Raw genomic sequence first — 72,089 nt, forward strand, 5'->3', positions numbered from 1 at the left:
TGAATTTAACCACAATATTTGTTGTACTATTTGTTCCGTCCTTTCAGGTGGATTAAACTGAAATTGCAACCAACTTTCTAAGGCTTGTTTAAAAAATAAGGATATTTTGGAGATTATTTCCTTTTCAAACAACCGAAAGTGAGCAGGTGTAATCTGAATAAAGGGAAAAAGGCCCTTCTTGAACATAGGATGAGACATTCGTACCAATTTACTAGAGAACCAGTTTGGATTTAAGTATAACTTTTGTATGACTGATGCCTTTAGTGAGAGGTCTAATGCTTTAATATTTAATAATTTCTGCCCTCCGAATTCATATTCGTTATATAAATAGGCCCTTTTAATTTTATCTGGCTTGCCGTTCCAAATAAAATGGAATATTTTTTGTTCATATAATTTAAAAAGCAGGTCACTAGGTGTAGGCAAAACCATAAGCAAATAGGTAAACTGTGATATGACTAAAGAGTTAATCAGGGTGATTTTTCCACAAATAGACAAGTATTTTCCTTTCCATGGTAGCAAGATCTTATCTATTTTTGCTAACTTTCTATAAAAATTTATTGGAGTGAGATCATTTCTTTCTTTTGGGATTTTTATACCGAGTATGTCCACATCTCCGTCAGACCATTTAATTGGTAAACTACATGGCAATATAAAATGTGTATTTTTTAGTGATCCAATACGTAATATGGTACATTTATCATAATTTGGTTTTAATCCAGAGAGGATAGCAAAGGTATCTAGATCCTCTATGAGGCCGTGGAGAGACTCTAGTTGTGGTTTTAAAAGAAAACATGAATCATCAGCGTACAATGACACCTTAGTTTTTAAGCCACGGATTTCTAATCCATTAATATTAATGTTTGATCTAATTTTAACAGCTAACATTTCGATGGCAATAATAAATAGATATGCCGATAGTGGACAACCTTGTTTTACTCCTCTAGATAGTTTAAAACTTTCTGAGATGTAGCCATTATTTACTATTTTACACCTAGGGTTACTATACATAATTTTAACCCATTTTATAAGAGATTCCCCAAAATTGAAATATTCTAGGCATTTATATATAAACTCCAGTCGTACTTTATCAAAAGCCTTTTCAAAATCAGCTATGAAAACCAGACCTGGTGTCCCCGATATTTCATAGTGTTCTATTGTTTCCAGTACTTGCCTTATATTATCTCCAATGTATCGTCCATGTAAAAAACCTGTCTGATTAGGATGAATAATATCTGACAAAACTTTTTTTATTCTATGCGCCAAGCATTTTGCTAGGATTTTTGCATCACAACACTGAAGTGTAAGAGGTCTCCAATTTTTTAATTGGACTGGATCTTTATATATACCACTTGGGTCCTGTTTCAGTAATAACGATATCAGACCTTCTTGTTGCGTGTCTGATAATCTACCATTTATATAGGAGTGGTTAAAACAAGCTAATAATGGTCCTTTGAGTATATCAAAAAAAGTTTTGTATACTTCCACTGGTATGCCATCCAGCCCTGGAGTTTTCCCATCCTTAAAGGCCCCAATTGCATCAAGCAGTTCCTCCTCTGTAATTTGGCCTTCACATGAGTCTTTCTGTACAGATGTTCATTTTACATTATTAATAGGAAAAAAATCCATACAATTAGTTTCAGTTAGTGGAGATGGAGGAGCCTGAAACGAAAACATATTCTTAAAGTACTTTACTTCCTCTTTCAAAATATCATTTGGTGAATCATGCGTGACTCCATCATTTGTAACAAGTTTTAATACATTTTTTTTGGTAGCATTTCTATATTGAAGATTGAAAAAGAATTTGGTGCATTTTTCCCCATATTCCATCCAGTTCGCTTTATTTTTATAATATATTACACTGGATCTTTCTTGAATAAGTTCCTCCATTTCTTTTTGTTTTTCCTCTAACTTATTCTGTGCCTCTATGGTACTGTTTTTATTGCTATCTAACTGTACTGTTAGTCCTTCAATTTCCTTTGTTAATATGGACTCTTTTGATCTAAATTCCCTTTGTTTTATAGATGAGTACTGAATTGCATGGCCTCTAAAGGCACACTTAAAAGTGTCCCATACAATAAGGGGATCTGCTGTACCTATGTTATGTCTGAAAAAGTCAGTTATAAAATCTTCTGTCCTAGTTCTAAACAATTTATCATCTAGTAGACTTTGATTAAATTTCCAATATCCTCGCCCGCGTGGAAATTCTGTAAGAGAAATATATATGCCAATTATGTGATGATCCGACCGCATTCTGTCCCCTATCAACACTTTTTTAACTTTTGGTGCCAGAGAGAATGGTATAAGAAAGTAGTCAAGACGACTAGCTTGATTCAGCCTCCGCCATGTATATCTCACTAAATCAGGGTATTTAAGTCTCCATATATCCACTAATTCCAATATATCCATGACATTCATGATTTCCTTAAGTGCCTGAGGGTGATAGTTTGTAGTGTGATTTCCTTTCCGGTCTATAGAGGTATTTAAGACCGTATTAAAATCTCCCACTATAATAATAGAGTCTAGTGTTGCTTGTAGAGTTGATAAATTCTTATATATATTTTCAAAGAAGCTTGGATCATCATTATTCGGACCGTATAGGTTAACAAGCCATATTTGTTTATTGTCCAATAACATATTTAAAATAATCCATCTACCTTGAGGATCTGTTTGGACAATTTGCACATTTGGATCAAAATTATTGTTAATTAAAACCATCACCCCTTTTGAATTTCTTTGCCCATGGGAGAAATATATTTTGCCCCCCCAGTTCTTTTTCCACAAAACTTCATCTAAAACTGTTGAATGGGTTTCCTGTAAACAATAGATATTATAATCCTTCTCTTTTAGCCAGGTAAATACTGATCGTCTTTTCTTATTATCTGCTAAGCCATTACAATTGTAACTGGCTATACTTATTTCACCACTTACCATAATGAGACACACCTTTCATTCTTTTAATCAGAATATATTTTTGTAAACGTACTATTAAAAAGTAACATAATGATTGAGTGTCTATATAGCTGTACCATGATATTTGCATTTCTACTAAGTAAACCTCCAATTGGTCCCTACTATTCCACCCGCTAAAAGGCCTCATCTCGAGATGGCTTGTCATCCCAATGCCCGGTAGACCACCCTCGACCCCCTGTATCCCATAGCCCTGAACCGACTGGGATCCATTCTTTGAAAAGAGCATACAGTGCCATTTACCGAATTGAAGAAGATCAATTACCATATGCATTTCCATTGCCCTCACCTCGATTTGTATTATATATATCTGTGGATCATCCTCTATTGTCCCTAACATCTTTTACTTCTTCCTTCGCAACAGTTGTGGGATACACACATACACCCACACACACTCAGCCCTTACCCCCACACAACCATAAGCTCACTTTCTCAACAATTGCACCATCCCAGAGCCCAACTCAAGATGGGTCATGATTTACAAATGCACTTGCAGTTGCAGCTGCATGAGAAGGCCTGCAAGACCGCACAAAAAATTAGCAAAAATTGAGAGAATTATTTACCATTGTCATATCCTAGATAATGGAGGTCAAATGTACACCTTATTCCTGAAACACCCACAATACGGCCACCCGTCATGACCATGTCCCCACGCATCTCCATGCAGTCCGACTTTGATTTTGTGCCGCCAGGGCCACAATAATATACCCCCTCTCTGAATGTCCGAGTGTGACCCCCTCCCCATGGGTTACTGCAGCTAGTGTTGCCAGCACTGCCACTGCCTGGGTGGGGGCACCCCACCGGAATCCCCACCGGCTAGGTACAAGGTCGTCAAGGTTCTCATTAGCAGCTTTGAGAATTTCCTTGTATATTATGCTCTCCCTTTATGGGGCTTTGGCTTTGCAGGACCAACCCTGCCAAGCAGGCTCAGAATCTTGAGGGGGCAGTGCTGCTCTTGGTCTCTGACCTCATTTTAGCTGCATACAGACCGCTTACAGCGGGCACATAAAACAGTTAGGGACTTCTCCTTAGTATCTGGGTCATTCAGGTGGGTGTCTAGGGTATAGTGCCATGGACCGTACCATTAAAATAGGATAATAAATAATTAGATATAATTTATAAAAAAATAAATAAAAAATGTAGTTCTCCATGATAGGACAATAAATAAATAAGACGTATAATTCATTATAAAAGTATATCCATCATCTGAACAACATTGAAAGCCCTCTCATACCCGGCTCACAGCAATACATTGGCTCTGGGATATGCAACCATTTCATTACTCACTCACTCAACTTTCCAAACATAACAAATAAAATAAAAAATAAACACAAACCATACCATCCACACATACTGTGCCTTCTGTTTACTTAGTTTTTATCTTCACTATGTTGAATTAGTGCTTGTGTGTTCAATTAGTTATATGTGAAGATTTATAGAAAAGCTATATTTTTTATTGTATTGTTACAATCAGTAACCGGGCTTGAATTGTGTTTATTTCCCTCGTCTATGAGAACTTTGTAATTTTTAAAATAACCATGGAGTAGTCTTTGTGTCTCTGAACAACTGAAAGCCCCCCAAAGTAATCTGTTGGGTAGACGACCTACCTCAGTTGACTCTCTTGTAATCTTCTGCTCTACCAGCAAGCTTAACTATGCCAATAATCACTATGCTAGAAGGTGAAACTGTGACACACACTCAAACAAACTCTTAAGCACTCACTCATGCAAGTGTGACTGATAAGGGGACTGTTACATGGGTGGACCTTGCTCTCTGTAGAGATATATGTATATGGGGGAGTGAAGCTACATTTGGTTTCACCTGAAGGTGGCGTCCCTCTATTTACTAGGTCTGATTCAACAGGAAATTAACCTTGGATCCATTTTAGTCATCGCTCTGAGAGTCTTCAACAAGTAAGTTATTAGAATGATGTATGTCGATGTACATTGGATCTCAATAGGAATATTTCCTAAAGAAAAATGCAATTTAAGAATGATCTTGTTTGTTGTTGTTGAGGGAAAGACTTAGGGAGGAAGTATGATTCTGTTGGTACTCTGAATGGACGGATCTGTGAGACTGCACTTATTGAAATATATTTTGTTTCAATAATATATTTTGTTTGATTAATGTTTGTTCGAGAAGATAAGTTATTAAGATATAGTGTTTCTGTGGTTGGGCTGTAGTGAGTCTTTGATCAGCGATCAATCAGAGAATGTGTGTGTTTTTGTGAACAGGGGAGTTCCTCACACAACATTCCTTGGTGAAAAATGTAGCGTTCAGAGCTCAGGTCTGTTTGAATGTGTACAGTATTTTGCTGCCCGCTGGGTTGTTTCCATGCCATTGTCTTTTTTGTTTTTATATTACAGGCAGGGAATATTAGCATGACTGTTACCTGGGCAACATGGCCAGTGTTTTCTTCACGTTGCTTTTACTCTATGCAACAGGTGAGCAGATCTGAATATTTTATGCACACATATACACATTTGACACACTACATTGCGCTATCCCATATACTCACAATTGAAACAAATCTACTGAATATGATAGGATGGGGACAAAATCCATAGTTGACGTCGCAATTGGGATTACCCAAACATTTCCCTGTTCATGAGAATAGATATTAGTGAATATATATCAAAACTCTATTTCACTGAAAGAGCATTAGAACCCAGCTCAGCATATCATTTATCCCTGGCTTCATCTTGCCCTAGTTAGACTGGTCTCGTTTGGGAGTGATTAAAGCTGTTAATTTCACATGGAGGCCTTCTCGTGTTTATCACAGCCATGCAGAGAAATACAGGTCTCGGATTTAACATGCCTAATGCTTACGGCTTTACGTTGACTACACCAGGCTATAATATTGCTTCCTTCTAAAAGGAAACTTTATGAGTCAGGTCTCATCATTAGGATAGTGCAGTTTTTTTTCTCCAATCACTTTGGTGCAATTTCCATAAGTATGTGGTACATTTTCACAACTCTAAGCACAGAAATCTAAACAGATCATCAAAATGGCTCATGTTTCAAAACTCGAAGCACATGTTTGATTGACTGAATACGTTTATATATTTGTACCTCATAAATGTATTCATTTGACATCAATTTATGTTAGAAGGTAAAACCAAATCATATATGGATGTGGTTGTAAATACTGTACATCATTCTCCATCAGCCAGTGTGCTTCACTCTTGTGTGCTACCATTTGGAGTGTAGTGTACAATTCACTGCTGAAATACTTTGGTTATATATGAAAATATATTCCACTCATTATCTGAATTTCATTGATACACTCACTGTAAGCTGATGAATTTTGTCAAGCATGGAGACAGGCGATACTGTATCAGTTGAAAATGTTGCATGGGGCAGAAATGGAATACAATACCATGCTACATTTTTACAGTAGCCAACTGCTTTACAATGCCCCTATTTCTGATAATTTGTCCTACGTGTGTAGCCTACTGTATAAGGATTATGAAACTAAGACTGAAATACTTATCAACATGCTCACAACCTGCCGTTGGATACAAGTTATATTTAAAAAAAAATAATAATAATAATAATTGTGCATGTCAAGTAATAGTCAAATACTGTATGGAAAATTATATTGACCATCAATTATTATTTCTATTCAGCACTTCAAAAAGAACAGTTTTGAAATGAGTGTCTTGTGTTTTTTGCTATTGGATTAAGTGGTTGTTGAAATTACTAAATGGTGAGCCTATGGCTCAGGGGTGAAAGATATGAAACCCCAATGAATGCACAAAGGTTCTGAACATAAGATAGGGGGTCATTACAAGTGTTATCGGCTTAGTTTTGTACATAGAGTTTTGAAAATATACCACTTATAGCTAGCTTATAGCTAAGACACAGTGCATTCGGAAAGTATTCAGACCCCTTCACATTTTGTTACGTTACAGCGTTATTCTATCAATCTACACACAATACCCCACAATGGCAAAGCAAAAACAGGTTTTTAGAGATGTTTGCAAATATATATATATATAAGAAAATAAATACCTTATTCACATAAGCATTCAGACCCTTTGCTATGAGACTCATTGCATCCTGTTTCCATTGATCATCCTTGAGATGTTTCTACAACTTGATTGGAGTCAACCTGTGGTAAATTCAATTGATTGGCAATGATTTGGAAAGGCACACACCTGTCTATATAAGGTTCCCAGTTGACAGTGATGTCAGAACAAAAACCAAGCTATGAGGTCGAAGGAATTGTCTGTAGAGCGCCGAGACAGGATTGTGTCGAGGCACAGATCTGGAGAAGGGTACCAAAACATTTCTGCAGAAATTATGGTCCCCAAGAACACAGTGGTCTCCATCATTCTTAAATGGAAGAAGTTTTGAACCACCAAGACTTCCTAGACCTGGCCGCCCGGCCAAACTGAGCAATCGGGGGAGAAGAGCCTTGGTCAGGGAGGTGACCAAGAACCTGATGGTCACTCTGACAGAGCTCCAGAGTTTATTTTGTTTAGATGGGAGAACATTCCAGAAGGACAGCCATCTCTGCAGCACTCCACAAATCAGGCCTTTGTGGTAGAGTGGCCAGACGGAAGCCACTCCTCAGTAAAAGGCACATGACAGCCTGCTTGGAGTTTGCCAAAATGCACCTAAAGGTCTCCGACCACGAGAAACAAGATTCTCTGGTCTGATGAAACCAAGATTGAACTATTTGACCTGAATGCCAAGTGTCACTTCTGGAGGAAACCTGGCACCATTCCTACGGTGAAGCATGGTGGAGGCAGCATGCTGTAAGGATATTTTTCAGCGGCAGGGACTGGGAGACTAGTCAGGATCGAGGGAAAGATGAACAGATCAAAGTACAGAGAGAGATCCTTGATGAAAACCTGCTCCAGAGCGCTCTGGACCTCAGACTGAGGCGAAAGTTCACAACCCTAAGCACACAGCCAAGATAATGCAGGAGTGGCTTCAGGACAAGTCTCTGAATGTCCTTGAGTGCCCAGCTAGAGCCCGGACTTGAACCTAATCGAACATGTCTGGAGTGACCTGAAAATAGCTTTGCAGCGACGCTCCCCTTCCAACCTGACAGAGCTTGAAGAGTATCTACAGAGAAGAATGGGAGAAACTCCCTAAATACATGTGTGACAAGCTTGTAGCGTCATACTCAAGAAGCCTCGAGGCTGTAATCGCTGCCAAAGGTGCTTCAACAAAGTACTGAGTAAAGGGTCTGAATACTTACAGTATGTGAATGTGATATTACGCTTTTTTTGTCATTATGGGGTATTGTATGTAGATTGATGAGGGGAAAAAACAATTTAATCAATTTTAGAAAAAGTCTGTAACGTAACAAAATGTGGAAAAAGTAAAGGGGTCTGAATACTTTCCGAAGGCACTGTACCTTAAGAAAAAAAAAATATATATATAGTAAAAGTGAGTCACCCAGTAAAAACTACTTGAGTAAAAGTCTAAAATGATTTGGTTTTAAATATACTTAAGTAACAAAAGTAAATGTAATTAATAAAATATATTTAAGTATCAAAATTACTTATTTTATGCAAATCAGACGGCACCAGTTTGTATATATATATTTTTACGGATAGCCAGGGGCACACTCCAACATTTAGACATAATTTACAAACGAAGCATGTGTATTTAATGAGTCCGTCAGATCAGAGGCAGTATGGATGATCAATGATTTTCTGTTGATAAGTGCGTAAATTGGACCATTTTCCTGTGCTGCTAACCATTCAAAATGTGACGAATACTTTTGGGTGTCAGGGAAAATGTATGGAATAAAAAGTACATTATTTCTTAAGTAATGTAGTGAAGTAAAAGTAGTCAAAAATATAAATAGTAAAGTGAAGTACAGATACCTCAAAAAAACACCTAAGTAGTACTTTAAAGTATTTCTACTTAAGTACTTTACTATAATAACAAAGAGAGTCACACACTCCATATGTATAACCTCCCAGTATTTAAAAAAAACACCAACGTTTCGGCATCACTGTGCCTTCTTCAGGGTAATGTCATAAATGCTTGAACCAGGTTATGTACAGTCGTGGCCAAAAGTTTTGAGAATGACACAAATATTAATTTTCACAAAGTCTGCTGCCTCAGTTTGTATGATGGCAATTTGCATATACTCCAGAATGTTATGAAGAGTTATCAGATGAATTGCAATCAACTGCAAAGTCCCTCTTTGCCATGCAAATGAACTGAATCCCCCAAAAACATTTCCACTGCATTTCAGCCCTGCCACAAAAGGACCAGCTAACATCATGTCAGTGATTCTCTCGTTAACACAGGTGTGAGTGTTGACAAGGACAAGGCTGGAGATCACTCTGTCATGCTGATTGAGTTCGAATAACAGACTGGAAGCTTCAAAAGGAGGGTGGTGCTTCCTCTGTCAACCATGGTTACCTGCAAGGAAACACGTGACGTCATCATTGCTTTGCACAAAAAGGACTTCACAGACAAGGATATTGCTGCCAGTGAGATTGCACCTAAATCAACCATTTATCGGATCATCAAGAACTTCAAGGAGAGCGGTTCAATTGTTGTGAAGAAGGCTTCAGGGCGCCCAAGAAAGTCCAACAAGCGCCAGGACCGTCTCCTAAAGTTGATTCAGCTGCGGGGTCGGGGCACCACCAGTACAGAGCTTGCTCAGGAATGGCAACATGGAGGTGTGAGTGCATCTGCACGCACAGTGAGGCGAAGACTTTTGGAGGATGGCCTGGTGTCAAGAAGGGCAGCAAAGAAGCCACCTCTCCAGGAAAAACATCAGGGACAGACTGATATTCTGCAAAAGGTACAGGGATTGGACTGCTGCGGACTGGGGTAAAGTCATTTTCTCTGATGAATCCCCTTTCCGATTGTTTGGGGCATCCGGAAAAAAGCTTGTCCGGAGAAGACAAGTTGAGTGCTACCATCAGTCCTGTGTCATGCCAACAGTAAAGCATCCTGAGACCATTCATGTGTGGGGTTGCTTCTCAGCCAAGGGAGTGGGCTCACTCACAATTTTGCCTAAGAACACAGCCATGAATAAAGAATGGTACCAACACATCCTCCGAGAGCAACTTCTCCCAACCATCCAGGAACAGTTTGGTGACGACCAATGCCTTTTCCAGCATGATGGAGCACCTTGCCATAAGGCAAAAGTGATAACTAAGTGGCTCGGGGAACAAAACATCGATATTTTGGGTCCATGGCCAAGAAACTCCCCAGATCTTAATCCCATTGAGATCTTGTGGTCAATCCTCAAGAGGTGGGTGGACAAACAAAAACCCACAAATTCTGACAAACCAAGCATTGATTATGCAAGAATGGGCTGCCATCAGTCAGGATGTTGCCCAGAAGTTAATTGACAGCATGCCAGGGCGGATTGCAGAGGTCTTGAAAAAGAAGGGTCAACACTGCAAATATTGACTCTTTGCATCAACTTCATGTAATTGTCAATAAAAGCCTTTGACACTTATGAAATGTTTGTAATTATACTTCAGTATTCCATAGTAACATCTGACAAAATATATAAAGGCACTGAAGCAGCAAACTTTGTGAAAATTAATATTTGTGTCATTCTCAAAACTTTTGGCCACGACTGTAGACAAACAGTGGAATTAGTCCAACCAATGACAATAGTGAGGGGTGTGTCGTAATTGTTAGGTTGATAAAAATTAATTGAGCTAAACTATTAAAAGACTACAGCCCACAGCATATTGAATATATTATGCCATTATTATCATTATCATTAGCATAACATTAGCATCAACATACAATATTGTTTCATTTCATTTCACCTATAAATATTTCCAATTTCATAAAACATTTTATTACATGTAATCTTTTGGTTCAACCAAAATGCATAATAAACATGATCAACAGAGGGAATATATTGGGCGTACTCTGATAAGGTGGAGAAAGAATACATTAATTTACAAGACCTGTTCACAGAAAATATAATTGGTCATAAGAAGGGCTTGAGATCAAAGTCAATATTCAGACCACTAGGGGTCAATGTGTTTAAAATAGGATATCCAGTAGGCCTCCCTCTGTAGTAGTAGGATCTCCATGTTACCTCCTCTCCTTGTTAGAGCAACATGCTCAATGCCTCTATATTTGAGGGAGGAGAAGGGATAGTTAGCTTCCTCAAAGTGAGCTGCTATTGGATTGTTAGTGTTCTTACACCTGATAGAGTGTGTTCAGCTATGCATTATTTTAATTGTCTTTTGTTCAGTTTATGTCTCAGTTCTTGAATCTTGTTATGTTCATACAAATATTTACACATGTTAAGTGTGCTGAAAATAAACGCAGTTGACAGTGAGAGGACGTTTCTTTTTTTGCTGAGTTTATATAGTTTGGACGCACCCACTCATTTAATGGTGTTTCTTTATTTTACTATTTTGTACATTGTAGAATAATAGTGAAGACTTCAAAACTATGAAATAACACATATGGAATCATGTAGTAACCAAAAAAGTGTGCAATAAAACAAAATATATTTTAGATTTTAGATTCTTCAAAGTAGCCACAAGTAGCCTCATCAATTTTTTGTCATTTAGCAGATGCTCTTATCGAGAGCAACTTACAGTAGTGAGTGCATACATTTTCATTCGCACTGGTCCCCCGTGGGAATCGAACCCACAACCCTGTCATTACAAGTAGTTGTGGAAAAAGTACCCGATAGTCATACTTGAGTAAAAGTAAAGATACCTTAATAGAAAAAGACTCAAGTAAAAGTGAAAGTCACTTTGCTGAAAGCCTATCCATGTCTCATTGGAGCTCCATGGGGCTCCTTAGATGCATTTTTTAAAGTGACGTAGTCTGTATGAAAAGAGCTATAAAAAAATACATATATTATTATGTAATGAATGAGCACCTCAGAGTGTAAACAGGCCCAACATTCCAAACAGCTGAGACTGTTTTAGGAACTTGTTCTATCGACAGAATAATGAGTCAAGAGGGTTCTCGAGGTTTACTGTTCTAAAGGTGTGGCACTTGCAGCAAAGACAAGAATGCAGATACTAAGGCCCCAGGCCACCACACTGACAAGGTTTTTAAAATGTAGTTTATTTATATTTCGTTCAAGGACATCTGGGTGAGCACATTTACAAACACCAACATAGATACATACGCAAGAACAGTCCCAACAGTTTGTTCTGGATTGCCCTGTGTTCTTTTGAGTCTGTTTGGGTGTTGGCTTCAGAAACAGAGGTTTCTGTTTTTCCACAGAGAGAGTTTGATTCTATTTGTTCTCCTCTACCTTTCCTGGCCTTTCCTGTTGTCTCTGCTTTTGAATTTGCATTTAGAGAACTGAATTTGAAAACTGAATCTGATTACATCTGAGAAGTTGAATATATGAAACTTTGATCAACTTGAAATTATAGTTTTTAAACTTGATACACAGACAATGAATGCAATATCTACCATATTGAAACTGAATATGTAAATATTGAATTTGAATATACAATTAAATTTAAATTGAATTTGAAAACTGAATGCAATATTCATCCAACTTAGCTTCAAATCATGAAATGCAATTTCAATTTATGAATTCAATGATTACATTTCTGTATTACAAATTCAAAATATTAAATTCAAATTCAATATTCTAATACAAATTCTAAATTATGGAATTCAAATACAATTTCTGTTGGCACTGAAATCGCTCCATAGGTAAGGAGATCACTCTCACAGAGCACCTCAAATCACTCACAAGTGAAAGTCAATCATCCCATTTCTGGGAAATAGCATGCGTTGCATCAGTCATCTGGGCATTGGAGCACCATCGGTTCGGTTCGGCTCCACTCCACTCCACTCCACTCCACCCTCTTGGACCAGGAAGTAGCAGCGGCAGAAGTCGTAGCGGCAGCAGTCTGACCCCAGTAGTAGCAGTAGTGGAAGTGGCTCTGAGCTCTCCTTTTGAGCGGTGCAGTGGCTCGGAATCATTACAGATGTATAAGTTCAGGGGAACGTCCATCTCCAAGGAGACCAGCCAAGGTGACTAAACTCAACAACAAGGGGAAACTTGTGAACAGAATTAGTTTATTGTTTCTAAGTCCATTCCCCCCCACTTAGGGCCATAAACAACAATCGTCACGCCGGCCCTTTCATAGCTATTTCAACTTCACTCTGTAGTGAATGTTCTTCAACAAAAGCTTATCTTATCTGTGCTTATCTTGCAAACTGTACCTAACAACTCACAAATATATCAAATCAAATCAAAATAAATCAAATGTATTTGTCACATGCGCCGAATACAACAAGTGTAGACTTTACCGTGAAATGCTTACTTACAAGCCATTAACCATTAACAAAATGTTTACCAAGTAGACTAAAATAAAAAGTAATAATAAAAGTAACACAATAAGAATAACAATAACGAGGCTATATACAGGGGGCACCGGTACCGAGTCAGTGTGCGGGGGTACAGGCTAGTTGAGGTAATCTGTACATGTATGGGGGGGGGGGGGAAGAAGTGACTATGCATAGGTAACAAACAAACAGCGAGTAGCAGCAGTGTACAAAAGGGAGGGGGAGGTCAATGTAAATTGTCAGGTGGCGATTTTATGAATTGTTCAGCAGTCTTATGGCTTATGGGTAGAAGCTGTTGAGGAGCCTTTTGGTGCTAGACTTGGCACTCCGGTAGCAGAGAAAACAGTATATAATTTGGGTGACTGGAGTCTCTGACAATTTTATGAGCTTTCCTCTGACACCGCCTATTATATAGGTCCCGGATGGCAGGAAGCTTGGCCCCAGTGATGTATTGGGCCGTTCTCACTACCCTCTGTAGTGCCTTACGGTCCGATGCCGAGCAGTTGCCATACCAGGCGGTGATGCAACCTGTCAGGATGCTCTCGATGGTGCAGCTGTAGAACCTTTTGAGGATCTGGGGACCAATGCCAAATCTTTTCAATCTCCTGGGGGTGAAAAGGTTTTGTCGTGCCCTCTTCACGACCGTCTTGGTATGTTTGGACCATGATAGTTAGGTGGTGATGTGGACACCAAGGAACTTGAAACTCTCGACCCGCTCCACTACAGCCCTGTTGATGTTAATGGGGGCCTGTTCGGCTGGCCTTTTCCTGTAGTCCACGATCAGCTCCTTTGTCTTGCTCACATTGAGGGAGAGGTTGTTGTCCTGGCACCACACTGACAGTTCTCTGACTTCCTCCCTATAGGCCGTCTCATTGTTGTCAGTGATCAGGCCTACCACTGTTGTGTCGTCGGCAAATTTAATGATCTCAAATATAACAAATGACAAATAGATAATCATTATCTCCTCTCACCCCCAACCCTAACCACACCATGATTCTCTGCTCTCCTCTCCTCTTCAGGAGTCTCAGGAGTCCCTCAGCTGGAGCCCCTGAATGTGACTGTGCTGCGGGGCTCAGAGGTTCGGTTTAACATCAGCCTGTCTGAGGAATGGTACTCCATGTCATGGATGCTTAATACTGTTTTGGTCCTCACCATCAACAGTGGCAGCGGTGTGTCTGAGCACAACTGTCGTTTCTCTGTTAAAAATTACTCCAGCGCCGACATATACTGCTGGGAGTTCATCATCCGGGACGTCTGGAGGAACGACTCTGGTGACGTCAGCTGTGGCGTCCAGGAAAAGCCGACCCAGACCGCTCAGCTCTTTGTCCAAGGTTGGGAACAATTCCTCAATATTTAATCCTTAGAAGTGAAGACTGGCCTCTTTAATCAATCAATCAATCAAGTTTATTTTATATAGCCCTTCGTACATCAGCTAATATCTCGAAGTGCTGTACAGAAACCCAGCCTAAAACCCCAAACAGCTAGTAATGCAGGTGTAGAAGCACGATCTTCTACACCTGCACCTTTCTTTACTGGAATCAAAATGTGCAGAGTAGTTAAATAATGTCTGTTTCCCATCTCATCCTGCACTGTATAGGCTGTGCACATACAGTATCACTATAGATGACAGTAGTGTAATGACCGACCTATGCTCTGGAGAGCAGTAGTATACACTGTAAGATCAGAGAGTAGAGAAGTGGTAGCACACTGTAAACTCTGAGCATAGAAAGGGATAATAATCTGTTCTCTCAGCAGGTCCTGGCTAATCACCAACACAGGAACAAGGATCCATGTATTAGGCAGATGGAACAGTCTGATTCAGACAGAAATAACTCTTTAAAAGACTTTTGATGAGCTTCTATATAATCCAAGGTTAGAATATGGAGTTCATTTAAATAATCACCTTTACTGAAATGATAGAGTACCATTGTTGAGGAGATTAAATTAAATGAATTAATAAACTGCAGAGTAACTGGGGCAGGGTGACATTTTTGTTGGATTTCACATTGAGTTCACGTTAATTGTCAGTGTAACGCTCGTCGGAAGGATGAGACCAAGGTGCAGCGTTGTACGTGTTCATGCTTCTTTATTAAAACCGAACACCAAACAAAACAACGAAAGAACAACGAACGTCACGTCTTGAAGGCTACACAGAGCTAACAAAAAACAACATCCGACAACCTAAAGTGGCAAAACATGCTGCCTAAGTATGATTCCCAATCAGAGACAACGATAGACAGCTGTCCCTGATTGAGAACTATACCCGGCCAAAACATAGAAACACAAATCATAGAAATAAAGAACATAGAATGCCCACCCAAATCACAAGTGACAAGTGACAGTCAGCACAACCAAATGTAAATCAAAAATAGACGTTGAGCTGACGTCTGTGCCCAGTGGGTAAGGCAAGTTTTCTCTGTCTAGCTAATTTGCCACAGTTGCCAAAGGTGATTAGTGTAATAAATAACCAATGAACCAAGTCCATGTAACGTAAGTCTTATTGCTGTAGCCACAAATCTTACTGGTCTGATCTACACAATAGCAATTGTGCAGGGAAAATACAGTGCTGGTCTACGGATCCCGGAGAAGCTTTGTACACCACAATACTTTGTACACCACCCTTGCATCTGTTGTTTCCAATCAGCAAGTATGCTTTGGCTCCTAGACAAGGGTAAGGTCAAACACACTAGTGGATGGGAGCCGTAGGATTTGCATTATGGTTAATTGTACTCTACTGCTTACTTTGATGGAAAGCATTTCTTTGAAGCGCGATCTCCTCAAGTCACACACACAAGTGCGCATGCACACACACACACGCACACGCACTTTATATACTTTATTTGAATTCACCTATCAAGTTTACATTAAAAAAGGATCCAAACATTTCAAAGGTCCCTGTATGAATGGCACTTAAGGGTACAGAAAGCACCTCCTTCTGCCCACTGTCATTTAAAAATCTTCCCAGCGTGAAATAGTTCCCAATAGTTCTGATCATTCTGATTGTGTTCTGATTGTGACGTCATTCTGTAATATCTCTCCCAGCATAAAAATTTGCTTCACATGTCTGCCAATCAATGGTGGCCAGGGACCAATCAGAAGCTTGTTGAGGCGTGAGGTCTGCATATAAATACCCGGACTCTCGCGTCAAAGTGCTGAGGGTTGACGTGAGGAGAGATTTTTGCGTTTGCAAAGACTTGGGCGCTACTTTTTCAATTGACACTGCATATATTTGTTACTTAGTTAGCTAGCTAGCTAAATCAAGGGCGGGGGGGTGTGAGAGAAACATCTGCAGGAGCTCAGCCATCCACACAGACGCGCGTGCAATTATTGACTGGGAATGTTACAACATGACTTCACAATCAGAACGATTGGGAACTATTTCACGCTGGGAAGATTTTTTACATGACACCCACGACAGCGAAAACAGAGCAGTACCTAGCCAACTGCTTTGCCCTTGTTTTTGGCAGGCCAGCAATCTGGAGGCCATGCACTGCAATCCTGTGTACGTGGCCGAGACTGCCAAATATCAGCACCACCATCTTGCACCTACACCCGAAGGCTGTCCAAGCATCTCCCCGATGGGCTGGTACTTAAGCAGCTTCTCGGCAAAGGCATCAACATCAAACCAGCTTCCCCTTACACAATAATGTTTATGCTTGTGTACATTAACAACATGGACAATAGACTCCATTATATGTGACTCATATAGAATACTGAATTGGTCATGGTTTGCAGGGTACCAGAGTGCCAGATTATATTTTGTTGGTAGAACTTTCAGCCTCGCCATAACAGTAAAGGTGAGAATGTCCTCACCAACGGCAGCATTTTGGTACATGGAATGGGAGACAGAGTGGTCAGCACAGTTCAGAGCAGCGAGTTTCTCCTGCAGCCTCAGGCCATTCCACGCACGCACGCACGCACACGTTATGTTCTTCTATCCTCGTGGGGAACTACAATTAATATGTTCCCTAACCCCTAACCCTTACCCTAACCCGTAACCCTAACCTAGACCTAACTCCTAACCTTAACCCTAAATCTAAACCTAACCACTAACCCCTTACCCTAACCCAAATTCTGACCCTAATTCTAATTGCAACCCTAACCCTAAACCAAAATAGCCTTTGTCCTCATGGGCATGCTGGAAATGTCCTCACGAGGGATAATTTTCCTTTTCTTTACTATCCTTATGGTGACTTTTCTATCCCCAAAATGATAGAAGAACCAACCAAGCATAAGGGAAACACACTGTGGATATGCAAATGCCTTGTAGGGCTCAGCAGTTATGGACTATCTTGAAGAGTTGCACCATGCATAAGGGGAGGCTCATTGATATGCAAAATTTGACTTTGCCTATTTCCACATGGTAGAGTTCACACAAAAAAGAGAGGAATAAAGTTTGACATCAGATGTTCTGAGACAAAGATTCCAGCCTGGAGACAAGATGTCAATTTTTTTTTCGGTATTTGATTATAAATCGCAACGGGAATGAATATTCTCAATTCAGTTGATCTTTATTGAACACTCTTTTGACATTTTTTGTTTTATAGAGCTGACATCTGTTTTTATTAGCACTTCAGCAAAATGTGTGATTGACTAGAATTTGAACCCTGGTCTCCTGTGTGCCATAAGACTACTATCCTGCTAGCCTGCTGAGCTAAAGCCTATGCATTAGCTTAGGGAGCTAATGCAAGTCTTCAAATCTCAGGCAAGGGCACTCATCATGCGAGTGTGGTCGTCCCTGGTTGACTCTGTTTTATACTCCTTGCTCTAGTGGCTTGGGTGATGGTATGCCATTTACACATTCACGGTTACAATTTACTGTTCATCTTAGTGTTCGTTATTCCATTCCCCCAGGGAAGCTTGTTAACAATGATAAACCCAGAACCCACACAGCATATTATGATCCCTCATCCATTCAATTATAAACTGAATCAAACATGTACCAGCTATATCCTCCACCAGCCCTCCACCCAGGTGCTTTAATGTACAGAGGGTCTAAACCTGGTTTTAGGCTTTATCTTATTGCGGCTTCTGCTGGCTCTATTGGATTACTTTTATTGGATATTGATTTGGTCTTGTTCCTATGGTGTCACACCCTGATCTGTTTCACATGTCTTTGAGATTGTCTCCACCCCCGTCCAGGTGTCGCCAATCTTCCCCATTATCCCCTGTGTATTTATACCTCTGGTTTACCACCTCTGGTTTACTGACCCCTGCCTGCCTTGACCTGTCTATTGCCTGCCCCTGTTGGAATATTAAACTATTTTTTATTCGACGTGGTCTGCATCTGGGTCTTACCTTCACACCTGATTGTACAAACTGGCAATGACTGACCCAGCAGACCCGGACCAGCTGCGCAACGCCATCTCCTCCCAAGGAGCCTCCATTGGTAGGCACGAGGAATTGCTTCATGGGCTGATGGAGGGGGTCCAAACGTTGGCTGAGCGCCATGACCGGGCGTTGGACATGCTGCTGGTAACCCCACCGCGCCTCAGCAATTTGGCAGTTAGCAGCGCCGCCCCACCGGCCACTCCACCTTCCCGGGAGCCCCGTTTACCTCCTGCGCAATGCTTTAATGGAGAGCCGAGCACCTCTCAGGCATTTATAGCTCAGTGTGCCCTCAGTTTCGAGCTTCAGCCCTCCTCCTTCCCCTTGGATTGCTCCAAAATAGCTTACCTCATCACGCTGATGTCTGGAAGGGCTCTCACCTGGGCTACCGCTGTATGGGAACAGCAGCCGGCCATATGCGAGAGCCTGGAGGGGTTCGTGGGAGAGGTGAGGGAGGTCCTTGATGCCCCTTTCTCCTGGAGAGAAGCTGCCCGGAAGCTAATCCAACTCCGGCAGGATGCCTGCACTGTGGCCGACTATGCGGTGGAATTCCGTACATTGGCAGCTGAGAGTGCGTGGAACCCAGAACCACTGTTCGACATGTTCCTGCACAGCAACTCGGAGGAGGTTATGGAGGAGCTTGCAGCTCAGGAGTTACCCACAGATTTTTGACTCCCTCATCGCTTTGACCATCCACATCGATGGGCGATTGCGGGAATGACAGATCGAGAGGAAATTCGATTTCACTCGCACGTCCAGGGACTCCAACTTGCCTCCGAGTCCTCCCAGAAGTCCCTGACGGTCCCGTGGCCGAGAGCACCCGAGATTTCCCTACATTCCTCAAGAGTCACCGAGGAGGGCCAAGGCACTGTTTCCCGAGCCCATGCATCTAGGCAGGGCAGGGCTGTCGCCAGCGGAATGGCAACATCGTATCAGCACAAGGAGCTGTTTGTATTGCGGGTCATTTTGTGTCCTCGTGCACGGTAAAAGCGCAGGCTCACCAGTAGGAGCGAGTACTCTGGTGGGCCATTGGGGGACTTTTCTCCTTTCCTTACTCACAACCCTTTTCATGTCATTCTGCTGTGGGGAAACCAGTCCAAATCTATTTGGGTCCTCCTTGACTCTGGGGCCGATGAGAGCTTTTTGGACGCCACACTGGCTTCCGAGCTGAATATCCCCACTCAGCCCCTCTCCATTCCCATGGATGTTAGAGCATTGAGCGGGCGCTCTATAGGTCGGGTCAGCCATAATACCACTCCTATCAACCACACCTACGTGTGTCAGGGAATCACAGCAAGACCGTTCAGTTCCTGCTCATCAAGTCCCCCCAGATCTTCGTGGTTTTGGGATTCTCCTGGCTCCAGTGACACAATCCACTCATCAACTGGTCTACGGGTGCCATCATGGGCTTGAATTCGTTCTGCCACGTCCATTGTCTGAAGGCAACTTCCTGCCCCGGGATGTCTTCCTGGGTCCTTGAAGGTGGTTCCGGATCTCTCCACTATTCCCGCTGAGTACCAGGATCTCCGGGAGGTGTTCAGCAAGTCCCGGGCAACTTCCCTTCCGCCGCACCGCCCCTATGACTGCGGGATTGACCTTTTCCCTAGCACCACGCTTCGCCGGGGGAGTCTGTACTCGCCGTCGAGACCGGAAACCAAGGCTATGGAGGACTACATTGGGGACTCCCTAGCTACTGGATTTATCTGTCCTTCTTCCTCTCCCACTGGCACAGGGTTCTTTCTTCATGGAGAAGATGGACAAGACCCTGTGCCCGTGCATTGACTACCGGGGATTCAATGACATCACTGTAAAGAACAGTCATCCACTCCACTCATTTCCGCGGCCTTCGAGCTGCCCCAGGGGGCCACTGTGTTCTCCAAGCTGGATCTAAGTAATGCCTACCACCTGTTGCGGATACGAGAGGGGGACGAGTGGAAAACCGCCTTCAACACGGCCAGCGGCCACTATGAATATCTGGTCATGCTCTTTGGCCTCACCTACGCCCCTGCCGTGTTCCAGGCTCCAGTGAATGACGTTCTCCGCAATATGCTGAACAGTTTTGTCTTTGTCTAAATTGATGACATCCTCGTCTTCTTCCGCTGCCCACAAGAACACGTGCTCCATGTCCAGCAGGTTCTCCAGCGCCTTCTGGAGGACCAGTTGTTCGTTAAGGCGGAAAAGTGTGAGTTCCATCACTCCACCGTGCCCTTTCTGAGCTACATCATCTCTGCTGGGAGCATCAAGATGGATCCCGAGAAGGTGAAAGCGGTGGTGGATTGACCTCAGCCTGCATCCAGGGTGCAGCTGCAACGCTTCCTGGGGTTCGCCAACTTTTATCGCTGCTTTATCCGGGGTTACCTCACCCTGGTCTCCCCCCTGTCTGCCCTCACCTCTACCAAGGTTTTGTTCATGTGGTCCAAGGCCGCTGACCGGGCGTTCCGGGACTTTAAACACCGCTTCACCACGGCTCCCATCCTGGTTAATCCGGACCATTCCCGTCAGTTTGTGGTGTAGGACGATGCTTCGGATGTCAAAGTGTAGTCTGTTCTGTCCCAACATTCTGCCCTTCTTTGGGATAGGGGGCGGTATTTTGACGTCCGGATGAAAAGCGTGCCCAAAGTAAACTGCCTGCTACTCAGGCCCAGAAGCTAGGATATGCAAGTAGATTTGGATAGAAAACACTCTAAAGTTTCGAAAACTGTTAAAATAATGTCTGTGAGTATAACAGAACTGAAATGGTAGGCGAAACCCCGAGGACAAACCATCCCCAATTGTTTTTTTTCATCCTACCACTGATTTCAATGGTTGGCACTTTTATAATAGGGCAAAATCGTGCCCGATTGCAGTTCCTAGGGCTTCCACTAGATGTCAACAGTCTTTAGAAAGTTTCAGGCTGGATTTTGGAAAAATGAGGGAGAAGAAGTAGTTTTTCTAAGGGCTCCCATTTTGGCTCTAGTGTTTCCATGCGCATGGCCGAGATAGCGCATTCTTTTTGTTTATCTCCGGTAAAGACAATAACGATTCTCCGTCTTAAATTGTATTGTTTATTTGTGTATTAGGGTACCTAAGGATTTATTATAAACGTTGATTGACTTGTTTGAATAAGTTTATTGGAAACGTTTGGGATTCATTTTGTATGCATTTTGACCGATGGAAACCGAGTGGATTATTGACTGAAGCGCGCCAGCTAAACTGAGTTTTTATGGATATAAAGAAGAAATCTATCGAACAAAAGGACCATTTGTAATGTAACTGAGACCTTTTGGAGTGCCAACAGAAGACGATCTTCAAAGGTAAGGCATATATTATATCGCTATTTCTGACTTTCGTGTCGCAACTCCCTGGTTGAAAATGATTTGTTATGCATTTGTGTGCTGGACGCTGTCCTCAGATAATCGCATGGTTTGCTTTCGCCGTAAAGCCTTTTTGAAATCTGACACGTTGGCTGGATTAACAAGTTAAGCTTTATTTTGATGTATTGCCCTTGTGATTTCATGAAAGTTTAATATTTATAGTAATTTATTTGAATTTGGCGCGCTGCCATTTCACCGGATGTTGGCCAGGTGGGACGCTACCGTCCCACCTATCACAAAGAAAGAAGTTTTAAGCTACATCCCTGCGCCTTCTTCTCCCACCGCCTCACCTCCTCGGAGAGGAATTACGATGTGGGGAATCGGGAGCTTCTCGCGGTGAAGATGGCATTGGAGGAATGGAGGCACTGGCTCGAAGGGGCGGAACACCCGTTCATTGTGTGGACCGACTACAAAAACCTGGAGTATCTCCGCACCACCAAGAGCCTCAACTCCAGGCAGGCGAGATGGGCCCTGCTGTTTACCCGGTTCAACTTTTCCCTCTCCTACCGGCCGGGGTCCAAGAACGTCAAGCCGGATGCCATGTCTCACCGCTATAACCCCTCAGCTACCACCCGGAGCCCGAGACCATCCTTTCCATCTTGTGCCTGGCGACGGCACTCAGCTGGGGTATCGGGAAACAGGTTCAGGAGGCACAGCGGTCCCAGCCAAACCCTAGGGGGTCCCAGATAACCGGATGTTTGTACCTGACGCTGTCCACTCCGCGGTCCTGGAGTGGGCCCATTCCTCCAGGCTCGCCTGCCACCCGGGCTCCCGGCAGACCCTGGCCTACATGCGACAGCGCTTTTGGTGGCCTACCATGGTTCTGGACGTTGCCGCCTTTGTCGCCGCCTGCACGGTCTGTGCACGGAACAAGACCCCTCGACAAGCTCCGGCTGGCCTCCTCCAACCTCTGCCCATTTCTTATCGCCCCAGGTCTCAAATCTCCCTGGACTCCATCACGGGTCTCCCCCCGTCTGATGGCAACACCGCCATCCTGACCGCGGTGGATCGCTTTTCCAAGGCCGCCCACTTCATTCATCCCGGTTCTGGAAGGTGTTCTGCACCCTCATTGGGTCGTCGACCAGCCTGTCCTCTGGGTTCCACCCCCAGTCTAACGGCCAGTCGGAGTGAGCCAACCATGACCTCGAGACCACCCTGCGCTGCCAGGTCTCCGCCAACCCCACCACCTGGAGCCAGCAGCTGGTGTGGGTGGAGTACGCCCGCAACACCCTTCCCTGCTCTGCCCCAGGCCTTTCACCATTTGAGTGTTCTCTCGGGTATCAGCCCCCACTCTTCCCTGAGCAGGAAGAGGAGGTCGGCATACCTTCTGGCCAGATGTTTGTATACCGCTGTCGTCGTACCTGGAAGAGAACACTCCTCAAGAAGGTATGGCTATCCACCCGGGATCTGCCCTTCCGGGTGGAATCTCGCCATCTCTCCCCCCGGTTTATCGACCCGTTACCCATCTCCAAGATCATTAGCCCCTCTGCTGTTCATCTTCTGTTGCCCCGTACCCTTCGTATTCATCCCACCTTTCATGTCTCCAGAGTCAAACCCATGTCTCACAGCCCTTTGTCTCCCTGAGCCTGTCTGCTGCCCGGTACCGTTGCCCCACCTCTGGTTGTCTGAGCCCTGCCTGCCTTGACCTGTCCATTGTCTGCCCTGTTGGAATATTAAACTATTGTTTATTTGACGTGGTCTGCATCTGGGTTGTACCTTCACACCTGATATACAGTATGGTGCATGGATGGACTTCTCATTCCCCTGATTTGGACCTACCTGATTACAAACATATTCCCCTCCATGTATCAATACTCCTAGGCAGACAGTAGTAATATCCAACTGAATGGATGTCAATATTACATTGATTGTTTACATTGTGGCCAACCCTCAGCTGGGACCAGTGTTAAGTCAGGACATTCAGGAAGCATTTACCATACTAGCACATAGATGCAGGATTATTTTCCTGCTGTAGCAGACTGGCTCAAATTAAAAGATCCTACATTTGTAGAATTATCCACTCTGTAGGTGGTCCAACATTAACACTACAGTATATTCATTGTGTTTCATGTAAGATGTCATCCCTCACGGTTGCTGACTGTTCTCTTCTGTTTGTCTCCACAGAGAGCGGCACAGTAAGGATTGTGGGAGGTAACATGACAGTGGCCCAGGGCCACCAGGCCATCTTCCGGTGTGAGACCTCTGGTTGGTTCCCTAAGCCCACAGTGAGCTGGGTGGTGGATGGGGTCGTGGTGGACCAGAACAGCTACAACAGTAGCAGTGAGGCCCTGGACGGTCTGTATAACTCCATCAGCCTCCTGACTGTCCGTGGGGTCAACAGTGTCCAAGTGAAGTGCCTGGCCAGCGTATCTGCCCTGACCACCCCACTGTCCAGCTCCTTCTACCTGGTGGTTGGTAAGAACTCTTCTGACTCTTCAAATAGACAGGCATTTGATTTCCATAGGGGGGCACGTTTTGTTTACGGGACAAGGGCATGCACACATTTTAAATGCGTTTTTATAGTAAATACATGTAATATAACTGTAGAAATGTATCAAATCAAATTTTATTGGTCACATACACATGGTTAGCAGATGTTAATGCAAGTGTAGGGAAATGCTTGTGCTTCTAGTTCCGACAGTGCAGTAATATCCAACAAATAATCGAACAATTCTACAACAACTACCTAATACATACAAATCTAAAGGGATGGAATAAAAATATGTACATATAAATATATGGATGAGCGATGACCGAGCAGCATAGGCAAGATGCAATACGTGGTATAAAATACAGTACAGTTGAAGTCGGAAGTTTACATACACCTTAGCCAAATACATTTAAACTCAGTTTTTCACAATTCCTGACATTTAAACCTAGTAAAAATTCCCTGTCTTAGGTCTGTTAGGATCACCACCTTATTTTAAGAATGTGAAACGTCAGAATAATAGCAGAGAGCATGATTTATTTCAGCTTTTATTTATTTCATCACATTCCCAGTGGGTCAGAAGTTTACATACACTCAATTAGTATTTGGGAGCATTGCCTTTAAATAGTTTAACTTGGGTCAAACGTTTCGGGTAGCCTTCCACAAGCTTCCCACAATAAGTTGGGTTAATTTTGTCCCATTCCTCCTGACAGAGCTGGTGTAACTGAGTCAGGTTTGTAGGCCTCCTTGCTCGCACAAGCTTTTTCAGTTATGCCAACAAATTGTCTATAGGATTGAGGTCAGGGCTTTGTGATTGCCACTCCAATACCTTGACTTTGTTGTCCTTAAGCCATTTTGCCACAATTTTGGAAGTATGTTTGGGGTCATTGTCCATTTGGAAGACCCATTTGCGACCAAGCTTTAACTTCCTGACTGATGTCTTGAGATGTTGCTTCAATATATCCACATAATTTTACTTCCTCATGGTTCCATCATCTAAGTGCACCAGTCCTTCCTGCAGCAAAGCACCCCCAATACATGATGCTGCCACCCCCGTGCTTTACGGTTGGGATGGTGTTCTTCGGCTTGCAAGCATCCCCCTTTTTCCTCCAAAAATAACAATGGTCGTTATGGCCAAATAGTTCTATAGTTAGAACTATTTGGCCATAAAAAAATAGTTTTGTTTCATCAGACCAAAGGACATTTCTCAAAAAAGTACGATCTTTTTCCCCATGTGCAGTTGCAAACCGTAGTCTGGCTTTTTTATGGCGGTTTTGGAGCAGTGGCTTCTTCTTTATTAAACGGGCTTACAGGTTATGTCGTTATAGAACTCGTTTTACTGTGGATATAGATACTTTTGTACCTGTTTCCTCCAGCATCTTCACAAGGTCCTTTGCTGTTGTTCTGGGATTGATTTGCACTTTTCGCACCAAAGTACGTTCATCTCTAGGAGACAGAACGCATCTCCTTCTTGAGCGGTATGACGGCTGCGCGGTCCCATGGTGTTTATGCTTGCGTACTATTGTTTGTACAGATGAACGTGGTACCTTCTGGCATTTGGAAATTGCTCCCAAGGATGAAACAGATGCGTGGTGGTCTACATTTTGTTTTCTGAGGTTTTGGCTGATTTCTTTTGATTTTCCCATGATGTCAAGCAAAGAGGCACTGAGTTTGAAGGTAGGCCTTGAAATACATCCACAGGTACATCTCCAATTGACTCAAATGATGTCAATTAGCCTATCAGAAGCTTCTAAAGCCATGACATAATTTTCTGGAATTTCCCAAGCTGTTTAAAGGCACAGTCAACTTAGTGTATGTAAACTTCTGACCCACTGGAATTGTGATACAGTGAATTATAAGTGAAATAATCTGTCTGTAAACAATTGTTGGAAAAATTACTTGTGTCATACACAAAGTAGATGTCCTAACCGACTTGCCAAAACTATAGTTTGTTAACAAGAAATTTGTGGAGTGGTTGAAAAACGAGTTTTAATGACTCCAACCTAAGTGTATGTAAACTTCTGACTTCAACTGTATATACATATGAGATGAGTAATGTAAACATTATTAATGTGGCATTATTTAAAGTGAATAGTAATCAATTTATTAAAGTGGCCAAGGATTCGAGTCTGTATGTAGGCAGCAGCCTCTCTGTGTTAGTGATGGCTGTTTAACAGTCTGATGGCCTTGAGATATAAGCTGTTTTTCAGTCTCTCGGTCCCAGCTTTGATGCACCTGTACTGACCTCGCCTTCTGGATGGTAGCAGGGTGAACAGGCAGTGGCTCGGGTGGTTGTTGTCCTTGATGATCTTACATTTTAATGTGCATGAACACAACCAGTCTGATGTTTTTATCTGATTGTCAAACAAATCACTTCAAAAGTAGGTTACCTTCGCATGTTTGTCCAAAATAATTCCAGCATCCAAACAGTACACTGTGCACCCGCCAACTTTCCTTCAATTCGCAAGTGGCTAATACTGTCTCACCAGAGAAGGCATCCGAGCGTGCGAAACAGTGTTTTTCTGTCTTACTGTATGTAGCCCATGTATCTGATGCTGTCTGGCCAAAAATAGTATGATATGCAATACTCTTTTTGGCCAGGCAGCATCAGATACGTTGGCTACACATACTGAGACAGAGGGGCGCTGTTTTGCTCGCTCGGAGTCTTTCTCCGGTGAGGTACGTGCGAAGGTAACCTATCTGAGATTGATCCGTTTTCCTGTTTGCTTCTCGATCAAATAAATGATCAATGTTGAAATGTTTTATTTGGGAAGGAGGTAAGGTAGGGCGGGCCATTCCCCCTACGGCCAGCCCATAGTGCCGGCCCTGTCTGGTCACTTCCAGTAGCCTGGACAGTACCTTCAACATGGATAGGATTTAGTGAGGTCTGCTTACACTGTCAGAAATGGGAACCCTTGCGAAGTCAGGAAAGGGATTTTATGGGTTCCTGGCCAAGTTGAGGTGCTGCCAAAAATCACAATTAAAAGCTGATGATCCTGGCTGGCCTTACAATTTGTAGAGCAATAAAAAATATGAGAAAATCCTCTGAGAAAGGATAAGACCTACCTCCCTTAACATATGCCTTTGTACTGTTCTGTGGGACCGTGATTATTTTTCCATAATTACTTATTACATTAATAAATAAGTGAATGAATTCTTTGTTTATGCAGGTAGATACTTACATGATAAAAGTTGTGTATTTCTTCCAAGAGCACAGAGGCTCCATATTATATGTATATGAAAAACTCCCATACATTGCCATTTATAATTTTCTGTAGTTCCGTCACACATTTGATTACTTTAGTACTGTAACAACTAGTGGCAGGTTGGACTTACAATAGAACCTACTGTCTCAATAGCCAACTGAGTTTAAGGCTAAGATGTCAGTCTACATTGTGATATTTACTAACCATACATACTAACTCACTAACTCTTACTTATCTCGAGACCACTGTTTCACCAGAGCCCCATGACTGGACTGTGCTCATCGCTGTCGTTTGTTCCATCGGTGGCTTCGCTCTGCTGGTGCTGCTCATCTTTGGAATCGTCTTCTGCTGCAAACGCAGAAAAGAAGCAAGTAAGAAGCCTTTCTTTAGCTTGTATCAAGGTCAAACCCCCATGTAGTCCAAGGACCTGGAGTCATGCCCAAATCGAGCCTCTTGCTCTGTTTCACTGAAGAAAGTAGAAAACAAGTAGACTGAGTCAGGACAGGTCTCACTGAGGTCCTCTATTAGGACAATGACAGGGTGAGATATATGCAGAGGCCTTCATCTAAATACAGGACACACCAGTCAGAAAATATAGTGACTTTAGGACTGTTTGGCTCCCGCTGCTTGCCTCTCATCTGTCCGATGCATACAAGATAGCTCAACAAGCAACAGAGGAGATGCCAACAAAGAGATTGACTTGCAGTAAACTTTCTAATGAGTATAAAGGTTAATGTATGATCATTTGTGGATGTAGATTACTCACTGTCTGAAAGGGTACACATGAGGTCTAATATCAAAACTCTGACTATAGGTCTATAACACCTACCAGTAGGCGACAAATGTTGGAGAATTAATTCGGTCACACTTTATTTAGATAGTCCGGATCTTCCATCTGTAGATGCTCTACTGATGGTCATACTATCAACAAACTATCTGTTGATAACCAAGTGCTTGCTAAGGTTAGGGTTAGGTTTAGAATAAGGGTTAGGGTAAGGTTAAGGTTAAGGTTAGGGTTAGAGCTAGTGTTAGGGTTAGTAGATAGTTAGTTGAAATGTTACTGATAGTCTGTAGATAGCATCTACAGATGGACTATCCAAATAAAGTTTGACCTACTAGATTCATCATGGCATAATTACCATCAACTAAAGCAACACCTTTAGGTGGGATGTCTATACCTGATTCATTATTATTTTCTCTCGGGGGTTCATTTCAGAATCCAGCTACCAGAAGGAAATGGGGTAAGAGAGTTCTGCTACCATTTTGTCCCCAATTACCAGATCAGTTACCTTGATCATTATGTGAGGTTTATAGTGTGATTGTTGCAGTGAAGTGTTTGATGTTTCCCAGGAGAACGGGGTCCCAGATCCAGATGAGTGGTGGTGCAGTGGGACAGAGACAGGGCAAGGAAAACCCTGCATACGTGATAGACGGCCAAACAAGTAGGAGCTATCATTTCTGTCTTTACACACACCCACAAATGCACACACACGCGCCCGCATAGGCACTTATGCCTACACACAGATTATAATGACTTTTCGATTAACAGAACACATTTTTAATGTTAACAAAATTCTTTAATTTTGTCATGGTATGTTTATATAAGCCTCTTGCTGTCACATGTTCACAGCCATGCTGTCACATGTGTACACATTCTTCTATCCCTGGAAACACTCCAATGGTAAAATACTGAGATGTATCTTTCTTACAGCAGGTGTCACCCACAGTGAATTCAACGACAGTGGTTACATCCAGACTAACTATACAAAACATTTTGAGGTACGTAATAATACATTGACACATGAGGTGGCCTCTAGATTTAGATGTGGATTTATTAATTTGTTCAGATGCCAATTTATTCTGTATGATTTATTTACAGTGTAATTGATTAGTTTTCATTACAGTAATGAGTCTGGTAAGAAGTACCTCATAAAACTTAACAAATGTAATATTAAAGTCAACTGTAATAAGTCATAACCTAAGAATTTCAGGGTGATTGCATTTTCAGCTGAAGATTATTAGTCATTTTACATTTTAGTCATTTAGCAGACACTCTTATCCAGAGCGATTTACAATAGTGAGTGCATATGTACTTTTTCGTACTGGTCCCGCGTGAGAATTGAACCAACAACCCTAAAAGAGAGAGTGCGAGAGAGCTGTAAAGTGTTACTGTGCTCTTTTTTAAACATAAACTGTAAACCACATGTATCATTTGGGACACATTTAGGGAAGTGTATACACTATAAACTATGTTTTGCTTTTGTTTACCAGATTCCTGATCTTGTCAACGGTAACCAGGCAGCAAATGGCCATGCCAGTGCATACAACATCCTGGGTGGAACTGGTGTCAGGAAACACAGACATGTTACTATTGTGTGAAGGAATTGTACAATCTTACTCATATACAGCAGAATCAAGCTGTAAAATATGTCAAATGTTCTCTAAATGTTTTAATGTTTCCCTTCTCTGCTCTTCATGTTATCATTTTGGAAACTTCCCCAACTTTTGAAACAAAGTGGTTCTTCTATTTTGGAACTAAGCCTCGAAGGGTTTGCTTGTAGGGCAACCTACCAGGCCAAATAATGTCAAAACACATCTATATCAACTAAGGGCAGGAGCATATGATGCCAACCAAACAAATTCTCCTTGAGTTTTAGGAGAACATCAGAGGGGTAAAGGACATAATCTGCTTTTTAAATTTCTGTATGGGGAGCAGTGTAAACTTGAAAAACCAGGTTGACCAATTGAGGTCGAAAGATCTCTTTCACAAGGGAGACCTGGAGGGGGCCAATGTTTATTAAAGTACATGGAAGATAAATAATTGTCACACTGGGCAAGCTATGCATTTCTATATGGTTTTATATAATGGCAAACTGGGTGTAAATTAGTCCATAAGCACGCACCCAAATTCTCTTTGACAGTAAGGTTCGGACATGCAAGGTAAATGTGATGGAAACTCTGACAAACTGATTGATGCACCAAGGCCTGCCTCTCAATACTCCGTCATGAGCACAGGGCTCCATAACTCTGTTAGGTTAAGAGCTTGTCCCCCCACAGCCCCAGCACCGCCACATTTCTATCTACTGTACCAGCTAGCATTGTGGTGGGCCTCATAAATTCAGCATGATTGAACCAGAGGTTTATGACAGTGAGCTGAAGTGCTCAGAGAGAATCCTCCACATTCCCTTCAGCCCATAAGAAGGTGTCTGAGTCTGTTGGAACTCTCACTGCTCCAGCCATTCAGGTTTAGGCCTATATCAATGTTCAAATGTATTCTCTTCTGGAATGTTACCCCATAGGTCTATTTTGTTAATGGCGTGTATGCAATGTGATTCGGTAGACATATTGAGAAGCGCAATTACCTGAGACTAGGGTTGCAAAATTCTGGTAACTTTCCAGAAATTTCCAGGTTTTCTAGAAATCCAGGAAGGCGGATTCCATTTCCTGCTTATTCCCTCTTAATTTCAGCAATCATCCGGAAAACCAGGGAATGTATTTCAACCCTACCCGAAACAAAGTTTTGTCATACTCCAAAAACATGATGGTGTAGCAATTTCCTATAAGAGTCTTCCATCATTATCATAGTGTAATAACTACATAATCATGGGACTTTTTGTTCAAACAAAACTTAATCATAATAAATCAATTCTATATTTATAATAAAAATGACAACAATTCCATATGAGTGACCTCCATTCCATTTAACAATTGTTTATTGTAATATGCAACATCTTGTAATTGTGAGGAAGGGATTTACCAGATGAAGTATGTCAAATTGTTTTGACCAGGTCAAGTCTAGTGATGTATGATGTAATCAATAAACACTTTCTAATTTTCCTACCAAGGACATTACCGTGACTAATATGACATTTCAGAGTGCAACATAAGCATGGTAAATAATAATGACCATTTCAGAGGTAAAGTTTCCAAAAGCCATGGGGTGTAAAAGCCATGGAGAGTCAATCGGTCAGCCTGCATCAGTGGATCTCAGTGCTTTCTAATCTGAAATGACATCATCTGCATCATGGTGATGCATAACAATGCTGCTTGGACTAATGAATCAATTAAAGAGGATGGTTGACAGAAATACACTCAACCACACATACAAGGACGTTCTACCTCAAACCTACAATACCAGTCAAAAGTTCGGACACACTTACTCATTCAAGGGTTTCTCTTTATTTTTTACTATTTTCTACATTGTAGAATAACAGTGAAGAGATAAAAAAAACGATGAAATTACACATATGGAATCATGTAATAACCCAAAAAGTGTTAAACAAATCAAAAAGGGTTGGCGCCCCCCCTTGGGTTGTGCCGTGGCGGAGATCTTGTGGGCTATACTCGGCCTTGTCTCAGGATGGTAAGTTGGTGGTTGGAGATATCCCTCTAGTGGTGTGGGGGCTGTGCTTTGGCAAAGTGGGTAGGGTTATATCCTGCCTGTTTGGCCCTGTCCGGGGGTGGGGGTATCATCGGATGGGGCCACAGTGTCTCCTGACCCCTCCTGTCTCAGCCTCCAGTATTTATGCTGCAGTAGTTTATGTGTCGGGGGGCTAGGGTCAGTCTGTTATATCTGGAGTATTTCTCCTGTCTTATCCGGTGTCCTGTGTGAATTTAAGTATGCTCCCTCTAATTCTCTCTTTCTCTCTTTCTCTCTCTCGGAGGACTTGAGCCCTAGGACCATGCTTCAGGACTACCTGGCATGATGACTCCTTGCTGTCCCCAGTTCACCTGGCCGTGCTGCTGCTCCAGTTTCAACTGTTCTGCCTGCGGCTATGGAACCCTGACCTGCTCACCGGACGTGCTACCTGTCCCAGACCTGCTGTTTTCAACTCTCTAGAGACAGCAGGAGGGGTAGAGATACTCTTAATGATCGGCTATGAAAAGCCAACTGACATTTACTCCTGAGGTGCTGACTTGTTGCACCCTCGACAACTACTGTGATTATTATTATTTGACCATGCTGGTCATTTATGAACATTTGAACATCTTGGCCATGTTCTGTTATAATCTCCACCTGGCACAGCCAGAAGAGGTGTAACGATCATCTGTGGTGGCAGTGGCGTGCCGTGGGCCTGGGGCCTGGGCCTTCAGTGAGGTCCTACACAGTCCCACCCGAATTAATCCACCTCTTATTACCATCATTATGATGCCATGGCTCTAGACACTATACATTTAGACAGAAACGCAGTATAACCAGGCGTTGCGTCACCTTGAAATTGACATTTTATTCAGAGAATTGCAGGGGAAGAGTTTTCAGAAAGAAAAGAAAGAAGCTCCACGTAGTTCCCTTTGTTTGTGGAGTCAGCACTTTCATCGTGTCCCCTAAATTAAAGTTCCTGTTTACCCAAAAACACGACACAATCAATGAGTCTTTTCAATATTTCCCTATTTTTCTTCACCTTTTCATTGTGCAGCTCCGTTGCCCTGCGCGCTTGTTCGTTGAGCTGTAGATCCACTCGGGTGTCCGCAAAAGTTTTCAAAAGCACCATTGCTTGTAAGTGCCCAGCCGTACTTTGGTGTCTCGTTGCTGCCTTGGTTAGACAACTCAAGTTTGCAAAGCCAGTGTGGCTCTAAACACCAAATCGATCACTTGCAAATAATAGGGATTCCCAGCAGTACAGTTTGCAGTGCTTCTCGGAGCCTGTGAGCCATTGATAGCGCTCGTAGTTGGAACTTTGAAAGTGGCGAATGAACCCCTTTCCCGCCTGTGACAGGCTTTGTAGCGTCGGCGTTGGGCGACCTCTCCTTACAATGTCTAACTTTTCTTGAAAAGTTCGTCTTGAGAATGGCGTTATAATTATATCCTCGACCAAATCGATATCTTCTCCTCCTTCCGCCATTGTGGGTTGAAAAAACAGCTTAGTAGTACGCGAATTAATTAGTTTATCAAATTCAGTTTCCTAGTTCTGAGGTTCTGCATAGACCTGCCCATAGGACCTGCCTCTCAATATTGGTAATCAAATCAAAAGACGTGCACGCACTACGCCTGCTAGCTGGCTCCTGTGTAACACTGGAGCCAGCCAGCAGGCGTACAATAGCCAACTCTAAAGCTGATTGGTTGACACTAAATTTTAATTTCCATTCACTTTAAGCTACAAGCGCCCGCACTGTTGATTCTGAAGGCCTGAGGGCAGATTTTAGACCCCTGGCAACACATGATGGCTGAATATGATTGGATAAAAGATCTAACATAAAGACCAGCCCTCCAAATCTCAACCTGGGGCTGGAAGCAGTGCAACCAAGAGGAAAGCTATGAAATGAAGAGTATAACTCTTACTCTGGGGAATAATTTAATACATATTTGTGGGAAAATATATGTAAAAAAAATATATATTCTGATGATGTTTAGGCCAGCAGAGAAGGCCTTGCTGGCCCTGACGGCCCACCACTGTGTGGTGGTAGAAGGATCGGACCAAAGCGCAGCGTGGTAAGTGTGCATGATGATTTTTAATTCAAACTCAGAACACTAAACAAAACAATAAATGATGAACAAACGAAACAGTACCGTGTGGCGACAAACACTGACACGGAAGACAAACACCCACAAACCAAAAGTGAAACCCAGGCTACCTAAGTATGATTCTCAATCAGGGACAACGATTGACAGCTGCCTCTGATTGAGAATCATACCAGGCCGAACACAAAACCCCAACATAGAAAAACACACATAGACTGCCCACCCCAACTCACGCCCTGACCATACTAAATAAAGACAAAACAAAGGAAATAAAGGTCAGAACGTGACAAGAGGACTGGCCACCTCTCATAGCCTGGTTCCTCTCTAGGTTTCGTCCTAGGTTTTGGCCTTTCTAGGGACTTTGTCCTCGCCACCGTGCTTCTACACCTGCATTGTTTGCTGTTTGGGGTTTTAGGCTGGGTTTCTGTGCAGCACTTTGATATATCAGCTGATGTAAGAAGGGCTGTATAAATACATTTGATTTGAAAATATATTTTAGATTTAAGATTCTTCAAAGTTGCCACCCTTTGCCTTGATGACAGCTTTGCACACTCTTGGCATTCTCTCAACCAGCTTCATGAGGTAGTCACCTGGAACGCATTTCAATTAACAGGTGTGCCTTGTTAAAAATGTATTTGTGGAATTTCTTTCCTTCTTAATGCGTTTGAGCCAATCAGTTGTGTTGTGACAAAGTAGGGGTTGTATACAGAAGATACCCCTATTTGGTAAAAGACAAAGTCCATATTATGGCAAGAACAGCTCAAATAACCAAAGAGAAATGACAGTCAATCATTACTTTAAGATATGAAGGTCAGTCAAGAACTTTGAAAGTTTCTTCAAGTGCAGTCACAAAAATTATAAAAGCGCTATGATAAACTGGCTCTCATGAGGACCTCCACAGGAAAGGAGGACCCAGAGTTACCTCTGCTGCAGAGGACAAGTTCATTAGAGTTACCAGCCTCAGAAATTGCAGCCCAAATAAATGCTACACAGAGTTCAAGTAACAGACACATCTCTACATCAACTGTTCAGAGGAGACCTTCATGGTCGAATTGCTGCAAAGAAACCACTTTTAAAGGACACCAATAAGAAGAAGACTTGCTTGAGCCAAGAAACACGAGCAATGGACATTAGACCGTGGAAATCTGTCCTTTTGGTCTGATGAGTCCAAATGTAGATTTTTGGATCCAACCGCCATGTCTTTGTGAGGCGCAGAGTAGGTGAACGGATGATCTCTGCATGTGTGGTTCCCACCATGAAGCATGGAGGAGGAGGTGTGATGTTGTGGGTGTGCTTTGCTGGTGACACTGTCTGTGATTTATTTAGAATTCAAGGCACACCTAACTAGTATGGCTACCACAGCATTCTGCTGTGATACGCCATCCCATCTGGTTTGGGCTTAGTGGGACTATAATTTGTTTTTAACAGGACAATGACCCAGGACAATGACCCAGGACAATGACCCAACACACTCAACATACCTCCAGTGAAATGACGCTGACAGAGATGGTCGCCTCGCTTCAGGTTCTTAGAAAACTATGCAGTTATTTGTTCTTTTATGTACTATTTCTTACATTGTTATCCTAGAAAATCTAAAGTTTTATTACCTAAACCCAGGAAGAACTATTGGATATAAAAGCGATGTCAACTTACCATCATTATGACCAGGAATACGTCACAAACGGATCCTTTGTTCGGACCTCCACCCTGGACACGTGATCTTATCCTAGAGGCCGATCCAAAACAAAACGGACGCCGCAGGAAAGGCAGGCGGAGCGGCCTACTGGTCAGACTCAGAAGGGGAGCACACCATCCACCGCTTCCGAGCATGTTACTCACCAATGTCCAATCTCTAGATAACAAGGTGGACGAAATTAGGGCACGAGTTTCCTTCCAGAGAGACATCAGAGATTGTAACATTCTCTGTTTCACGGAAACATGGCTCACTTGGGATATGTTGTCAGAGTCAGTACAGCCATCCGGTTTCTTCACGCATCGCGCCGACAGAAACAAACATCTCTCTGGTAAGAAGAAGGGTATGGTGTAATCACAACAACATACAGGAACTCAAGTCCTTTTGTTCACCTGACCTAGAATTCCTTACAATCAAATGCCGACCATATTATCTTCCAAGAGAATTCTCTTTGATTATAGTCACAGCCGTGTATATCCCCCCCAAGCAGATCCCTCGTCAGCCCTGAAAGAACTTCGCTGGACTCTATGTAAACTGGAAATCATTCATCCTGTGGCTGCATTTATTGTAGCTGGGGATTTTAACAAAGCTAACCTAAGAACAATTCTTCATAAATTCTATCAGCATATCGAATGCGCGACTCGAACTGGTAGTATTCTGGATCATTGCTACTCGAACTTCCGCGATGCATACAAAGACCTCCCCCGCCCTGTCTTCGGCAAGTCTGACCATGACTCCATTTTGTTGCTCCCAGCCTATAGACAGAAACTAAACAGGAAACGCCCATGCTCAGGTCAATACAACGCTGGTCTGACTAATCGGATTCCACGCTTCAAGATTGCGCGGACTGGGATATGTTCCGGATAGCCTCAGACAACAACATTGATGTATACGCTGACTCGGTGAGCGAGTTTATTAGCAAATGCATTGGAGATGTCATACCCTCTGTGACTATTAAAATAGTCCCTAACTAGAAACAGTGGATTGATGGCAGCATTCGCACAAAACTGAAAGCGCGAACCACCGCTTTTAATCATGGCAAAGCGACCGGAAACATGATCGAATACAAACAGTATATCCCTCTGCAAGGCAATCAAACAATCGAAGCGTCAGTATAGAGACAAAGTAGAGTCGCAAATCAACGGCTCAAACACGAGATGTATGTGGCAGGGTCTACAGTCAATCACGGATTACAAAAAGAAAACCAGCCCCGTCGCGGACATCCACGTCTTGCTCCCAAACAAATTAAACAACTTCTTTGCTCGCTTTGAGGACAATACAGTGCCACTGACACAGCCCGCTACCAAAACCTGTGGGCTCTCCTTCTCCGTGGCAAACGTGAGTAAAACATTTAAACGTGTTAACCCTCGTAAGGCTGCCGATCCAGACGGCATCCCTAGCCGCGTCCTCAGAGCATGCGCAGACCAGGTGACTGGTGTGTTTACGGACATATTCAACCAATCCCTATCCCAGTCTGTTGTACCCACATGCTTCAAGATGGCCACCATTGTTCCTGTTCCCAAGAAAGCTAAGGTAACTGAACAAAATTACTATCGCCCCATTGCACTCACTTCTGTCATCATTAAGTGCTTTGAGAGACTAGTCAAGGAAATAATTCACCATCCCCCTACCGGATATCCTAAACCCACTTCAATTTGCTTACCGCCCCAATAGGTCCACTGACGATGCAATCGCCATCACACTGCACACTGCACAATCCCATCTGGACAAGAGGAATACCTATGTAAGAATGTTGTTCATTGACTACAGCTCAGCATTTAACACCATAATACTCTCCAAACTCATCACTAAGCCCAAGACCCTGGGTCTCGACCCCGCCCTGTGCAACTGGGTCCTGGACTTTCTGACGGGCCACCCCCAGGTGTTGAAGGTAGGAAACAACATCTCCACCCCGCTGATCCTCAACACTGGGTCCCCACAAGGGTGCGTTCTCAGCCCTCTCCTGTACTCCCTGTTCACCCATGACTGTGTGGCCATGCACGCTTCCAACTCAATCATCAAGTTTGCAGACGACACTACAGTTGTATGCCTGATTACCAACAATGACGAGACGGCCTACAGGGAGGAGGTGTGGTGTCAGGAAAAAACCTCTCACTCAATTTCAACAAAACAAATGAGATGATCGTGGACTTCAGGAAAAGCAGACGGAGCCCCCCCCATCTACATCAACGGGACAGCAGTGGAGAAGGTGGAAAGTTTTAAGTTCCTCGGCGTACACATCACGGACAAACTGAAATGGTCCACCCACACAGACAACATGGTGAAGAAGGCACAACAGCACCTATTCAACCTCAGGAGGCTGAAGAAATGTGGCTTGTCATCTAAAACGCTCACAAACTTTTACAGATGCACAATCGGGAGCATCCTGTCGGGCTGTATCACCGCCTGGTACGGCAATTGCACCGCCCTCAACCGAAGGCTCTCTAGAGGGTAGTGCGGTCTGCACAATGCATCACCGAGGGCAAGCTACCTGCCCTCCAGGACACCTACACCACCCGATGTCACAGGAAGGCCAAAAAGATCATCAAGGACAACAACCAACAGAGCCACTGCCTGTTCACCCCGCTATCATCCAGAAGGCGAGGTCAGTACAGGTGCATCAAAGCTGGGACCGAGAGACTGAAAAACAGCTTCTATCTCAAGGCCATTAGACTGCCACCCCTAACATAGAGAGGCTGCTGCCAACATACAGACTCAAATCTCTGGCCACTTAAAAACTTCTTGTCAATAGGGGGGCGCTGTTTTCACTTTGGAAAAAATCGTGCCCAAATGAAACGGACTCGTACTCTTTTCTAGATCATACAATATGCATATTATTATTACTATTGGATAGAAAACACTCAGAAGTTTCTAAAACTGTTTGAATTATGTCTGTGAGTAAAACAGAACTCATTTTGCAGCAAACTTCCATGCAGGAAGTGAAAAATCTGAAAACGAGGCTCTGTTTCAGGGCCTGCCTATTCAATTGCCTTATATTTATCGATATGCATGCACTTCATACGCCTTCCACTAGATGTCAACAGGCAGTGGAAGGTGGAATGGGGTGTCTAGCTTGATCTGAGGCCGAACAAGAGCTTTTGGAGTGGCAGGTCAGGAATTTTCTTTGTCTACCAAGGCGCACCGCGGAGCTCGACATTGGCTTCTGAAAAGCGTTACGTATACACGGCGAATATCTCCGGCTCTGATTTTATTTGATACATGTGATAATAACATCATAAAGTAGGTTTTTTCAACCGAGTTTTATCAGTTTATTCAACATTTATTGGGACTTTTGGAATTTTCCGTTCTTTCCGCCAAGAGTTGATGGGCATGTTCGCGCCACATGGCTAGCCAAGGTTGCTAATTCGACAGAAGAAATGGACATTCTAAAACCAAACAACGATTTATTCTGGACCAAGGACTCCTTGTACAACATTCTGATGGAAGCTCAACAAAAGTAAGAAAACATTTATGATGTTATTTCGTATTTCTGTGTAAAATGTTGAGTCCTATTCTCCGCCGTTTTGGTGAGCGCTGTCTCGCAATAATGCAAGCTGTATGTTATGGTAAAGTTATTTTTAAAAATCTAACACAGCGGTTGCATTAAGAACCAGTGTATCTTTCATTTGCCATACAACAAGTATTTTTATGTAAAGTTTATGATGAGTTCTTTGGTCAGATTAGGTGAGTGTCCAAAATATCTCTGGAGATTCTGGTGAATCGATGCTACGTATTCACAATGTATAATCAGGATTTGTAGCTCTAAATATGCACATTTTCGAACAAAACATAATTGTATTGTATAGCATGATGTTATAAGACTGTCATCTGATGAATTTGTTCAAGGTTAGTGATTAATTTGATATATTTTGCTGGTTTTTGCGAAAGCTACCTTTTGCGGTGAATAAATGCGTTTGTGTGTTTGGCTATTGTGGTAAAAAATCGGAAATATTGGCTGGATTCACAAGATGTTTATCTTTCATTTGCTGTACACCATGTATTTTTCATAAATGTTTTATGATGAGTATTTAGGTATTTCACGTTGCTCTCTGTAATTATTCTGGCTGCTTTGGTGATATTTGTGATGGTAGCTGCAATGTAAAACTATGATTTATACCTCAAATATGCACATTTTCGAACAAAACATAAATGTATTGTATAACATGTTATAAGACTGTCATCTGATGAAGTTGTTTCTTGGTTAGTGACTAATTTTATCTCTATTTTGTCGGTTTTGTGAAAGCTACCTATGCGGTAGAAACATGGTGAAAATATGCGGTTGTGTGTTTGGCTATTGTGGTTAGCTAATAGAAATACATATTGTGTTTTCGCTGTAAAACATTTTAAAAATCGGAAATGATGGCTGGATTCACAAGCTGTTTATCTTTCATTTGCTGTATTGGACTTGTGATTTCATGAAAATTATATTATATGATATCCCTGTCCCGTTAGGCTAGGCTATGCTAGTCAGCTTTTTTGATGAGGAGGATCCCGGATCTGGGAGAGAGAAGTGGTAGAGGTTTTTTAAATAAATGTACTTAATAAAGGTATCACTAGTCACTTTAAATAATGCCACTTTAATAATGTTTACATATAGGTATCACTAGTCACTTTAAATAACGACACTTTAATAATGTTTACATATCATACATTACTCATCTCATATGTACATATTGTATTCTACACCATCTACTGCATCTTGCCTATGCTGCACGCCATCGCTCCATATCGAGTCATATATTTATATGTACATATTCTTATTCATCCTTTTACATTTGTGTGTATTTGTGTGTATAAGGTGGTAGTTGTTGTGAATTTGTTAGATTACTTGTTAGATATTACTGCAGAGTCGGAACTAGAAGTGCAAGCATTTCGCTACACTCGCATTAACATCTGCTAACCATGTGTATGTGACCAATAACATTTGATTTGATTTGATTTGGGCTTTGTAAGGGCTATTTGACCAAGAAGGAGAGTGATGAAGTGCTGCATCAGATGACCTGGCCTCCACAATCACCCGACCTCAACCCAATTGAGATGGTTTAGGATGAGTTGGACCGCAGAGTAAAGGAAAAGCACCCAATGCTGAGCATATGTGGAAACTCCTTCAAGACTGTTGGAAAAGCATTCCAGGTGAAGCTGGTTGAGAAAATGCCAAGAGTTTGCAAAGCTGTCATCAAGGCAAAGGATGGCTACTTTGAAGAATCTAAAATCTAAAATATATTTAGATTTGTTTAACACTTTTTTGGTTACTACATGATTCCCCTGTGTGTTATTTCGTAGTGTTGATGTCTTCACTATACATTTACAATGTAGAACATAGTAAAAATAAAGAAAAACCCTTGAATGAGTAGGTGTGTACAAACTATTGACTAACCCTTATTTTACCAGGTAAATTGACTGAGAAGACATTCTCATTTCCACAACAACCTGGGGAATAGTTACAGGGGAGAGGAAGGATGAATGAGCCAATTGAAAGCTGGGGATGATTAGGTGGCCATGATGGTGTGAGGGACAGACTGAGAATTTAGCCAGGACACCAGGGTTAACACCCCTACTCTTACGATAAGTGTCATGGTATCGTTAGTGACCACAGAGAGTCAGGTCACCTGCATAATGTCCCATCCAAAAGACAGCACCCTGCACAGGGAAACATCCCCAATCACTGCCCTGGGGCATTGGGATATACTTTTTAAGACCAGAGGAAAGAGTGCCTCCTACTGGCCCTTTAACACCACTTCCAGCATCATCTGGTCTCCCATCCAGGAACTGACCATGACCAACCCAGCTTAGCTTCAGAGGCAAGCCAGCAATGGGATGCAGGGTGGTATGCTGCTGGCTAAACTAAGGGTCTAAGGAATGTGTTCTCTTTCTCAGCGGACTCAGTGGCATGGATAGAAGGCTCCTATGTAATACATCTCATGACTGCAACCCAACTCACATTTGTGGTAAACATAACAGAAGATTGTTGCTTTACAGGAGAAATTATGATAGACAATACACAAGAATCGCTAGAGGGACATATATCTGAATATCTTTACAGTTGACGGAGTGCATGAATCCTCTGTAGGCTCTTGAGGTCTATAGAGACTGACTGACATTTCAGTGGAAAGTTCAGTCCTTCCCAGCTCCTGATGACTCTAGACTGGTAATGAGGAAACATGTTGAGCCCAGGGTGGTTGGTCCTGGTGTGAGGGGAGGGGCTGTGGAGGGCTGGCCTTGTGGTTGAGGACCAGGCAGCACTAGTTGAGCCCAGATTCTCTCCCAGAATCTTGCATAATGACAATCTTGCATAATGTTGTGCTGTCTCTCTTTCCTCTTTGAATTATTTTTCTCATTCACCTTCCATTTTCACAGCTAAGATTTCATTACAAACTAATCAAAATAGCTCTGCATTATTTTATACTTTACCTATCCTCAGGTCAGAGCACAACTCACAGCTATCTTCTCACTATACTGTACACTGACAGGGTGAATTCAGTTGGAAGCTATGATCCCTTATTGATGTCACCTGTAAAATCCACTTCAATCAGTGTAGATGAAGGGGAAGAGACAGGTTAAATAAGGATTTTTAAGCTTTGCGACAATTGAGAATTGTATTGTGTATGTGTGCCATTCAGAGGGTGAATGGGCAAGACAAAAGATTTAGGTGCCTTGTACGGGGTATGGTAGTAGGTGCCAGGTGCACCAGTTTGAATGTGTCAAGAACTGCAACGCAGCTGGTGTTTTCACACTCAACAGTTTCCAATGTGTATCAGAAATGGTCCACCACCCAAAGGACATCCAGCCAACTTGACACAACTGTGGGAAGCATTGAAGTCAACATGAGCCAGCATCCCTGTGGAACGCTTTCGACACCTTGTAGAGTCCATGCTCTGATGAATTGAGGCTGTTCTGAGGGCAAAAGAGGGTGCATCTCAATGTTAGGAAGGTGTTATTAATGTTTTGTACACTCAGTGTACATCAAGTAGACAGAAACCAAACAAGTCATATTTCCCCACACATAAATATGCGAGCTTTAGCTCAGTCAGTCTCTTTCATAAAAAGACTAAGGCAGGGTGCCAGCCTGGTTTGTGGTGGTGGCAGGGTACGGACAGCATAGGCTTTATTTGCGATTACAATTCAATTAATTTTAATCTCTTAATATGGAAATGCATTCCGATGCCCACAAGCGATGCAAAGCCTCCACATGTATTTATTGGAGCAAATTCAGTCTGACTAGTCAGTGTGTGGTTGGTTTCCCTGCTGTATAACAGGGTCTGAACCCAGATGACCTGCTCTTGGCAGCCCAGGGACTGCCAGCCAAACGATTAACACTGCACTTGTACCCCACAACGCGTCAGCAGAGAGTAACTCACCCTGCTGTCTGGACCCAGATCGAACACCAATGCCCCCAGGAGCCTCGACACACACACACACACACACACACACACACACACACACACACACACACACACACACACACACACACACACACACACACACACACACACACACACACACACACACACACACACACACACACACACACACACACACACACCTACCTGAGTGATGACGAGATCTCTCTGTTCTTGTTTTAAGTTTATGACTGCGTGTACACAGCAACATGGCAGGAGAGTAAAGAGCTCAACATTGGCTAATTTAGGCGGTCATTTAATTAGTTTGATTTAATTAGATTTCTTTCAATTGGCTGCTGCGGCCTTGGGCAGATAACTGCAGAAGTGAGAATTTGGAATGTCAGCCAGCCAGTTCAGTTTATTATTCCACATTACTGTGCTGCATGTCCTGCTGCCTTGGGCTGGCTGTTTGCTGGTGGACAGTGGACTGTGTTGTTGCTAGAGCAGGCCTGACAGGATGAGAGGGGTGACCACCAGGCAGACACCACTAGCAATGGCAATGCAAACAAACCTTGGTGCAAGGAAATATGGTAACAGGCTAAACACGGACTAAGAACAATTTTAGGTTGTAAGTAACTAAAGAAAGGAAGTCAGATGAAAGAAAAGAGGGCTATGGGAAAACAAGATAAGACACACCATATGTCATCGACGTCCTGTGGTTTGAAGTCTATTTCCCCCCTCTGTGTCTACAGATCAAAATGATATTAATGACCATGCATATGAATGCAAATGAATCCATGTCTGAAACATTATTTTTGACATATTTTACGCACTACTTACAAAGCCTCTAGGGCTATGATTTAACATTCAGTCTGTGCTTGGCTGAGTATCATCGAGTCCACATTTTCGTCAGTGCTGTTTAATCCATAGCTGATGTTTCTCTAATGTTCATGCTCAAACAGTGAAATAGAGGGTGTATAGAGTACGATTCATCATCAGCCACCAGGGACACTGAGACAACCATTTGGTAAAACTTTTGAGAAGATTTTTTAAGTATTGTTTTTGATTGAATATGTTTGATTTGAATACATAGTTGGACTTTTGTTGTTGTATTGTCATACCTACAGGACACTGAACCTGCACAATTATCTGAGTTATTACCTATTACTATTGGCTAAGCACCAACTAGGCGTTTAATAGAAAGCTGATGTCTATACGAGATACAATATCTTTTATGAGACCACACTGTGTAATATCTCCAGAGTATTCTGACTATCCTCTAGAAAATAATAATAAAATAACATTTCCTTATGACGTGTGTACTCAGAATACCTCCCCATCCCTCAGTGGTATGGTTTGAGGAGCAACAGGAGCATCTACCGTTCAGCATCTTGATTGGTCACTCTGTAATTATTCTGAGAGGCTGCCTCAGTATCAAAAGTGTGATGGACTGCAACCCACTTTGGTGCAATCTCGGCTTGACATCAGAGGAGGCTGGTGAGGGGAGGACAGCTCATAATAATGGCCGGAATGGAGTGAATTGAATGGTATCAAACTCATGGAAAACCAGGTGTTTGATACCATCCCATTTATTCCGTTTCAGCCACTACCATGAGCCTGTCCTCCCCATTTAAAGTGCCACCAGCCACCACTGATTGACACACAAGGAATATCTAAAAAAAAACATCTGAATAGAGAACACATCCCACCATCGGTCACAGCCAGGAAGAGTAGGTCTTCATGTTTTACTTAAGTGATAATGCCCGAGAAGCTTGTGTTTGAAGGATATTTTTGCACAGGTGTTGTTAGGCCCAAGACGAAGTCCAGGGCCTGCAAACCGTGCCAATATATCCCCCAAACACCGGCTTCGAGGGCGTTATCACTTTTATACAACGGGTTACCAACATATTCAAAAAATTATTGACATATTTTCATTTAAAACGTTGTTTTGATTAATTTATTCATACTATTTCATCCTTCCACAAGATATAGTCTTGACACGTTCAATCTTTTGTATCTATGGACGCGACCCAGTTGTTTGTTCTAAATGTTCCATTGCCATACTGGCTGGCAACACTCTGGTCCCTTGCTTACTAGCTAGCCAACTATGACTAACTTACAGTCACATCAAAAAATTCAGCCAGAATAACAGCAACATTTCTGCATTTTCATTTGTTTAAGCTGTTTTCTAATGACATTTATTTGGATACATCCATAACAATGAGTTAATGGGGGCCTGCCGAGTGGCGCAGCGGTCACCACAGACTCAGGTTCGATTCCAGGCTGTGTTACAGCCGGCCGTGACCGGGAGACCCATTAGGCGGCGCACAATTGGCCCTGCGTTGTCCGGGATAGGGCAGGGTTTGGCCGGCCGGGATTTCCTTGTACCATCGGACTCTAGCGACTCCTTATGGTGGGTCGGGCGCCTGCAAGCTGACTTTGGTTGCCAGCTGGACGGTGTTTCCTCCGACACATTGGTGCAGCTGGCTTCCGGGTTAAGTGAGCAGTGTGTCAAGGAGCAGTGCGGCTTGGCAGGGTCGTGTTTCAGAGGACGCATGGCTCTCGACCTTTGCCTCTCCCAAGTCCGTAGGGGAGTTGCAGCGATGGGACGAATGAATCCAAGATGGCGTAGCAGTGAAGACGTGGTTTGTTGTCCTCTGGTTTACTTTTTGTATTTTTTGTATATATCCCAATGTATCTCTTTTTCCATTTTTTTATTAAATATACCTTCCGGTAACCCGCCTCACTCAATGTGACACGGATCCGCTATTTTTTAAAACCCTATAGCTAAAACTTTCATCAGAAGGTAGCCAGCTAATTAGCTAAGTTACTAGCTATTTAGTCATTGTTAGCCACTGCTAGCGGCCTTTACCCTCTGCTCAGGCACCAGCCTTTTTTTTAGCCTGGATAATACCTGCCAGCCTCGGACTGTTTTTCTCCACTACAACGCCAGATTCCTGCCGTAAACCCTGGACCATTGATCATCACAGCTAGCTAGCTGCCACTGAGTGACCCAGCCCCGAAGCTAGTCCTGAGCCAGGCGCATTTCCTGGCTAGCAAACGAAATTACCACAACTACAATACCTCTTTCGCCATCTGGCCCAGTCCCTTCGTCGACACGGAGCCCAGCCGTACCACCACAACTGGTCTGCAGACGTAATTCCATCAGCTGTGCCTTCAACCGGCCTTTGCCGGACGACGGAGCAGACGCTTCTACTTACCCCGGACTGCTAACTTTAAACGCCGTGTCTCCCGCGTGCTAGCGTAGTAACGACTACCTAGCGGCTTCCCTGTTTCATCTATTGCTGTACACTGGACCCTATGATCACTTTGCTATATAGCTGATGCCTGCTGGACTGTTCATTTATCACGGTACTCCACTTTTTTTACCTTTGTTTATCTGTCGGCCCTAGTCCCGAACTCAGGCCCTGTGTGTAGTTAACCGATCCTCTCTGCCCATTCATCCCCATTTTACCTGTTGTTGTTGACTTAGCTGATTAGCTGTTGTGGTCTTACCCGTTGTTGACTTAGCTAGCTCTCCCAATCAACACCTGTGATTGCTTTATGTCTCGCTTTATGTCTCTCTCAAATGTCAATATGCCTTGTATACTGTTGTTTAGGATAATTATCATTGTTTTAGTTTACTGCGGAGACCCTAGTCCCACTGTACATGCCTTAGATACCTCCTTTGTCCCACCTCCCACACATGCGGTGAACTTACCCAGTATAACCAGCATGTCCAGAGATGCAACCTCTCTTATCATCACTTAGTGCCTGGGCTTAACTCCACTGTACCCGCACCCCACCATACCCCTGTCTGCACATCATGCCCTGAATCTATTCTACCATGCCCAGAAATCTGCTCCTTTTATTCTCTGTCCCCAACGCACTAGACGACAAGTTTTGCTAGCCTTTAGCCGTACCCTCATCCTACTCCTCCTTTGTTCCTCGGGTGATGTGGAGGCTAACCCAGGCCCTGCGTGTCCCCAGGCACTCTCATGACTTCTGTAATCGAAAAAGCCTTGGTTTCATGCATGTTAACATCAGAAGCCTCCTCCCTAAGTTTGTTTTACTCACTGCTTTAGCACACTCCGCCAACCCTGATGTCCTGATGTCTGAATCCTGGCTTAGGAAGGCCACCAAAAATTCTGAGATTTCCATACCCAACTACAACATTTTCCGTCAAGATAGAACTGCCAAAGGGGGAGGAGTTGCAATCTACTGCATAGATAGCTTGCAAAGTTCTGTCATACTTTCCAGGTCTATGCCCAAACAGTTTGAGCTTCTAATTTTAAAAATTAATCTCTCCAGAAATAAGTCTCTCAATGTTGCCGCCTGTTATAGACCCCCCTCAGCTCCCAGCTGTGCCCTGGACACCATATGTGAATTGATTGCCCCCCATCTATCTTCATAGTTCGTTCTGTTAGGTAAAAGTAATTTCCTCACCATCTTAAATAAGCATGCCCCTTTCAAAAAATGTAGAACTAAGAACAGATATAGCCCTTGGTTCACTCCAGACCTGACTTGACCAGCACAAAAACATCCTATGGCAGACTGCAATAGCATCGAATAGTCCCCACGATATGCAACTTTTCAGGGAAGTCAGGAAACAATACACACAGTCAGTCAGGAAAGCAAAGGCTAGCTTTTTCAAACAGAAATTTGCATCCTGTAGCTCTAACTCCCCCAAAATTTGAGACACTGTAAAGTCCATGAAGAACAAGAGCACCTCCTCCCAGCTGCCCACTGCACTGAGGCTAGGCGACACGGTCACCACCGATAAATCCATGATAATCTAAAATTTCAATAAGAATTTCTCTATGGCTGGCCATGCTTTCCTCCTGGCTACCCCAACCCCGGCCAACAGCTCCGCACCCCTTGCAGCTACTTGCCCGAGCCTCCACAGCTTCTCCTTCACCCAAATCCAGATAGCAGATGTTCTGAAAGAGCTGCAAAACCTGGACCAATACAAATCAGCTGGGCTAGACAATCTGGACCCTCTCTTTCTAAAATTATCCGCCGCCATTGTTGCAACCCCTATTACCAGTCTGTTCAACCTCTCTTTCATTTCGTCCGAGATCCCTACAGATTGGAAAGCTGCCGCGGTCATCCCCCTCTTCAAAGGGGGTGACATTCTAGACCCAAATTGTTACAGACCTATATCCATCCTGCCCTGCCTTTCCAAAGTCTTTGAAAGCCAAGTTAATAAACAGATCACTGACCATTTCGAATCCCACCATACCTTCTCCGCTGTGCAATCCAGTTTCCGAGCTGGTCATGGGTGCACCTCAGCCACGCTCAAGGTACTAAACGATATCATAACCTCCATCGATAAAAGACAGTACTGTGCAGCCATCTTCATCGACCTGGCCAAGGCTTTCGACTCTGTCAATCACCGTATTCTTATCGGCAGACTCAATAGCCTTGGTTTCTCAAACGACTGCCTCGCCTAGTTCACCAACTACTTCGCAGACTCTCCTTACAGACTCTGTAAACTCTCCTTCCAGACTCATATCAAACATCTCCAATCCAAAATCAAATCTAGAATCGGCTTTCTATTTCGCAACAAAGCCTCCTTCACTGACGCCGCCAAACTTACCCTAGTAAAACGGACTATTCTACCAATCCTCGACTTCGGCGATGTCATCTACAAAATAGCTTCCAATACTCTACTCAGCAAATTGGATGCAGTCTATCACAGTGCCATCCGTTTTGCTACCAAAGCACCTTATACCACCCACCACTGCGACCTGTATGCTCTAGTCGGCTGGCCCTCGCTACATATTCGTCGCCAGACCCACTGGCTCCAGGTCATATATAAGTCTATGCTAGGTAAAGCTCCGCCTTATCTCAGCTCACTGGTCACGATAACAACACCCAACCGTAGCACGCGCTCCAGCAGGTACAGTATATCTCACTGGTCATCCCCAAAGCCAACACCTCCTTTGGCCGCATTTCCTTCTAGTTCTCTGCTGCCAGTGACTGGAAAGAATTGCAAAAATCGCTGAAGCTGGAGACTTACATTTCCCTCACTAACTTTAAACATCAGCTATCTGAGCAGCTAACCGATCGCTGCATGTATATAGTGATGTACATAGTCCATCTGCAAATAACCCACCCAATCTACCCACCTCATCCCCATATTGTTTTTATTTACTTTGCTGCTCCTTTGCACACCAGTATCACTACTTACACATCATCATCTGCTCATCAATCACTCCAGTGTTAATCTGCTAAATTGTAATTACTTTGCTACTATGGCCTATTTATTGCCATATCTCCTCATGCCATTTGCACACACTGTATATAAACGTTATTTTTTTCCTATTGTGTAATTGACTGTACGCTTGTTTATTCCATGTGTAACTCTGTGTTGTTGTTTCTGTCGCACTGCTTTGCTTTATCTTGGCCAGGTCGCAGTTGTAAATGAGAACTTGTTCTCAACTAGCTTACCTGGTTAAATAAAGGTTAAATAAAAAAATAAAAAATAAAAAACAAGACTGTAACTACCAATTGGATATTGGCTGCTTTGAGGAGGGAGTGGAGACTGTGCCTTGTGCAGGCACAGATAATAGAACCCATGTTAGTTTGAATCTTCAGTGTGAAAATGCTCTACATGAGAGGCCATTTAGTTTGTGCATGTCATCATTGATTGCAGTCTGTTGTATTGACAGTGGAATATAACCGTTTATCAGTCGGTCCTGCATGTCCTAATGCAGACTACCACTGAGACCACCACATTGTCTTTACAAATGCTCACCAGTAGATGGTTCTTGCCTATATGAACCTGACCTTAGCAATATGAGACCAACATTGCATCTGGGCTTGGCTTCAAATTGTCAGACTCGGCAAGTGTGGACTGCTTGGAGAGTCTGGGTTGCACAGTGCATCGGAAGGCATAGCTTTGGGAATGCATATAGGCTCCGGGGTTGTCTCCAAGTATAACATCTGACAGGGTAGAACTGCTTGGCTTAGTTTGATTTGTCACACAATTAACTATTGTTTAAAAGGAAGCACAGTCAGGTAAACTGAGTGCCTAAACTGTGGTGTGCTGTCACAGTCTCATGTTCAGTAGGCTATTATACTTCTGGTCAGCCTGTACGTATGTGGAAATACCATTAGTAATTATTAAAAAACAAACGATCCCCTACCATTGTAAGTTACTGAAGTCATTAAAGCATGTTGGATGAATGATTAAATAATAAATAATGTAGATAGTATAACAAAAATGTATTTGTAAGAATGACTTACTACAAAAATGAACCTATGGAAAATATTTTAACCCGTGGATAAAGGCCACTTAAACAGGCTGCTGAATCAACCAATCAGCAGTGCCTGTAATAGGAATCCCTCACATTCTGTACCTTACCAGAGTGGTTCCCAACTCCAGTCCTCATGTACCCCCAACAGCACACATTTTTGTTGTAGCCCTGGACAAAAAACACCTGATTCAACTCATTGGAGGGACTGGTGATTAGTTGACGAGTTGAATCAGGTGTGCTTGTCCGGGGCTACAATAAAAATGTGAACTGTTGGGGGTACTCGAGGACTGGAGTTTGGAACCAATGCCTTACCAATGCAGAGAGGAGATTCAGGAATATTTAGAGCAGGGGTGTCAAACTCATTCCACGGAGGGCCTAGTGTCTGCAGGTTTTTGGTTTTTCCTTTCAATAAAGCCCTAGACAACCAGGTGTGGGGAGTTCCTAACTAATTAGTGATGTTAATTCATCAATCAAGTACAAGGGAGGAGCGAAAACCCGCAGACACTCGGCCCCCCGTGGAATGAGTTTGACACCTGTGATTTAGAGGACAAATGGAATTAAATAAAAAAGTGTATTTATTGCAAAGAGTAGAACCACTGCCTTACCATGCCAAGCCTAACCCCCAGTAAAGCACAGTGCAGGGCTGGCTGGAGCACTTTCCCCGTGTAGGCAGGCAGCCGTGTAGGCAGGCTGTCAGCAGGCAGCCGTGCAGGCAGGCTGTCAACAGGCAGCTGTCTTTGTCTCTTCACACTGGCCACAGGCAGAGGCGAGACTACTGGGATTAGATGCAAGTCGCCAGCCTGACACATAAAAACACACAGAGGCTCTTTCAGACCCCTTACCCTCACTGCTGTTTAAAGAATGCATTGCAGAGGGGAAGGGCGAGAGAGTAGATAGATATTATGAATCTGATATGTAGTGAGTATCAGGGTGTTTGTATGAGTGAGATAGGAGACTGAGAGAGAGAGAGAGAGAGAGAGAGAGAGAGAGAGAGAGAGAGAGAGAGAGAGAGAGAGAGAGAGAGAGAGAGAGAGAGAGAGAGAGAGAGAGAGAGAGAGAGAGAGAGAGAGAGAGAGAGAGAGAGAGAGAGAGAGAGAGAGAGAGAGAGAGAGAGAGAGAGAGAGAGAGAGTAGAGAAGAGACAGATTCCCTGGAGCTGAATGGAAGGCCAAGTAAGCTGCGTGGGAGTAGGGGGTGTCACAGAGTGCTATTTAATTGCCCTCTCCAATTAAGACACCTCTATTAAAAGCAATAATGTGACCTGAAAAAGGAGAGCAGAGTGGTGACTCACAGCTGACTTTAGCTGTCTGTGCCAAGGCCAGAGCCAGTGTGACAGACAGACAGACAGGACGGTGAAACAGCCAATCAAGCTGAAATCCTCTCTGTGTTTACACAACCGTTTTTAGGTTTCATCAGAGTCTACTCAAATATTCCCCACATCAGAGGTTTATTCCACAGCCACCCTGACAGTATTTGTGCATTGTCTTTGGTCAGCGAGTGAATGTGACTCAATGACAAGGCTACTCTAACCTCACACTAAGATATTCAGAGGTAATCGATTAGGGCTGTGTTCAAGAGCGCAATGATGATATCTTGCCTGCATAAGTAGTTTTGCAGAGTACCCACTGGGCACAGATGTCAGCTCAAAGTTTAGTTTTGATTTACATTTGGTTGAGTTGTCAACTAAAGTGAATTCAACGTGAAATCAACAAAACGTGTCACCATGTCATTGGATTTAGGTTAAAAGTTGGGTGAAAAAAAGACAAAATTCCCTTATTTTGATTACTTTTTAAAAATCAGTTTTCCATGTAGATTTTTTGCAGAGTGGGTAGATGTTGTTCCTGAATGAACTCCAGTACGACCGCTAGAAATATCAAGTGAATGATCTTGTTGCTTCATGTCATGATCTTTATTTCAAGCATCTGCCTTTGTCACGTTCCTGACCTGTTTTCCTTTTTCTTGTATTTATTTAGTTGGTCAGGGCGTGAGTTGGGTGGGTTTGTCTATGTTTGATTTTCTATGTTGGGATGTTTGTGTTCGGCCGGGTATGATTCTCAATCAGAGACAGCTGTCAATCGTTGTCCCTGATTGAGAATCATACTTAGGCAGCCTGGGTTTCACGTGTGTTTTGTGGGTGTTTGTTTCCGTGTCTGTGTTTGTTGCACCACACGGTACGGTATCGGTTTATGCACTTCGTTTATTTGTTTTGTAATTCAGTATTCAGTTTTGTTTTAATAAATCATTATGAACACTAACCACTCTGCGTATTGGTCCGATCCGCCTCGCCTCTCCTCGTCCGAGGAGGAGGAAGAATATGACGATAGCCGTAACAGCCATATAGACCTCATAGAGATGCATCCAAGCGACTGGAGTGAGCAGCTTGCCAATGATCTTGAATAATATTACAAACAGTTCAAAGTAAACTTCCTGTATGTTATGATATCAAATTGAGGTTAAATGTCAATGCAAGCTGGTTATGAGGACTCGTGCATTGCTCATCTCAGAGCTGGTTCTGTGGAAATATAGTGCTGTATCTTGCTGTGGGAACTGGGTGTGTGCTTAGAATGCAGGCCTGGACCGCTTCTTCCCACCAAATACCACTGGAGCTACTTAATCACCAGGAACTCACACCATAAACTGTAACAATAATTCATCTCACATCGATTGCTCGTCATCTGGCTCTCCAAGTTTTAACTGCCAAATGAATTATTGGGAACTGTTTATGCAAATACAGCTAAATGTTCTCACAGAATACCAATTAGACCCATAACCATAGAATTGTATTTTAACATAACGAACATGAAAAATTGAAGAGACTCCTTTTTTTTACTGAACCATGTGTAACAACAAACTCTGTGTCTCCCCTGGGGATTGTCTTTCTCTCTCTGTGTGTGTGTGTGTGTGTGTGTGTGTGTGTGTGTGTGTGTGTGTGTGTGTGTGTGTGTGTGTGTGGGGGGGGGGGGGGGTGTACATGTTTGTGTGTAGTAGGGCTTAAACATTTCATTCCTGGATCCAGGTAAATCCATGCACAGAATGACTGATGATCAATGGAGGTAAAACATAGAGCGCTATTCCCCAATCCCCCTGCCTGGCCCAGAGGGAGACAGGTGGGTCTGCTGGTTCGGATGCAGCTGGGTGCTCCAACTGGTTGTGATGTGGAACAATGGCTGATTGAGAGTTAGCTAGTCTTAACTTGATTAATTTATGGAACACATACCTAAACAAAAGTGAGGCGGCTTTGAATCAAAATAACTACTCAGGTGAATCGATATTGGACGAAGCTGCAAAGAAAAACATGAATCCCGGTAACAAGGATAAATTGTGGAGACCTGAAAAACACTTTCCCTATGCCATTTTACAGATAAGGACAACCAAAGGCGGCAAAATGGCTGCACTATGAAAGCTATAAACCTCTAGACCTTATCAAACAACAGAGCGGGCCAGTGGACTTGTGTAAATGGTGTGAAATGGCTAGCTAGTTAGCAACGAGTGCTAATAGTGGTTGAATCAGTGATGTCACTCACTCTGAGACCTTTAAGTAGTTATTTTCCTTGCTCTGCAAGGGCTGAGGCTTTTGCGGAGCAATAGGTAATGGTGCTAAATGGGAGGCAGTTGTTGATTTGTTCAGAGGGTCCCTGGTCGAACCCAGGTTGGTGTAAGGAGAGGGCCAGAAGCAACACTGTTACATTGATGCTATTGACCCAGATCACTCAGTTGGGCTCTGCCCAGCTGCTGGGGTTGCTGCGTAGAAGGAGGAGGTCAAAGGGGGGTGAGTGTAACCGGTGTGAATTGGTGACATCACTCGCTCTGAGAGCTTGAAGTAGTTGTTTCCCTTGCTTTGCAAGGGCTGTGGCTTTTGTGGAGCAATAGGTAATGATGCTTCATGGGAGGCAGTTGTTGATGTGTTCAGAGGGTCCCTGGTTCGAGCCCAGGTTTGGGCAAGGAGAGGGACGGAAGCAATACTGTTACACTTGTTCAACCCAGCCAGTGAATAGAATCGATGCCTCCCTTGCTTAAAGCAAAAGCATAAAGCCAAAACATTGTTACTGGACAATAGGAGACTACTTGTAAACCCCTCCGAGACAGGAATCATAAACCATACCACTCCATGCTGTACAGACAGGACCCACTCATTTCTGTTGGTGGGTGATCTGCTACTGCAGTGAGGCAGTCAGTGGCGGACTTACCATTAGGGAACTAAGGGATGGATCGAAATCTACATAAAGGGTACCTGTAGGAAAATGCGAAGATGAGAAGGAGGACTGGAGGTCAACTTTGATTGCTTGCTACTACTATAATTGATTTGATGAAAAACAATATGTTTCTTGCCAATTATGTATTTATCAGCGTTATTGACCTCACAATAAGCCAGATTCGAGTAACTTACATTGTGGTGCTGAAACTTGAAGCAGCAGCTGCAGAGCAATCAATCTGAAATGGACAGCTCATGGTGCTGAAAGTAGGCAAATTCGAGAAGGCATAATTCATTTTAACCGTCTTCATTTGAATTAGATTTTACTAACAACAAGAAAGCTTTGTGTTGGAGCCTATTTCTTCCTATTTAAGAAATAAGAGGTAGGCCTACCTGTTTGACAGATGACATTAGGCTATAGGCAGCTTTTAGGTAAAACACTTGTGACCTTCTGTCATTGTGTTAAGCCACGAAAGAAGAGTAGTCAGCAGTTAAAGCTTAAAAGTTTCTGTAGGCCTACTCTGTCTGGGGTGGAAAGGTAGGCCTACTCTGTCTGGGGTGGAAAGGTAGTCCTACTCTGTCTGGGGTGGAAAGGTAGGCCTACTCTGTCTGGGGTGGAAAGGTAGTCCTACTCTGTCTGGGGTGGAAAGGTAGGCCTAACTTTTGAAAGTACCATGCTCAGATTCCTTAATTATTTGCAAGCAGGGACAGTTTCTTTGCAAACAAGACAAACTATTTTGGCATTGGAGAAATATGATAAAATGAACACATGAACTCTCTGTCCATTCTTAGCCCATAATTTCTGTAATATGTGTGGTATTAAAAAATATGTAAAATTATGTAGAAATGCATGAAATCTTTATAAAAGGCCATTTTTTCTCGGGCCTGCAAATACAATGATAGATTCATGCAATGATTTTACTATAAAGGACATCTTTCCACCCCTACTCTTCTCCATGGTGGTCTGCAAACCCACAACCTTCTGGCCTGCAGCCCTGTGCGCCATTCCTGCGTTGCCATGTAATGTTTACAGGATGAAGAACAGTTTCTAAAACTGCATATCTAAGGCTCTGGTCTGTCCAAGAAGTGAGGATAAATGTTGGGCATGTTGTCTGCTATCCACTTTATGTTTTAATTACTGTTATGGGTATAGGGGAGGGTCACTTTTTCAAGCGTTCAGGGAGGGTTTAGATAAAACATATTTTGCTGAAGAGGGGGCCATACATTTTCATTTCAGAGAGTTCCAGTTATCTCCACATGACCCTTATTATAAATAGCATTCACCCCCTAAGGCAATTGCCTGGGGCCTCACATCATCAGAGGGCCTCTTGAAACTTGGCATAATATCCTGTAATAATATATTATTTCTGTTATTTTGCCTTCCTCCTCCGCTTGAGGCCCTCCTCCGTTTGTGATGCTATAAGCTATTAGCTATTGGTTGGCTATTACCCATGCCTAAAAGCTATTACTCTCAGGGACACATGCGTGCCTCTCTACGATGCTCCCAGGCAGTGCAGGACACGTTAGAAGGGACTGTGACAAAACCTCAAATAAAAACAACGCAGATCTTTTTTTCTACACGCAATTATACCCTTATTATCTTCCCTGATGTTTTCCGGAACTTTCCAATACCTTTCTGATGCATTTCACTCACCTTGTGATGCAAATTTAAAAAAATACACCTTTCCCATATTCAAGTCATTTGACATATTTTCTTATTAGCCTTATTGTAACGGGGTGAGTGACTGGTTGCCGGGAAGTCAGGCGCAGGAGAGCAGAGATGGGTGATAACAGGAGAACTTTAATATACACCCTGGCCCAAAGGCACAGGCGAGGCAGCACAAAGCACAACCACGGTAACATGAACCGGATTAAACTTAACAAACAAGCCTAGGTTTGAAACAAACCTAGCGCAAGCCAGCCTGTAGCGTAATACCCTACACAAAGAACAATTCCACACACAGACATGGGGGAAAGAGAGGGTAATATACATTTAGTCTGATGAGGGAATGTGAACCAGGTGTGCGGGAAAACAAGACAAAACAAATGGAAAATGAAAGGTGGAGCGGCGATGGCTAGAAGACCGGTGACGTCGACCGCCGAACGCCGCCCGAACAAGGAGAGGGACCGACTTCGGTGGAAGTCGTGACACTTATGAACATAGAAACTTGCTGTTTGTAACTGTGCTAGAATGGTTAAAAACATATACAGTGCATTTGGACTCCTTCTATTCAGACTCCTTCACTTTTTCCACATTTTGTTATGTTACAGCCTTATTCTTATTCTAAAAAGCGAAAACAGGTTTTTAGACATTTTTGCTTAAAAATGTAAAACAAAAATACCTTATTTACATAAGTATTCTGACCCTTTGCTATGAGACTCGAAATTGAGCTCAGGTGCATCTTTTTTCCATTGACCATTCTTGAGATGTTTTTACAACTTCATTGGAGTCCACCTGTGGTAAATTCAATTGATTGGACATGATTTGGAAAGGCACACACCTGTCTATGTAAGGTTCCCAGTTGACAGAACGTCAGAGTAAAAGCCATGAGGTCGAAGCTATTGTCCGTAGAGCTCTGAGACAGGATTGTGTCTTTAAAAAAATAAAAAATACAAGGCAAGTCAGTTAAGAAATAATTATTATTTACAATGACAGCCTACCGGGGAACAGTGGGTTAACTGCCTTGTTCAGGGGCAGAACGACAGATTTTTACCTTGTCAGCTCGGGGATTCGATCCAGCAACCTTTCGGTTACTGGTCCAACGTTGTAATCACTAGGCTACCTGCCGCCCCGAAAGAGGCATAGTGTAGAAGCACAGATTTGGAGAAGGGTACCAAAACATTTCTTCAGCAGTGAAGGTCCCTAAAGGACTCTCGGACCATGAGAAACAAGATTATCTGGTCTGATGAAACCAAGGTTGAACTCTTTGGCCTGAATGCTAAGCGTCACGTCTGCAGGAAACCAGGAACCACTTATCACGTGGCCAATACCATCCCTATGGTGAAGCATGGTGGTGGCAGTATCATGCTGTTTTTGCCACATGTTTTTCAGTGGCAGGGACTGGGATACTAGTCAGGATCGAGGGAAAGATGAACAGAACAAAGTACAGAGAGATCCTTGAGGAAAACCTGCTCCAGAGAGCTCAGGACCTCAGACTGGGGGTGAAGATTCCCCTTCCAAAAGGACAATGACTCTAAGGACACAGCCAAGACAACGCAGGAGTGGCTTCAGGACAATGGGAGAAACTCCCCAAATACAGGTGTGCCAAGCTTGTGGCGTCATACCCAAGAAGACTCAAGGCTGTAATCGCTGCCAATGGTGCTTCAAGAAAGTAATGAATAAATGGTACTAATACTTATGTAAATGAAATATTTCGTTTTTTTTATACATTTGCAAAAATGTCTAAAACCCTGTTTTTGCTTTGTTATTAAAGGGTATTGCATGTAGATTGATGAAGGGGAAAAAACGATTTAATCAATTTTAGAATAAGGCTGTAACGTAACAAAATGTGGAAAAAGTGAAGGGGTCTGAATACTTTCCGAATGCACTGTATATATCGGTATTGGTCGATGTTGCAAAGAAAATATTAGATGTAGGTATTGGCCCATAATTTACACATCACGATTCCATAACTTGAAAGTGTAAAAACAGATACATATATTTTTTTTATGTGTAGAAATTATAATGGATGAGACTTTGATCAACCTTCATTCACCCACTCAAAAAAACAGTCAGAAGTTTTTTGAATACAGTACCAGTCAAAAGTTTGAACACATCTGCTCATTCAAGGGTTTTTCTTTATTTTTACTATTTTCTACATTGTAGAATAATAGTGAAGACATCAAAACTATGAAATAACACCTATGGAATCATGTAGTAACCAAAAAAGTGTTAAATATATCAAAATATATTTTATATTTGAGATTCTTCAAATAGCCACCCTTTGCCTTAACGACAGCTTTGCACAGTCTTGGCATTCTCTCAACCAGCTTCACCTGGAATGTTTTTCCAATAGTCTTGAAGGAGTTCCCATATATGTGGAGCACTGTTGGCTGCTTTTCCTTCACTCTGCAGTCTGACTCATCCGAAACCATCTCAATTTGGTTGAGGTCGGGGGATTGTGGAGGCCAGGTCATCTGACGCAGCACTCCATCCCTCTCCTCCTTGGTAAAATAGCCCTTACACAGCCTGGAGGTGTGTTGGGTCATTCCCCTGTTGAAAAACAAATGATAGTCCCACTAAGCACAAACCTGATGGGATGGCTTATCTGCAGTATGCTGTGGTAGCCATTCTGGTTAAGTGTGCCTTGAAACGAAATAAATCACAGACAGTGTCACCAGCAAAGCACACTCACACCTCCTCCTCCATGCTTCATGGTGGGAACCACACATGCAGAGATAATCCGTTTACCTACCCGGCGTCTGTGGTGGCTTATTTCTGCTTTACCAAATGAGGAGAGTTACAAACTTCACAGACCAGTCAGAGTTATACTTAAACTAAATGTTTTATAATAATAAGCTTTGCAACAGCATTCGACTTTCAATGATGCGCTATCTCTAATGAACCATTGAAAGTGACTACAGAAAAGTACAAAGATCTTTTATAGCCCCTCTCAACTTACATGACGAACCACAGATCTTAGGAACAGTTCACAAAGAAAGACTTTTACTTGAGAGAGAGGAGTATCCCATAGCTAGATAGCATTCGCTATAAGTTATCGTTCAGTTTGGTCCCTAAGATGAGGTTCTAATCTCGTTCCTGGTACTTCATAGCACAGAACCATTACCTCATCCAATGGCATAACTCAATTGTCAACTCGAGATACTACCATCTCAGGTAAACCCCCTCTTGACCCCTCTCCTGGAAAAACTCACTGAGGGGAGTGACTTGCGCACAGACATTGTGGAGACAAGTAATTGGTTCCCCCTTAATCACGCCATCCCTTCACATGGTTTAACAGATACATTCACATATGAAGACAATGTTCCATCCTGTCCTCTTCCCTTTCTGATATTCTGCATAGCACCAGGGATATGTAAAAGACAAGCCTGACCTCTCCCCTCTCTGGGCACCAAGTGACTGAGCCCCAGCTGAGGGAAGAAATGCAACTGCCAGTTTAAACACACATTTACTTCATGAGTAAAAGGCATATTCACAGTTAAAAGAGCAGTAGTTTCAATGTACAGGATACAGCACCCAACCTCACAGCCCAGGTTTTATGTCTCCAACTTTGGAACTGTATTCACACAACTGATTCAGTTTGAGTTTAAATACATTCTAATTAAAAGTATATCACATAAGAATATTATGCAGATATAACATCTTAATTACTTATGTTACCCAACTAATTATGATTCATCCACCACACATCTCACAAAGACACGCGGTTGGATCCAAAATATCTCAAATTTGAACTCATCAGACTAAACGGACAGATTTCCAACAGTCTAATGTCCATTGCTCGTGTTTCTTGGCACAAGCAAGTCTCTTCTTGTTATTGGTGTCCTTTAGTAGTGGTTTCTTTGCATAAATTCGACCATGAAGGCCTGATTCACACAGTCTCCTCTGAACAGTTGATGTTGAGATGTGTCTGTTACTTGAACTCTGTGAAGCATTTATTTGGGCTGCAATTTCTGAGGTTGGTAATTCTAATGAACTTATCCTCTGCAGCAGAGGTAACTCTGGGTCTTCCATTCCTGTGGCGGTCCTAATGGGAGCCAGTTTCATCATAGCGCTTGATGGTTTTTGCGACTGCACTTGAAGAAACCTTCAAAGTTCTTGACATTTTCCGTATTGACTGACCTTCATGTCTTAAAGTAATGATGGACTGTCGTTTCTCTTTGCTTATTTGAGCTTTTCTCAAATGCATTAAGAAGGAAAGAAATTCCACAAATTAACTTTTAAGAAGGCACATCTGTTAATTGAAATGCATTCCAGGTGACTACCTCATGAAGCTGGTTGAGAGAATTCCAAGAGTGTGTAAAGGTGTCATCGAGGCAAAGGGTGGCTATTTGAAGAATCTCAAATCAAAAATATATTTGAATTTAACACTTTTTTTCTAAATTATTCCATATGTGTTATTTCATAGTTTTGATGACTTCACTATTATTCTACAATGTAGAAAATAGTAAACAAAAAAAGTCAAAAATAAAATTTGACCGGTAGTGTATATATATATATATATATTTGTATTAATACTTTTTTAATTGTGATTTTTCAGCTGAATTGCAGCACTCTCAGAACCCCTACTTCCTACAGCTATGTTGGTCAGAGCAAAGCTGTCTTCCCACATAATAAGGCTAAATGTGTTGCTATAACACATTTCCTATACAACTTGCAGTCCCATTAACATTGGATGACATTAGCTGCTTTCATGAAAACACCTGGGTAGCTTTGATGTGTAGTCTACACTCTGCTGTGCCAACAGAAGTGGTATTGGTTTGTTTAATCTAACAATCAGCTGAGGTGACAATAACTTGATAATGCTGCCTATACGTGCGACTATAATGCATGTTTTAGCTCTGAGTGGTGATTTGAGATAGTGCCGACGGCATTCCTATTGGTTTAATGGAAACGTGATGACATGTAAGATTTACTCACGTAGTATAAAACCTCCCCTCTATAACGGATCCAAGGCATCGTGGACAGGACTTCGTACCAGTGACAACTGTACATCAACTGTATATCAAATACTGGAATCATCCTAGCTGCCACACTACAACACTTAGGAATCATGAGTGAGGTAGGTGTACCTTCTTTATTTCAATTATCGCTATCATAATAGCGTAGGCTAATAAACGAATCTATGGATAGTCTGCTGCTGCTAATTTCAGTATTCAAACGGAGCGCAAACAAATCGTGTCAAAGTAGCCAATTAGGATACAGCGTGAAATAAAATAAATTGTTTGTAGTTTCTGCTATGGCAACGATAGTAAACGTTTCGCTAGAATATAAGCAAGTGTCAGTGAAGTCCAGCCGATCTAAAATGATTTATTATCCAACTCCCGGTAAACCAACCCAAAACGGTCCTCTCTGAACAACCACTGGTAATTTTTGTCCTTACGTGGAATTTTTAGTTTAGTTTATTTATACAATGATGCATGCTTTGGAAATATAGCTTTGGAAATGTAGCCTGCGTGCTTATCTTTGTAGGGTAGACACCTTAAAGTAAACACAATTCCAGACCTGGTCTCATAGACTAGACGTAACATAGGAAACGTAAATCCAGGATGGTCAAATAGGATATAATACAGTATATCACATTTGTTACGGTTACCATACGACAGAAGGTTACTTTTACCTCTTAAGGAGCTGCCCCTTTTAAAAAAAAATGTTGCCTAAAAATACCCAAATCGAACTGCCTGTAGCTCATGACCTGAAGCAAGGATATCCATATTCTTGGTAACATTTGAAAGGAAAGACTTTGAAGTTTGTGGAAATGTGAAAGGAATGTAGGAGAATATAACACAATGCATCTGGTAAAAGATAATACAAAGAAAAAACCAACTGTTCTTTTGTATTTTTTTGTACCATCTTTGAAATGCAAGAGAAAGGCCAAAATGTATTATTTTGAGACCAGGTGCAATTAAAATTTTGGCCACTAGATGGCAGCAGTGTATGTGCAAAGTTTGACTGATCCAATGAACCATTGTATTTCTGTTCAAAATGTTGTATCAAAACTCCCCAAATGTGCCTAATTTGTTTTATTAATAACTTTTCATTAAAAAAATTGTGTACTCTCCTGAAACAATAGCATGTTATTCTTTCACTGTAATAGCTACTGTAAATTGGACAGTGCAGTTAGATTAGCAAGAATTTAAGCTTTCTGCCAATATCAGATATGTTTATTTACATTTTACATTTTCATTTTAGTCATTTAGCAGACGCTCTTATCCAGAGCGACTTACAGTAGAGTGCATACATTTTACATACTGAGACAAGGATATCCCTACCGGCCAAACCCTCCCTAACCCGGACGACGCTATGCCAATTGTGCGTCGCCCCACGGACCTCCCGGTCGCGGCCGGCTGCGACAGAGCCTGGGCGCGAACCCAGCCCAGCCTGGGCGTGAACCCAGAGACTCTGGTGTTGCAGCTAGCACTGCGATGCAGTGCCCTAGACCACTGCACCACCCGGGAGGCCATTTATTTCCTGGGAAATGTTGTTGTTGCTTACAACCTCATGCTAATCGCATTAGCCTACATTAGCTCAATCGTCCTGTGGAAGGGACACCGATCCTGAATAATTTTTTAAGGCAAAAATGAAAGGAGTGTGGTTGGTCAAGGTGGACAGGTAGGCATATAACACAAACATTTTTTTATATCACGTTGAAATCACATTAGTTGACAACTCAACCAAATGTAAATCAAATTATACGTTGAACTGACGTCTGAGCCCAGTGGGATATCATACAAATTGTAATTCGTAACAAATAATACTAAATGGATGAAAGATATCCACAAATGAATACATACCATACAAAACCTAACATAGCATACTAAATGGAGGGAAACAGATTTACTTTTACTATGTTACGTCTACCCTCTAGTCCAGGTTGCAGCGCAGCAGCAGCAGCTCCACATTTGTTTTCTGGTGCATTATGATTTTAATGTATTGTTAGAAGAGAAAACCATAAATCATCTGACTAACTCTATACTTAAAAGTGAGGACATACTAGGATTATAAACTGTGTCAATTAACCCAATGACAAGAGGAAACATGAATTTATGTGGTTACATAATAACTGAAGACTTTTGTTGAATGGATACAGTTTCATATGGCCTCTAATCTGGCAGAAATCACCGAAGAACAAACCAGCATTCCGCTCCAGGTGTTCCGCGCGCAAAATACAAATATTCCGGGAAATTGAAAGCGGGTTGTCTAATGGCCGCTGTTGCTGTAAGAGCCATACATAGTCAAAATGTTTTATGCAGTCTTTATTTAACGGTTGTTGTCATACTGTGAAGGCCTACTCAATCATGTAGTCTTCTCATTTAATATTTTGCATTTGAAGTAGGCAGAACTACTTAGAGAGAGAGAGGCCTACATAAGGGAATATTCTACCTGTGTGAGAATCCTTTGATAAACAAGATTGTTGAGCTAAGACATGTAAATTAATGCTTAATCCAGCATGAATAGTATATGTGTTAGTTGAAGCGGGAGTGATATTGACCTAGACACAAAGTCTGCAAATCAACCGAATGCATCAGTCAGTTCAGTTAAGCCATAAAACCATGTCTATAACCATCATGTCTCAGCTGAAGGCAATAGATCTCTCTGCTTATTACACTGCTAGAGAAAAACAGAACAAGCCATCCCAGAATCCAGTATATGCAAACACTGCACTGAGCGCTGGAAAAGAGCACATCCTACAGTCACTGAATAATTCAAGGCATACCGCTGACCCATTGCAATAACACATTCTGTTCTGTCACTGCATGCGCAGAGCAGGGGGAAATGGAAATAAGTGAGGCCCCCAATCTGGGACCTTATCACTGTCTCGTTCCCTCAGAACAATGGGCCAATCTTAGAAACAATTGAGCTGCATTTTTTGGGGTCGCTTGCCCGGTGTATAGGCTAGTACAGTTGTCCTCGCACAACACAATTGCTTTCTGTCAATGGAATCCAGCAGCAGTTGGCCGAGAGAGACAGAGAAGAAGAGACAGACAGGGAGAGAGAGCCAGACAGGGAGAGAGACAGACAGAGAGAGAGAGACAGAGACAGACAGACAGATAGACAGACAGACTGGCTGGCCGCGGTAGTGGCAGATGAGGCTAGTCTTCTTAGCTCTACAGCAGCCCCCCCCCTCAACAGCTGCCCCCTCCTCTCTCTACAGCTGCCCCCTCTCTCTCCTGGTACACATTCTGCCTGGATAGGTGGTCCAATGGAGAGCCTCGGTCAGTGGCTGCCTCAGTGTGTGTGTGAGGGAAGCCTTCCCAGGCAACCCTACCCAGTGGGATCCCGAGTGGCGCAGCGGTCTAAGACACTGCATCTCAGTGCTCGAGGCATCACAACACTACCTTGGTTCCATCCCGGGCTGTATCGCAACTAGCCTTGATTCGATGTCCCATAGGACGGTGCACAATTGGCCCAGCGTCGTCCGGGTTAGGGGAGGGTTTGGCCGGGGTAGGCCGTCATCGTAAAATAATAATTAGTTCTTAACTGACTTGCCTTGTTAAATAAAATAAAATACAAATAAAACACATTGAGTAGAAAACACATAACACACCTGGGTTTTGGATTGGCTTTCTAGTTGTGTTAGCTACCGGTCTTTAGTGCAACATTAAGTCGACATCAACCAAAATATACTTGTGATGACAATTATGAAAGACATGAATTGTACTTTTGAATTCCGTAAAGTCAGTGTGGAAGAGGTGAAAAAAATTATTGTTGTCTATCAACAATGACAAGCCACTGGGGTCTGACAATCTGGATGGAAAATTACTGAGGATAATAGCAGACGATATTGCCACTCCTTTTTGCCACATCTTAATTTTAAGCCTACTAGAGAGCGTGTGCTCTCAGGCCTGGATGGAAGCCAAAGTCATTCCGCTACCCAAGAATAGTAAAGCCCCCTTTACTGGCTCAAATAGCCAACCAATCAGCCTGTTACCAACCCTTAGTAAACTTCTGGAAAAAATGGTGTTTGACCAGATACAATGCTATTTCACAGTAAACTAATCGACAACAGAATTTCAGTGTGCTTATAGGGAAGGACACTCAACAAGCACAGCACTTACACAAATGACTGATGATTGGCTGAGAGAAATTGATGATAAAGTGATTGTGGGGACTGTCTTGTTAGACTTCAGTGCAACTTTTGACATTATTGATCATAGTCTGCTGCTGGAAAAACGTATGTGTTATGGCTTTACACCCCCTGCTATAATGTGGATAAAGAGTTACTTGTCTAACAGAACACAGAGGGTGTTCTTTAATGGAAGCCTCTCAAATATAATCCAGTTAGAATCAGGAATTCCCCAGGGTAGCTGTTTAGGCCCCTTGCTTTTTAACATTTTTACTAACGACATGTCACTGACTTTGAGTAAAGCCAGAGTGTCTTTGTATGTGGATGACTCAACACTATACACGTCAGCTACTACAGCGACTAAAATGACTGCAACACTCAACAAAGAGCTGCAGTTAGTTTCAGAGTGGGTAGCAAGGAATAAGTTAGCCCTAAATATTTCTAAAACTAAAAGCATTGTATTTGGAACAAAACACTCACTAAACTCTAAACCTCAACTAAATCTTGTAAAAAATAATGTGGAAATTGAGCAGGTTGAGATGACTAAACTGCTTGAAGTAACCCTAGATTGTAAACTGTCATGGTCAAAACATATTGATGCAGTAGTAGCTAAGATGGGGAGAAGTCTGTCTATAAGAAGGCAGAGCATCGCTTTATTAACAACACTATCAACAAGACAGGTCCTACATACAGGCCCTAGATTTGTAGCACCTTGACTACTGTTCAGTCGTGTAGTCAGGTGCCACAAAAAAGGACTTAGGAAAATTGCAATTGGCTCAGAACAGGGCATCACGGCTGGCCCTTGGATGTACACAGAGAACTAATATTAATAATATGCATGTCAATCTCTCCTGACTGAAAGTGGAGGATAAATTGACTTCATCATTACTTTTATTTATGAGATGTGTTGACATGTTGAATGCACCGAGCTGTCTGTCTAAACTACTGGCACACAGCTTGGACACCCATGCATACCCCACAAGACATGCCACTAGAGGTCTCTTCACAGTCCCCAAGTCCAGAACAGACTATGGGAGGCACACAGTACTACATAGAGCCACGACTGCATGGAACTCTATTCCACATCAAGTAACTGACGCAAGAAGTAAAATTAGATTTGTAAAACAGATTTTAAAAATCGCTTTATGCAACAGCGAGGACTGTGAAGCAACACAAATATTGGCACAGATATATGCATGCACGCACGCACGCACGCACGCACGCACGCACGCACGCACGCACGCACGCACGCACGCACGCACGCACGCACACACACACACACACACACACACACACACACAAATCTGTGAATGTATTGTAATGTTTTAAAAAATGTATAAACTGCCTTAATTTTGTTGGAACCCAGGAAGAGTAGCTAATGGGGATCCATAATAAATACAAATACAAAATACACTGAGGTATGAGATCATACTGTACGTCGCAGAGCACCCATCTGACAATGATTCCCCCTGCTCATGGTTTATATAGGTTTCTATGGTACTGCATGAACACAGGATCTTATAAATAAGATCACTCTACCCCTACTTATATGTACATATCTACCTCAATTATCTTGTACCCCTGCACATTGACTCAGTACTGGTACGCCGTGTATATAGCCAAGTTATTGTTACTCATTGTGTATTTGTTCCGTGTGTTATTATTGAAAAAATATATCTTTACACTGTTGGGAAGGGCCCGTAAGTAAGCATTTCAATGTTAGTCTACACCTGTTGTTTACGAAGCAAGTGACAAATAAAATGTGATTTAATAAGACATTACAAAGTGGGATCTTGCAGCACACAAGACATTCACTAGCTTCCCATCTCCATGATGGATTTATATGCCCATAAAGAATCAAGGCCAAGGCTTTAGAGGGGCTCTGTGAATACATAATTAAATGGAAATCAATGCCAATAGTCCCCACTAGCTCACCTCCCACCCCACCACCCATTTACTTTCACACAAAGTTTCTACCTATGGGGCTATAAATAGGCCTAAATATACTCACCAGTTTGTGCCCAGTATGAAGACACTGGTATGGAATGATGATGTGTTCCAAACAATGTGCAGGTAACCAGTCAAGATGGGGCCCAGTATTGGGTTACTACTGGGTTATATAATCAGACTATGCATGTGTGGAGTAGAAAAGTGGTGGTGCGCACGGTGTATGTGGGAGGGTGGGAGATAATCAGAGAAAGAATCACATGCAATCATAAACCAGTCACACACCCTGCTCCCAGTCTCAGCCAGAGCCTGAAGAATTGCTTGGTCTCAGTGTCTTTTAAACACATCGCAACCGTCCACGCTGCAGCCTCCTGGCTGGGGGCTTTAGGAGCCATCTGTGATCTTGAAAAGCAGGTGGGTAATTTCTTAAGTATACGCCTGTGTATTATTTGTAACTGCATCTGTACATGCATTAAGGCCTTGTGTCAGGCCTCTGGCGATAGCATTAGAACCCGGGCCCTAAATCCACATTATCTCCACATTTAGAGACAAGCGACCGTCCTTCTGTCAACAGGCTAGATTGTAATGCTCTCCACAAATACTCAGATATTAAGCAGATTTGTTCAATATCTTTTTGTTGCATGCAGGATTATGTAAATCCGCTCGGGTGGAGATTTGGTTCCGTCTGTGGTGCGGTGTATCTATCCCGTCCTGTCACATTCAGATTTAGACAGGTCAGGCTCATTCAACAGCCATGATATCTGTCGTGTTGATGAGACACTCACTTGTTTCATTTCACAGCCTCTTCGCAATGGCAACAAATCACAACACTGTTTGTTCTATTGCCTTAAAATTTATTTTGGGGTAAAAATAAGCATTTTAGTACGTTGAGCGTGATGTCATTATGAAATTATGAAACACGATGTGATAAAACGCTGCCTCCACAGTGAAGGTGCAGTGTGATTAAGAAGATGGGTAGATGATCCAGAATGTTCTATCCCTGTAGAGACTTGGGGGACCCAACCAACAGACGCTTAACGTGCTGTAAATAAACCTTACCAATGTCTCTGAGTTAGTCGTCGATTGTGATCGGGCAGGCAGATAGATAAAGTAGATGAAGAGAGATGGGAAGGGATGCAGATAGATTGGTAGATATATAGACAGAAAGAGCAGCACAGCCAGTGTCGCCTCCAGGCTTAAAAACAGGGTGCAGTCAGCCTTGTTTGATTAGCTTTGAGAGCATGGTCCAGTGGTTTGGTGTTTTCCATGTGAGTTGTCAGTGTAGGTTAAGATGACAAATACTGAAGTATGCCATTCATATGGATGTGTGTACAGTAGATGCAGAATAATAAGGAAATGGTTCATTGATTCAAAAACCATCAATCATGCATGCTATGATCAACTAACAGTGGTATATAACTTGCTTTTGACATATTTTATTACATTGCTATGATATAGAAACTTAAACAATTTCATAACATACTCTATTTGAAAATAGTATTATTTAAATCTTAACCTACTGATGCTCTGTCTAAGTAATGGCAATGCATCAGACAAAGAGTCCAATATGGAACTGCATCCAACAATTTAACATCATGGAACTGCATGGTGGCCTTGGTGCCTACTTAGCAAAGCCCTCTGTTTCATCATCAGAAGTGGACCACCAGGCCCTCTCTTCACTCTCGCCTTTCTACATCAATGGAAAAGGAGAATGAGAGAAGGTTGCTACCAATTAGTGTAAAAAGGTCAGTGTAGCAGAGGCGAAGGAGGTAGGGATGAGTAGTGTCTCTTTGTGTCCTTTTTACCCTCGTTTCTACTGATGAAAGTCAGAAAGAGTGAATTAAATTCAGCTCAGAAGTGCCTGTTCGACAGATTTAGGCACCAATTCAGTCAATGGAAGTCTGAGGAAATTAGCCAAAGTAAATTTTTTGTTGTTTTTGACCTGAACAATATTTTTTAGTTAATCTGTTAGTGGAAATGTCATATTAATTGGTATAATCTCTTCTGAATGACTAACTGGTATCTGACAGAGTGCATAGATATTTTTTTAAATCATATGTTTCTCTCAAATTGAAATTGGTCACAGTCCTCAGATCAGTCCATTATGTTGTCCTTATGTAATACTTCACGGTGTACGAAACATGCAACATTACGCTGGTGATACATGGTCCTGGTTCAGAATTATTCAGTGCTCATTGTGAATCACGATGCCACACTCTGACCCTAATCGTCCCTCACAATGAGCAGAGATTATGCTAAAATGATCTGTAATCCAGCTAAATTGTCTGATGTAGGGTCTGATCCCTGTCTGCTGTGGACTCCCCATAACCTGGTCCACAACATAGGGCTAACATCAGAGGTGTGGGATGGGGACAGACACCAGGAGAAGGAGAGGAGGCACATTTAATTTCTAGCAATTATTAAAGGTTACTTCAAGTTTCACTTCGTTGATCTATGTGCATGCATGCAGGTGGGTGGAGTGGGATTTTTGGAGTAGAGGACACCTTTTGGTAACATTATATCGTCGCCGGTCCAACACCCATTGTCAAGGTGGCAATAGCACACAGCCATTCAATCTCCATCGACAAACATTGGCAGTAGAATGGCCTCACTGAAGAGTTCAGTGACTTTCAACATGGCACCGTCATAGGGTGACACCTTTCCAACAAGTCAGTTCGTCAAATGTCTGCCCTGCTAGAGCTGCCCCAGTCAACTGTAAGTGCTGTTATTGTGAAGTGGAAACGTCTAGGAGCAACATCGGCTCAGCCGCGAAGTGGCTACCGAGTTCCAAATTGCCTCTGGAAGCAACGCCAGCATAAGAACTGTTCGTCGGGAGCTTCATGAAATGGGTTTCCATGGCCGAGCAGCTGCACACAAGCCTAAGATCACCATGCGCAATGCCTAGCATTGACTGGAGTTGTGTAAAGCTCGCCGCCATTGGACTCTGGAGCAGCGAAAACGACGGACGAAATTGGTTTGGCGGATGTCAGGAGAATGCTACCTGCCTGAATGCATAGTGCCAACTGTAAAGTTTGGTGGAGGAGGAATTATGGTCTGGGGCTGTTTTTCATGGTTCGGGCTAGGCCCCTTACTTCCAGTGAAGGGAAATCTTAAGGCTACAGCATACAATGACTTTCTAGACAATTCTGTGCTTCCAACTTTATGGCAACAGTTTGGGGAATGCCCTTTCCTGTTTCAGCATGACAATTCCCCCGTGCATAAAGCGAGGTCCATACAGAAATGGTTTGTCGAGATCGGTGTGGAAGAATTTGACTGGCCTGCACAGAGCCCTGACCTCAACCCCATCGAACACCTTTGGGATGAATTGGAACACCGACTGCGAGCCAGACCTAATCGCCCACCATCAGTGCCCGACCTCACTAATGCTCTTGTGGCTGAATGGAAGTAGCAATGTTCCAACATCTAGTGGAAAGCCTTCCCAGAAGAGTTGAGGCTTTTATAGCAGCAAAGGGGGGACCAACTCCATATTAATGCCTGTGATTTTGGATTGAGATGTTCGCTAAGCAGGTGTCCACATACTTTTAGTAATTTAGTGTATGCCCTGGTAAATATACTTATACTTGCTAGTGTAACCTAAAATATTATCCCAGTTTGATATGCTGCTTGTGTACAGTCGTGGCCAAAAGTTTTGAGAATGACACAAATATAAATTTTCACAAAGTTTGCTGCTTCAGTGTCTTTAGATATTTTTGTCAGATGTTACTATGGAATACTGAAGTATAACTACAAGCATTTCATAAGTGTCAAAGGCTTTTATTGACAATTACATGAAGTTGATGCAAAGAGTCAATATTTGCAGTGTTGACCCTTCTTTTTCAAGACCTCTGCAATCCGCCCTGGCATGCTGTCAATTAACTTCTGGGCCACATCCTGACTGATGGCAGCCCATTCTTGCATAATCAATGCTTGGAGTTTTTCAGAATTTGTGGGTTTTTGTTTGTCCACCCGCCTCTTGAGGATTGACCACAAGTTCTCAATGGGATTAACTTCTTTGGGGTAGGGGGCAGTATTTTCACGTCCGGATGAAATGCATGCCCAGAGTAAACGGCCTGCTACAAAGCCATAAAAGCTAGAATATGCATATTATTAGTAGATTTTGATAGAAAACACTCTGAAGTTTCTAAAACTGTTTGAATGATGTCTGTGAGTATAACAGAACTCATATGGCAGGCAAAAACCTGAGAAAAAATCCAACCAGGAAGTGGGAAATCTGAGGTTGGTCGATTTTCAACTCAGCTCCTATTGACGATACAGTGGGATATTGGTAATGTTGCACTTCCTAAGGCTTCCACTAGATGTCAACAGTCTTTAGAACCTTGTCTAATGCTTCTACTGTGAAGTGGGGGCGAATGAGAGTGGAATGAGTCAGAGGTCTGCCAGCAGCCACGAGCTGACCATGCGCGTTCACATGAGAGTTTGCTCCCGTTCCATTTGCTTTTCTGAAGACAAAGGAATTCTCCGGTTGGAACATTATTGAAGAATTATGTTAAAAACATCCTAAAGATTGATTCAATACATCGTTTGACATGTTTCTACTGACTGTTACGGAACTTTTTGACATTTTGTCTGCTTTTAGTGAACGCGCTTCATGACTTTGGATTTGTTTACCAAACGCGCTAACAAAAGTAACTATTTGGACATAAATGATGGACATTACCGAACAAAACAAACATTTGTTGTGGAAGTGGGAGTCCTGGGAGTGCATTCCGACGAAGATTAGCAAAGGTAAGTGAAGATTTATAATGCTATTTATGATTTTTGTTGACTGCATAATATGGCGGATATATTTGTGTCTTGATTGGCCTCTGAGCGCCGACTCAGATTATTGCATGGTTTGCTTTTTCCGTAAAGCTTTTTTGAA

General features: G+C 42.6%; 1 protein-coding gene across 5 annotated transcripts; it reads left to right on the forward strand.

The window, feature by feature from the left end:
- The first annotated feature begins 4,794 nt into the window (after nucleotides 1-4,794).
- On the forward strand, nucleotides 4,795-31,400 carry igsf5a (immunoglobulin superfamily, member 5a). 5 transcript variants are annotated; one of them, XM_038988924.1, is made up of 10 exons: nucleotides 4,795-4,880; nucleotides 5,334-5,411; nucleotides 14,271-14,361; nucleotides 14,467-14,582; nucleotides 24,057-24,347; nucleotides 27,824-27,937; nucleotides 28,783-28,807; nucleotides 28,917-29,008; nucleotides 29,278-29,345; nucleotides 29,838-31,400. In XM_038988924.1, exons 2-10 carry the CDS (start codon nucleotides 5,369-5,371, stop codon nucleotides 29,943-29,945), a joined length of 948 nt encoding a protein of 315 aa, XP_038844852.1. In that variant the 5' UTR covers nucleotides 4,795-4,880; nucleotides 5,334-5,368; the 3' UTR covers nucleotides 29,946-31,400. The 5 variants fall into 5 exon arrangements, with proteins under 5 accessions (XP_038844852.1, XP_038844848.1, XP_038844849.1 ...); XM_038988920.1 differs by having other exon boundaries at nucleotides 14,271-14,582; XM_038988921.1 differs by having other exon boundaries at nucleotides 14,271-14,582; nucleotides 29,281-29,345.
- Nucleotides 31,401-72,089: the final 40,689 nt, after the last annotated feature.

This window comes from Salvelinus namaycush, chromosome 3, assembly GCF_016432855.1.
Source record: "Salvelinus namaycush isolate Seneca chromosome 3, SaNama_1.0, whole genome shotgun sequence".
NCBI classification, from domain to species: domain Eukaryota; kingdom Metazoa; phylum Chordata; class Actinopteri; order Salmoniformes; family Salmonidae; genus Salvelinus; species Salvelinus namaycush.

Excerpts from the sequence above, each read along its gene's own strand:
- igsf5a (XM_038988920.1), top strand. The coding sequence starts at position 5,369 with ATGGCCAGTGTTTTCTTCACGTTGCTTTTACTCTATGCAACAG. Across the intron at positions 24,348-27,823 it reads CTCCTTCTACCTGGTGGTTG|AGCCCCATGACTGGACTGTG; the intron begins GTAAGAACTCTT and ends CTGTTTCACCAG. Across the intron at positions 27,938-28,782 it reads CAAACGCAGAAAAGAAGCAA|AATCCAGCTACCAGAAGGAA; the intron begins GTAAGAAGCCTT and ends GGTTCATTTCAG.